Raw genomic sequence first — 52,994 nt, 5'->3', positions numbered from 1 at the left:
GTCGCATTTTACGGACCGTTACATAACGGCTAGACCCAGTAATATCTTAATTACCCAAATACTGTCGCTCTAATTTCTATCAACTTTTGCAGATTGTTTGAATAGATTAAGAACTTGCACCAAACCGAATCCAGGCAAACGACATAACATATTCATCTAGAAATCATATTGCGAATGAAGGCACATTTTGAACAACTAAAAACATTACACAAATGATACAAGTGGGTTTCCTGTATTTTTTGCAACTTTCAAAAATGATATCGACTTTCAAGTATCATGTTATTCAAGAAAACATTGTTATATAGCTTTAAAATTCAAACATCTGCAGAATGGGCCCATATTTTACTTTTAAATATTCATTTATTTAAACGCGTAACCCGTTTATGTTACACATTACATTGGAGTAATGGCGAATTTTGACGTTATATCGGTGATTATTAGGTTGCACTCGAAACTTTTATATATTCTAATGAAATATTCAGGTAGATAAAAAAATTCTTAATAAGATGGTATATAATAACATATATATTTGATCCTTATTCAGATTTTATATAGCGCTGATGTAGCGAAATCCGCGACTTTTCGTATGTGCGTCAACATCTGACGTTACGTCATCACATGTTGTAACAATTGTATATATGATTGAATAAAAATATATATGAGAAAAAAAAATAGATTATCAAAAAGCTGCTGATTGTTGGAAAAAAACACCACAATAATAAATATAAAATGTCAAGTTTAATTTAGTTAAAGAAAAACTTTAACTCTCTTTGGTTTTGTAACTGTCCTTTACACGACATCTTTAACATCGTTATAGAATTGTCTGATACAGCAGGGACAGAACCACGTGACCAGGGTCATATGTGAACACGCCTTTACATTGGTCAAGACGAGACAATAGGAACTAAGATGAAAATATTTAAAAAAAAAAAGTGGAATAGCTCAAATTAGTTACCACCGACATGTTAAAACGCTTTCTGTTCTGTTTTGTTTTTAGATTACTCATACATGTACTATGTAAATTTATAACATAAAATGTAATAATTGGAAAACTATAAGTGCTTTTAAATTGCCCCGATATCAAGTATATCAAATATATATATCTTAGTTTACACTATATTTTATTGCCAATATATTGTAGTAATACAAATAATATCATACAGGGATTCTGCGTACAGAGTTCATATAAATCAGCTGTCTCCATCACATTCGTTAAATCACAAGCCATGGACACGTGACATAACAGCACAGTGTATATGTACCTACAGTTAAAGTGTTTGCGTAGTTCTGAAAAAAATATGAATTAAACTTAAACATATTTGCTTCATTTGAATAAAGCTTTTTCATGTTTATATAATGTAGCAAATATCAAGGGGAAACCAGGGCAATTTCGGCCAATTTGTATTTGTCGTTCTGTGAAGTATATGGCATTTGTTGAAATGTATGTGTGTACAGCATTTTGAAGTTATTAAATTCCATGGCTTTCATAAAAACTGTAACAAAAGGGCTAACACGTCCGTATTTGATGAATTATGCAGCTTTTTCTGTTGGAATCTTGGATGGCCTTTGGGCACGTTCGGACAGGCAGTCTGGGGTAATTCGGCCCACGTTGGAGCATAATTATGAGTTCATAAAGCATGAACCGTCATATTTTCCCGCCAATTTCAATACTTCCTGTGTGTTGCATATAGGCCAAACTAGCCCCGGTATCGTGAGCCAAACCTGCTCGAAAATGATATTTCAATAAATCCGTATATTACAATAACACAAAAGTCAGTGCTAGGCTTGTTTGTATAGTCATGTGTAAGTGCTAGGCTTTTTTGTATAGTCATGTGAAGCTGACATTGTGCTACACGTATGACATAAATAATTAGGAATTCGGTGTACAGAAGGTTTGCAAAACTAGAAGTGAGGTCATGATTTTTTCTACCCTCCCGGGAAAAAGTAACTTTCTCCCTTTTAGTAATTTTAGTATTGAATTTTTCTCGCCATTTCTTTCGTGTGAATGTCCCCGCCCAGCAAACTGGACTTCTAAGGTTCTCAAAGTTGTCAATATTTGCTCATTACAAAAAATATCAGTCCTGATTGGCCGGGCTTACCCTGGTCTCCGCTAGAACATCCTCTGTAAACAGTTACAGGACCCTCCACTGTAAACAGTTACAGGATCCTCATCTGTAAACAGTTACAGGATCCTCCTCTGTAAACAGTTACAGGATCCTCCTCTGTAAACAGTTACATGATCCTCCTCTGTAAACAGTTACATGATCCTCAACTGTAAACAGTTACAGGATCCTCCTCTGTAAACAGTTACATGATCCTCAACTGTAAACAGTAACAGGATCCTCCTCTGTAAACAGTAACAGGATCCTCCTCTGTAAACAGTTACATGATCCTCAACTGTAAACAGTTACAGGATCCTCCTCTGTAAACAGTTACATGATCCTCAACTGTAAACAGTAACAGGATCCTCCTCTGTAAATAGTTACAGGATCCTCCTCTGTAAACAGTTACATGATCCTCAACTGTAAACAGTTACAGGATCATCCTCTGTAAACAGTTACATGATCCTTCACTGTAAACAGTTACAGGATCCTCCACTGTAAACAGTTACAGGATCCTCTACTGTACACAGTAACAGGATCCTCCACTGTAAACAGTTACAGGATCCTCCTCTGTAAACAGTTACATGATCCTTCACTGTAAAAAGTTACAGGATCCTCCACTGTAAACAGTTACAAGATCCTCCTCTGTAAACAGTTACATGATCCTTCACTGTACACAGTAACAGGATCCTCCACTGTAAACAGTTACAGGATCCTCCACTGTAAACAGTTACAGGATCCTCCTCTGTAAACAGTTACATGATCCTTCACTGTAAACAGTTACAGGATCCTAAACTGTAAACAGTTACAGGATCCTCTACTGTACACAGTAACAGGATCCTCCACTGTAAACAGTTACAGGATCCTCCACTGGCGATATAAACATATACCCACAACATAATAGGACTAAATAAACATACTTAGCAATCTCCAATATTTTTAAGCATTTGATTTTTATTGCTTGTATGGAACATATGGAAATATCTTGCGATTGTATCACGAGGATTTAAAAGTCGTTCCCGTCAAATATGGAAACATCTTTCGATTGTATCACGAGGATTTAAAAGTCGTTCCCGTCACATATGGAAAGTTGACCTAATCATGCCCACAATACCAGTACTGGACTATGATCTCCATGAAGGAGTATGTCATCAAATAGCCATCTATATATCAGTAGGTCATCTGTCTTTTACCTGCAGTAGATTTCACAAAAGTTATTGCCTGAAAGGGGAGGTTACTTGCAGCAATTAAAATTATTGGTAAGGACATAAAAACGTGTATTAAGGTACCCTGACCTACCCTAGTTTTTACCTATAACCCTAACCATTTTATTTCACTCAAATGGGCCCCATCCACTGTTGGGATAACTTGTCCATCGGATGCAAACAAATTGATGAACAAACAAACAAGGAAACTATATATATATATATATCCCTCTCTAATTCCAATCCCATATTACAATTTACAGGACCCAAACATGTGTTTGGTGATTTTTGTAATTTCTTAAATTAGCCCGCTTCTTATGTCCTGTTAGCCGAAACCTAGGTCATTTCTTGTTTTGCCAAATATATTCAGGAGCCAATCACATTAAGCTAGACATCCAAGTAACAGGTGTCCCAAAGCCTCGGGTCTGTACTACTCTCCTGGAAACTTGGAGCTGGTAAAATGTTGAAGGTCATTGTTAAAGTTATTACAAGAGCGATCAAAGTATGCATTCCATTTGATGAAATCAAATACAAGGTATAACTATTCATCCAGAAACAAGGAATATGCTGTACACTTATCCTGTGATTATATTATAGTCACAATTGTTTTCATTAAATTAACTGAAATAAAGGCAAAAATCACATACAAACTTTTTTTTTTACATTTCACTCTGTTTATTATTACATCAACAAAAATATACACTGTTTATTACATCAACAAAAATATAACACTGTATACATATTCTTCAATAAATAAATAACAAAACATAAAATCAAAAGCAAAATGTAAAACTTAACCCCTTCATTAAAGTTAAAATCGGTGTCAATTGGTCCACAGCTTCAGAATCAAAAGAATATATATATATAGTTGTATTATAACCCTACACAAGTAAGCAAAGGGACGTAACTCCACTGAAATTTCAAGATTAGTATGGTGTAGGAGATAAATACACTGCATTGGTAATTAAGTTGCAAGAAAATAGGATTAAAGTTGGACACTAGTTTTCAGGAAATGTGATGAAAAATGCACAACTAATAATTTGGGAAGAAGATTTCCATGAACAGAGGGACAGTAAAACAGTCTTGGTTGTAATGGCTATTATGATATTGCTAATTACTGTTTATACATCAAATATTCATATTAATAAAATACTTGTTAATATTCCATTATCTTATTAGCATTCAACACTACCAAAGACTAGACTTGTCTTTATAAAGTAAAATAAGGTATATCATACAGCCTATATTACATAGAATACATTGAAACAGGAACAAATGGAAAAAAATGACTTATTTGTCACCAATTTAGGTAAAAAGCTGCAACATGCAAGTTTGTTACCAATAAGGACTAGTATATCAGGGATGATTGATTGATAAATGTAAGTCACATTACTTGAATGAAAGTCCCTGGAGAGCTTACTACTGACAAATATGTTATAAAAGTTCAGAGCTTTCGACACTACAGAATGTACATGTAGAGAGCCAAGACTGTCCATGTTTCTCAGATGCAGGCATGTAGATGGACATGTACAGGTAGGCCAGAAACAATCCTCAGGGTCAGTACTAGGCCTCATTATTTTTTCACATAAATTCCTATGCACTGCATTTACCAACTGACCACAGAAAAACAGCTGACTTCAACAGGTATTTATAAAGTATGCAAGACACTCAATCCATGGTGTGGGATAGAAACAAGGAGGTTCAAACCAATGGCATAAACTATACAACAAACCTGCAGTCTCCTGCTCATTACATTCTTGGTTTGAATGACTTTATCCATACCTTACTTCAGGGATGGATTCCATTCATACTTAATATATGCAATTTTCTGATTTGGCCATTTATTAAATACCCACCTATTTCTATCAAAGTTAGTTTTCATATTTATTTCATTGATGCCAGCCAAAAAATACCCTTTTTAGCAATGAATATGGAACAAACTGATGTTTGAAATCAGTTCAAAAATTTCTCTAAGAATCAAACACATATAGCCTTTGGTCCTTCTAAACTGCAGCGGTCTTGCAATTGTTACGACCTTTAATGAAACACTGGTCAAATTTCATAGTTTCTGAACTTGGACAAAGTAGTAGAGGCTGCATCCCTCTCCCATGGGGGTGAGGAGGCTTCCTTTGTGGCTGTAATGGAAATGAGATACGTGTACGATTACCAGTATGAGCTAATACTGTGTATTCCTTTCTCAATGGAAGTTTGGCACAAGCTCTATTTCACTTATTGAAACATGACCATCTTATCATCACTCATCTTCGCTAGCCAAGTGTTCGCTTCGTATACACTCCACTTGGCTAGCGAAGATGATCATCACTGTACAAGTCTTACATTATCACTATACAGGTCATGCATCTGTTTTCCTCCATTACTATGCAAGCATTACATGCAGTACAATCTTTTCTTCTTCCAATAAGAAATTACAGATTATAACTCACACTATCTGGTGGTGACTATCTATACTGTATTGACATGATCTTGAACTGCACATTTCTTCCATTTCAATTTTCTATATTGTAGATTAATTTAATTAGACCTTGAGATGTTTTATGACTGCTTTGACTATTTTATAAGCCACAATATAAGCTTGATTACCTAACTGGTATGAAGTTGACGTGGTACTGACAGGGACACTTCCATGAGTGTCGGATCGCTGGGTTGGTCTTTTTATCCTGTGTTCGGGGTGATCCAACATGGGCTGTGGTTTTACTGATGCCCAGTGCATGGACTATAATGAAACAATATATTTGAAATGGTAAGTATATATATATATATATTATAAAAGCAGAAAAATGATCCTTACGGACGAAGAAATAATATAAAAATATACACACATCGGTAGTGTGTCGGATCAGTAATGTGATGGCCCCGAGTTCGCTCCACACAGGGATTTTTTTTTCTTTTCTTTTTTTCTCTCCATAAATCATAGTATTTATAGTAATTCTAAATCCTAAACAAATAGTACTCTTTACCCTAAGACCATAATTATGTATTTCTATTGCTGTGATATCGCTATGGTGGGTACCCATATAGTGGACGTCGCTATAGCAAACTTTTATGTGACGTCATAGTTTATGACGTCACAATACATTGTATCTACTTCAAATGAACAGTCTGAAGAATCTCCTTGATGAGATGAAAGTACTAAAGACTTGCTGTTGAGAATTTTTCTTTTTATATCATATATATATATACAAGTATATAGATTTGTATTACAACTGAATAAAGTCCTACATGAACTGCTGGTTCCTGTCAATTTCCTGTAATACAGTGGGTATTCCTATTGCTGCATGCTCACATGAAGCAGCACCGACCTAAATATTGTGATTACCACAAGTATGATATATTATAACAGTCTTGTACAAGCTGTTATATCATCTCTAAAAACTGAGTGTTACCAAATATATAAAACTGGGCCAGGACCACTTATTAAATTAATGACTGTGTTTATACAGACTGTTTAAACAGTACAATGATGAATGAATGTGTTTGTATAGAACATGCATACAGATGAATGAGTTTATCCAGTACATGTGTACTGATGATTGAGTTTATACAGTACATGTGTACTGATGAATGAGTTTATACAGTCCATGTGTACAGATGATTGAGTGTATACAGTGCATGTGTACTGATTAATGAGTTTATACAGTACATGGGTACAGATGATTGAGTTTATACAGTGCATGTGTACTGATGATTGAGTTTATACATTACATGTGTACTGATGAATGAGTTTATACAGTACATGTGTACTGATAAATGAGTTTATACAGTACATGTGTACAGATGAAAGTATTTATACAGTACATGTGTACTGATAAATGAGTTTATACAGTACATGTGTACTGGTGAATGAGCGTATACGGTACATGTATACTGATGAAAGTATTTATACAGTACATGTGTAATGATGAATGAGCGTATACAGTACATGTATACTGATGAAAGCATTTATACAGTACATGTGTACAGATGAAAGTATTTATACAGTACATGTGTAATGATGAATGAGCGTATACAGTACATGTATACTGATGAAAGCATTTATACAGTACATGTGTACTGGTGAATGAGCGTATACGGTACATGTATACTGATGAAAGTATTTATACAGTACATGTGTAATGATGAATGAGCGTATACAGTACATGTATACTGATGAAAGTGTTTGTTTAAGCTGTAGATACAGGTGTTTGTATGAAACCTTTATTTAGTATTTTGATACTGATTAAAATGGATTAATGTCACATTATAGTCTCATACTGATTTATTCAAATAAATGAAAATGGCAATTTTAATTATAACTTCAAATAAGTCCTCACTGCATTCTCCCCTTGGCTGTTATAGTACTTACAGTATGGACAGAGTCACGTAAACCACTCCATTGGTCGTACGACATTGCAATCCCAGAATTCTTCCACTTATCATATTTTTTCCTCATTTCCTGATCACTTAACACCTCCTTGGCTTTTTGAAGTCTTGCAAATTTTTCAACTTTGAAAATAAGAACAAAACAAGTTTCTTTAGCAAAAGTTGAACAAATAAAAGCATATCATGGTTCTCATTTCAAATGACTACAGTCAAATCTGTAAAACCTACAAGTAGTTTAAAGGTAAAAAAACAACCTTTTTTACATTATGATTGGAGTACATTTCATTAAAAAATTCAAAGTTAGTTTTTGCAGTCTCAAATATCAAGTTTCAAAATTGTTTTGCTTCACAAAATGACACTTCACATGGGTCTCGGATTCTTTTTCGGTCCCAGTAAACAAGTTCTATTTGTGACATCATGCATCTGACTTGGAGGTTTCAGGTTTGCATCCCATATACTAGCTTAATTGCATTTTGTTTCGATTCCTATTAGTATGACTTTTTGGTGCATGTGACTAACCCTTATTACAACCAGTGCATGCTGTATAAGCAAGCTTAAAACAGGAGGTATCAAAACCAGATTTCTGATGTAACACTTATGTAACAACCTAAAATGTACAGTACTTGCAATTGTATAAGTATAAACATAAACTTGTATCTTGCTTACCTGCAGTATGGTCAGCAGGGTTTTTATCGGGATGACATTCTAATGCAAGGATCTTGTACTCTGTATTTATTTGTTCTGTCTGAAGAAAAAGGACGATTTTAATAATCAAGTTGTTGTCTTTAAGTGATGGGTGCAAGAGGACAAGAGGGTGGACAGGTCACTACTAGACTAATTACTGGCAGGTATGTACACAAGTCACTGCCAGCTAGAACTTGCCGCTAAAATGGTGTAATTACATATACTATAAAATATAATAGTATATATATACATTGTAGTGTGTCCAGCACTTCTGGTTTTGTATATAAACTTACAGAGCTGTCATAAAATCTTGACTGCCATGAACTCTGAGCAAGTCAGAAGAAATCAGGCAAGGCTAACCACTCTGCACACATTTCGTTAAGTCTTATTCTGTTCATGGAATGTGTACCATAAGCAAAATTATAGAGAAGTTAGTGGAATTTTTTTCTAGTGCAAACTACAAAAACAGTCTTGGTCTCTGTAACTGCAACCTTTTACTTGCTGTCTGATGAAGATATTTGTGCCATGGCAAGAGTGGGTAGCCAGTCTATACAGTACACAATAACAGGATATGGATTTCCTACCAGAATGTCAAATAACAGCAGCTCTAGTAACTTACCAAAACCTAGCTGCAATCACATATAGCTTCTGAAGACGAGACAATGTTTTATTACATCGTCAGAGCTGAGGAGGCTGGGTATTAATATTAGCAGCTGATTAGTACTTAAACCAGAAACATCCATACACAATCAAAATATTGTAGCGGAACTGGACTGGTCATTTGTTTGCAACCAGGTAGCTCAATAGGTAGAGCTTCCGTCTAGATTTTGGAGGATCCTGGGCTCTGGTCTGGCCATGCATTTTTCCATCTCCTGTCACAGTGGTGCCTGTGACCAATCCTTGTTTCAAGCATTGTGTGTATATATGCTTGACAAGGGGATACCGAGGTATGGGTTGGGGCCCTTGGGGCCGAAGACTTAGAAAAAGTAATTCCTGTAGGAGCTCTATCTAAATCAGAGATTTATAACGATAGAGTTCCTGCACAGCTCCTATATAAAGATGTATGAAATGGAAGTCGGCGAGTGTTCAAAGTACTCACGTGGTTTATAGTAATTGAACATTGATATCGCCAACGAAACTTGTAAATCCCAATAGATAAATGCAAATGCTTCCGCCATACGATCCAACTAAAAAACCTGATATAAATGCATTGCACATCACCGCAATAGTTCTTAATTCCGGAGAGAGGAATGTGTCGGAACTGCACTGGCTCCATCGTCTGTGACCAGGTAGCTCAATTGGTAGAGCGTCCGTCTAGATTTCGGAGGGTCCCGGATTCGAACCCAGGTCTGTACGTGCATTTTTCCCATCTCCTGACCTGTTACACAATTAATATTTCCAAGTTCCATAGGTGCACAGTGATTAAGGTATTTCATACATGTCTTTGTCACTGTATATAGTATGTGATCGGCTCATAACTTTTCCTCAAAATGAAAAAAATATGGAAGTTGGTTGGTATACCCATGTCAAGAACAATGTCAATAATGACCTTTGTCGAATATATTCTTGATTTTGTCTGAAAAGTAACTTTTGAATGCAGAATTTTAGTGGTGCAAAATTGCATTGAATATTGTAATTCATGAAAACACTTACCTGTACATACATTTCTAAAGTATCTGTGTATTGACTATTATCGAGAAAAATGTAAGAAAATACTTCAAATCTCAAGAATGATGGCATGTATTTTCATTGGATATTTTACAATAATTCATGAAGCTAACAAGGCTATTGATACAAGTCAAGTCAGATTTCCTGAGTGAGAACCTGAAGGTGTTTTGAATGGTGTACAGGTAAAATCGCACTTGCTTTGCATGCTTTTTCCCCCAACTTCAGGCAGCCTTGTTGGCTTTATGGCTTTATGCTCATGCAGTTGTTATTTATTCAGTGGAAATATATATGCTATTATTCTGGAGATTTGACACATTTTCTTACATTTTTCCCGATAATAGTCAATAAATGGATACTTCAGGAATGCATGTTCAGGTAAGTTTTTTTTCTTGAATTCCATTATTCATTGCAATTTTGCGCCACAATAATTCTGCATTCAAATGTTACTTATCAGACAAAGTCAACAATATTTTCAACAAATAATTTCTGTAAAGGGCAGTATTGACATTTTTCCTGACATGGGTATACCAAGCAACTTCCACATTTTTATCATTTTGAGGAAATACACTGACATGAGCCTGTATGAAACGTTTGTTTTTTCTTCCAAAGATCGAACGTATTGCAAAGCATTCGAAACAATGTGCATACTTTTTAAACACATTATCATTTCATGTATGTATTGCCTGTGTGTCTAGCTATTAAATGTCTAACTTGACAGCTGACAGGTACTCTACTTTCGGATTGATCCTCGACATATAAAATGATAGTTATAAATCACAAGTTTGTCGATCTATCAAAAAATAATAGACAAAATAAAATGGTTTTATATATCATGTGTTTTCATCTTAACATTACATACCGATGAATGTTCGCTACAGTTCAGAATTTTATAGAAATCATCCTCTTCTCTACACTTATGTTGCAAGATCTCCTCCATGCCGGGACTCGGGAGCTCATTTGCATATTTGACATGGGAATCGATGGTGAAAGCTTTGCGTGTAATACCGCTTCTCTAAATACATTCTTATGTTCATAAAACATGTACTGTATGGATTATGAACGTATTACAAGGGCGTAACTTCTATGTCAGTTCGAATATAATATTTCCCATTCAAAATCTGTAAATAATGATAACTCCCCTGCAAATAACTTTTCAGTGCGCATGCGATGTGGTTCCAAAAAAAGAAAATGGCGGAAGACGTAAAGATTTTAGAAGAGGTCCCATCAAAACGCCAAAGGATCGAACCAGACAGCACTTCTGGCGACTGTGACATTTCCTGTACGTTTAATATTGATTCAACAGAAATAAGAAATGGGCCGGGATCTCATACGAAAGCTAACAACTTTAATTCTTCTGACATAGGTATCTCATATTTGGTGTATTTCGAGTTGTTTCCCTTTAAGTTGTAGACGACTGTTTGCAATATATGCCGAATCATAGATGTTATCTATCATGTATGGGTACAACATAATGACAGCCGACAGAGATATGCATTCTAGATAGTTCATGTCTTTTTTATCTATACACCAAAATAAAAAAATAAAAAAATGGAAATTAAAATTGATAACCTGCTAAAATTAGGTCATCGTGACCTCTTTAAAAAAACAGGTTCACGTTGTATAGTAGACTAGTAGATTGTAGATCCCTTAATGTTTATGATCAACAACCTCCTAAAAGTTTTTATGGTCATCCAAAATTACAACCCCTAGTAAGTCATACTTTTTTGGAAAGTTTCAAATTAAGGGTCCATATATTTAGAAAAACATACATGTACAAAACTAAAAAAAGTTGGGAATATTTTAATAATGTTAATATTGAAATTGTGATGTTTATGATATATCATCTGATTCTATAAGGAAAATCATAAATAATTCAAAATAATATTCACAAATTTAATTTTGTAACAAGTTCAATGTGAAGTAGAGTTATATGTTTTTCTCTATGGAATGGGTATGTGTAATGTACCTTTAAGAATGGTGTTGGGGAAATAAAACCCTGTATTATTATAAATAGAATGATGTTGCATTTAGTAAACTATTTATAAATATTTTGAAAATTAGACCTCCAGTGTTTCTTTGAGGAGACAAACAAAATAGATGTCCCATATATTTCATACTTTTTTCCACTGCAGCTTTATAATTATCATCCTGTCATTTTTCTGTGCAAGAAAATTATTTTCTGGTCCATATGAAATTTCTGAGGCTTAAAGTGAAAAAAGTTCACAAATAACAATTCAGAGACTAACAATTAATTGTAATTGTGAATCATGAATTTATTTGTAAGTAATCATGTCTACTTTGTAGAACTTTCAGTCACCTGGGCAAGACATAAACCGCTGCTGTGAGTGGGTGAACGTCTATATGAGGCACTGGTAGACAGACCTGGCCTCTGCTTGGCTGTAATGTTTAATCTTCACCTTTAGTGTACATGTGGCAGATATTGATTTGATGCATTTTAAATCTTGGTATTTAATTCTCATGATATTGATTTATTAATATTTGTGATTTTAGTGAATGGTAATTATGATGCGACAAGACAGGACAATTTCTCTGGGGAAACAACAGATCAAGAGCATCCAGTACAGAATAATATTGTGAGTTTATCTCTTACATGTAACTTATGACAATTTTTGTATCATCATATAATAAATTGTGTTTTATATGTAGGCTTAGGTTGAAATGTGTGAAGATCATAATGACTTTAGATTCAATGGCAGTTATTTCTCAGTGAAGAAATCATGATATTTTCTTACCATTTTACTTAAGACAAGGAATAATTGAGAGAGAAAAATGAGATAAATATACATGTAACAGGATGAGTATGTTGTATGATATATATAAGTATGCTGCAACTGGTTGCTGTGTATTTTGTCATTAGCAGAAAGTTTTTTAATTATTTACAACAAAGACAAGCACTTATTTTGAGAGTAAAATAAACTTCATTGAGCATGTTTTTTAAAGATGAGAACCAGGTGTTACCAGATGGTTTCCATTTTGACTTGTCCATGAATTTTTGGAAATTGATCAAAGAATTTCAGCAAAAGAATTAAGAACTCTGTTCTTTTGGTTAAGAAAAATGTTTAATATATAATTCTAGTCTTAAATAATTTTAAAACTGTGTACACAATGGAAATTAAAATATTAAATGTAAGGTTGTGTTTGTGTAGGATCAAGATAATGAAGTTATAGCAGATGATTCGGACAACCTTAGTGATGTCAGTGATATGTCTGGACTGAGTGAGGATGCCTGGCAGGCTACATCTCCTGGATAGCATCAGTGATAAGTCTAGACTGAGTGAGGATGCCTGGCAGACTACATCTACTGGTAAGTATCGGTGATATGTCTGGACTGAGTGAGGATTCCTGGCAGGCTACATCTCCTGGTAAGTATCAGTGATATGGCTGGACTGAGTGAGGCGGTCTGGCAGACTACATCTCCTGGTAGGTATCACTGGTATGTCGGGGCTGGGTGAGGAGGCCTGGCAGACTACATCTCCTGGTAGGTATCAGTGGTATGTCGCGACTGAATGAGGAGGCCTGGCAGACTACATCTCCTGGTAGGTATCACTGGTATGTCGGGGCTGAGTGAGGAGGCCTGGCAGACTACATCTCCTGTTAGGTATCAGTGATATGTCGGGACTGAGTGAGGATGCCTGGCAGACTACATCTCCTGGTAGGTATCAGTGATATGTCGGGACTGAGTGAGGAGGCCTGGCAGACTACATCTCTTGGTAGGTATTAGTGATATGTCTGGACTGAGTGAGGATGCCTGGCAGACTACATCTACTGGTAGGTATCACTGGTATGTCTGGACTGAGTGAGGATGCCTGGCAGACTACATCTCCTGGTAGGTATCACTGGTATGTCTGGACTGAGTGAGGATGCCTGGCAGACTACATCTACTGGTAGATATCACTGGTATGTCGGGACTGAGTGAGGAGGCCTGGCAGACTACATCTCCTGGTAGGTATCACTGGTATGTCGGGACTGAATGAGGAGGCCTGGCAGATTACATCTCCTGGTATGTATCACTGGTATGTCTGGACTGAGTGAGGATGCCTGGCAGACTACATCTACTGGTAGATATCACTGGTATGTCGGGACTGAGTGAGGATGCCTTGCAGACTACATCTCCTGTTAGGTATCAGTGATATGTCGGGACTGAGTGAGGAAGCCTGGCAGGCTACATCTACTGGTATGTATCACTGGTATGTCTGGACTGAGTGAGGAGGCCTGGCAGACTACATCTACTGGTAGGTATCAGTGATATGTCTGGACTGAGTGAGGAGGCCTGGCAGACTACATCTCCTGGTAGGTATCAGTGACATGTCTGGAATGTTGATTTTGTTTCATGTTTTTTTTCATAGACATACATATCTTTATTTACCACTGTTCGTATCGAATTAAGTCACCGCCGGATTGTATATATTGGAGACTACCAAAGGTAAATATTTTACGCAAATTCGAAAACAATAGGTCACATGATGAAAAATGAGTTCTTTGCACTTAAAAAAAATTCACATTGATTGGTGCTGATTTTAGCAGCAATTAATTGGATTAGGCAACTGTCATGTGCTATAACAAGTTAAACATAAGACAGGTAACACCAAGATATCTTGTCTTAACAGGTATGAGACGGCATAATAATTTGTCGTGTTTACACGTCAACAGGGACCAAAATGACATTGTTGTCGTGTGTACACAACAATGGTACAGAAAGAGTTACCCTGCATCCATGATTGATATTATACAAGCATGTATTATGCCATTTTCCAATTTTTGAAAAGCAGAATAAGAGGCAGAATATAAGTTTTTGCATTTTCTTAACAGATGTGTCATGTGTGATTTATTTCCAATAACTTAAAAAAAAAATGGTCTCCTAGCCAATTTCATTGACTATATTTATATTGCTGTTAGAGCACTTGAAATGACATAATTATCATTCTGTCAGTCTTGTGATGTTGGTATACTAGATTTATATTCAGTTTAGTGATGTTGGTATGCTTATTAGGTTTACAATATTCAGTCTGGATATATCTGTGTGCTAGGTTAATATTCAGTTTAGTGATGTTTTGCCTGGTAAAGTCTGATTATGGAATGTCACACAGTTATTTTATTTCTGATCCCAACCAGGTTCCATGATGTGGGTTCAAGATCAGATGATGACAGGAATAAACCCTCGTGTCATTCTCAATGACCTCATAATGTCAGACGTCCTAATTCCAGAAGATATGGATGATTTTACTCTGTGGAAAATAATTGTCAATATCATGTCGGAACCACCACGGAGGAAGAAACTGCCTCATGTTAATACCTTGGAAGATGTTCTACATCTTCTGAAAACTTGCAGCAAAATCATGGTGTTGACAGGAGCAGGGGTAAGGAAATAAACATGATATTCTAAGATGGTTTAACAGAATGTGCATTTGTCTATTGATGCTGATAATAAACCACGGACCACTTTGCTACAATACGTATCTACAATTATAATACTGTTCTGTCATCTGATATTTTTAGCCCACCATCATCTGATGGTGGGCTTTTCAAATCACCCTGCATCCGTGGTCCGTCCGTTGTCTGTCCTTAAACAATTTTTGTTATCGCTATTTCGCGAGAAGTACTTGAGGGATCTTTCTCAAATTTTACATGTTGGTTCCCCTTGGTCCTTAGCTGTGCAGGGCAACTTTTGAGACTGGTCAGATAAACAAAATGGCCGACAGGCATTGAAGGTTGAGAAATCTTTCCTAAAATATTTATATAGGTTTCCTTTGTTATGAATTTATGCATATTTTCTTATGAGACTGATCGGAAAAACAAATCTTTGATTTTGACAGTTAAGGTTTGTTAGTGCTATTTCCCAGGAAGTACTGGGGAGTTCTTTCTCAAATTCTTTATGTAGGTTCCCCACTATCCTTTATTGTTCATGTTTACTTTTGAAACTGATCATATAAACAAAATAGCCAACCGACAGCCATCTTCGATTTTTGACATTGAAGGTTTGTTAGTACTATTTCTCAGGAATAACTTGATGGATCTTTCTCAATTTTGATATGTAGGTTTCCCTAATCCCTCGTTGTGCATGTTATATTTTGAGACTGATCATAAAAATAAAATGGCTAAAGTTAAGGAAGAACTAGACAGTGCAATGATTGATTCTATTTCTTTCACATTAAGTACTGTACTAGTAAGTATGTAAATTGACAAAGTCACTTTGAAGGTTGTCTTTCATACACATCAGTATTTAGTTTAGATCAAAAATGACCTCAAGGTGCATTTACTGTTAACATGACTGGATCAAATAGATTAGAGAAAAGAAGAGAAAAGATCGAACTGACAAAGAACTAATGAAGATGGTACAATGGTGGGCGCCAAGATCCCTCTGGGATCTCTTGTATTTACTGTTAAGCTGTGCATTGTAGGTGTTTTTCATAGTAACAAGTAATTAATCTGTTTGATGTAAATTAAATGATATTTTTTTTTATACTCCTAACATGTGTCAAGTAAGGAAAAATAAAAATAACAAAAATATTTGCAATCCAGTTTATTGTCAACTATTAGTCCCTTACCAGTCCAACCGGAAGGGACTTTAGTTTTTCAATCTGTCAGTCACACATTCTTGTGAACTCCACGCCTTCTAAAGTTTCAATCATATAACAAATATGTAGATGTTACAGACACAAAACAGTGATGCACGTATTGTTATGCCATTGCCATCATTTTATTTTCTTGGAGTTATGTCCCTTTTCATTGTCATTCTGTCTGTCAGACATTTTTTAGAGGACAACTTCTTATAAAGTATTTACTCATTGACAACGAAAGTTTTTAGTCCACCCACCATAAAATCACCCTGCGTCCGTGGTCCGCCTGTCCATCAGGCTATCATTACACTATTGCCATTCTTTAATTTTTACAATCCAATAAAATGCAATTTTCAACCTAACCTGCAAAATATTGAAATGTTTCCAAGGTGATGCTGTATATTAACCAGAATTTTATCCATTTAGGTATCGGTGTCCTGTGGCATCCCTGACTTCCGGTCCAGGAATGGTATTTATGCCCGACTAGCCGTCGACTTTCCAGATCTTCCTGATCCCCAGGCAATGTTTGATATCAAATACTTCAGGGATGACCCAAGACCTTTTTTCAAATTTGCCAAGGTAATTAAACTGATGGGCGCATTTGCATGCTTGAAATGTTTATACATGTGTGCATAATAGCTGTTTCAGATATATTTACTATCGTATGGCATTGCCATTTATAATTTATAATTCATGGGTTTGTTAGGTATTATATGAAATTGTTAACTTTTGTATAGTGGAAGAAAAAATTGTTGATGGTGAGGATCACAAAAACGGTGACTCCTCAATGTGAAGGAATCTTTATATTACATTTCAAAAATAGTAAACATGATTTGAAGTTGATACATATACCGTACTGTAAAATTATTTTTACAATAATATGCCTGTGATTAATTTGTAGGAAATCTACCCAGGCCAGTTTGAACCGTCCAAATCTCACAAATTCATCAAAATGTTGGAAAGTCAGGGAAAGCTTCTACGTAATTATACCCAGAATATAGATACCCTGGAGCAAGTGGCCGGGATAACCAGTGTCATTCAGTGCCATGGTAAGGGCTACAGTTTATACAGTTGTATCTATAGGCTTGAGTGCTCAGCTTCAATTATGTGACACTTATGTTTAGGCATACCTAATTCTAACTGTCTGGAGAGTGGAAAATAAAAGAAAACCTTCAGTTAAAGGCAACCTATATCTATTTACTTGAGTTTGTAAAGAAAATTCCAACAAAATATTTCTGAATATTTAAATGTCTTTTGTTTCTTCTCAGACATTTTATACCTCAGTCATGTGCTATTTTCAAAACAAAATCTTATTTAGAATTGTTGTTTAGATGTACCATATGTCTTGGTTTTCTCTAGGATCATTTGCCAATGCTACCTGTATGGTTTGCAAGCACAAGATGAAGGCAGATGATATTAAGGCAGATATTTTCAAACAGGTATAGTATATAACATTTCTAAACATCCTTTTGTAAGATTTACCTGTGATAAATTATATAATATCAATTTATTCTTACACAAAATTTGATCAGCTGAAGGATTAATTGTTGTGTTCGCTGAAATTTCTACAGCCAAGTAGTTGTTCAAGAAAGGACTTTTTGGTGAAGGCTATTACCATCCAGTATCAATGTAATTGACAAGAGTTCCTCCCCTCCAGCAACACAACGGCTTCTAAGACAATATTGTTATCAAACAATTGGGGCAGGCTATATTATTAACAACCATTTTCGTTCCAGTTTGGGTTTGTTTGTTGCTTATGTGTGTCACCGGTTGCTCAGTTTTAACAATAACTCGGACAAGTTGTTTTAAGTGTATATCTTTCCTTTATAATCTCTGAGATACCGGGTATGATGTTCCTAGCCTGCTAATACATGCTGGCGACAATGTATCTGTACGCCCTCTATATAATTAAAGGCTAAGCTCTATCAGTAATCTGATCCGGCTCTCACGAGTCGGATTGTAAGAATGACCACTGGGCAGTAAGTATCTACCCAGTAGCCAAAATATAGTGGCGGAAATATAGGGTGCTTTATTCGTGCAAGGGGCAGGTCTAAGGTCTACGTTTTAAGTACAATTCAGTCAGAATGTTGAAACAGAACATAACAACACAGGTACATGCATTCCGAACTGATGACGTCACATACACTGTTTACGAGACGGGATAACACACGTGTATACAGACAGTTGACAGCACTCGTATATATATATACACACACCATATATATATATATATCATATTATATAACCCAGGGTTACATGTGCCTAATATTTAATAACCTTATTATGCTACATTGAGAACTTGCACCACTGATGTACCACTAATGTATCACAAGAATAATTGCTGGGAGTTTTAACTACAGCTGGTTAGCAGTGGTGTATCATGCCGATAGCCAGACACACAAAGAAAATAATTGTGGAACATGGTTAGAAAAACTACTATTTACTATAAAATATAGGTGTGCCTAGTAGAATGTTTTCAAATCGTAACTACCACAGGCTAGTAACGCAGACTAGTGTTTATAAAAAGTAAAATGATTGAACAACTCTACTGGTATTTGTTGACAGGTGATTCCCCACTGTCCTAAGTGCCCCCCCGAGGACATCACTGCAGTGATGAAGCCAGATATTGTATTCTTTGGAGAAAGTCTCCCTGAGGAATTCCATCAACAGATGGCTGCTGATAAAGACAAGTGTGATCTACTCATCGTCATTGGGTCATCACTGAAAGTGCGACCAGTTGCTCTGATTCCAAGTAAGTACAACGATGTCAGGGTTTACTGAGGTTCCAAGGAAAGTTTGACCAGTTGCTCTTATTCCAAATAAGTACAACGATGTCAGGGTTTACCGAGGTTCCAAGGAAAGTTCGACCAGTTGCTCCTATTCCAAGTAAGTACAACGATATCAGGGTTTACCGAGGTTCCAGGGAAAGTTCGACCAGTTGCTCTTATTCCAAGGAAGTACAACGATGTCGGGGTTTACCGAGGTTCCAAGGAAAGTTAGACCAGTTGCTCTTATTCCAAGTAAGTACAACGATGTCGGGGTTTACCGAGGTTCCAAGGAAAGTTAGACCAGTTGCTCTTATTCCAAGTAAGTAGAACGATGTCAGGGTTTACCAAGGTTCCAAGGAAAGTTCGACCGGTTGCTCTGATTCCAAGTAAGTACAACAATGTCGGGGTTTACTGAGGTTCCAAGGAAAGTTTGACCAGTTGCTCTGATTCCAAGTAAGTACAACGATGTCGGGGTTTACCGAGGTTCCAAGGAATGTTCGACCAGTTGCTCTTATTCCTAGTAAGTCCAACGATGTCAGGGTTTACCGAGGCTCCAAGGAAAGTTCGACCGGTTGCTCTGATTCCAAGTAAGTACAACGATGTCAGGGTTTATCAAGGTTCCAAGGAAAGTTCGACTAGTTGCTCCTATTCCAAGTAAGTACAACGATGTCAGGATTTACCGAGGTTCCAGGGAAAGTTCGACCAGTTGCTCTTATTCCAAGTAAGTACAACGATGTCAGGGTTTACTGAGGTTCCAAGGAAAGTTCGACCAGTTGCTCCTATTCCAAGTAAGTACAACGATGTCAGGGTTTACCGAGGTTCCAAGGAAAGTTCGACCAGTTGCTCTTATTCCAAGTAAGTACAACGATGTCAGGGTTTACCGAGGTTCCAAGGAAAGTTCGACCAGTTGCTCTTATTCCAAGTAAGTACAACGATGTCAGGGTTTACCAAGGTTCCAAGGAAAGTTCGACCGGTTGCTCTTATTCCAAGTAAGTACAACGATGTCAGGGTTTACCGAGGTTTCAAGGAAAGTTTGACCAGTTGCTCTGATTCCAAGTAAGTACAACGATGTCAGGGGTTACTGAGGTTCCAAGGAAAGTTTGACCGGTTGCTCTGATTCCAAGTAAGTACAACGATGTCAGGGTTTACCGAGGTTCCAAGGAAAGTTCGACCAGTTGCTCTGATTCCAAGTAAGCACAACGATGTCAGGGTTTACCGAGGTTCCAAGGAAAGTTCGACCGGTTGCTCTGATTCCAAGTAAGTACAACGATGTCAGGGTTTACCAAGGTTCCAAGGAAAGTTCGACCGGTTGCTCTTATTCCAAGTAAGTACAACGATGTCAGGGTTTACCGAGGTTCCAGGGAAAGTTCGACCAGTTGCTCCTATTCCAAGTAAGTACAACGATGTCAGGGTTTACCAAGGTTCCAAGGAAAGTTCGACCAGTTGCTCTGATTCCAAGTAAGCACAACGATGTCAGGGTTTACCGAGGTTCCAGGGAAAGTTCGACCAGTTGCTCCTATTCCAAGTAAGTACAACGATGTCAGGGTTTACCGAGGTTCCAAGGAAAGTTTGACCAGTTGCTCTTATTCCAAGTAAGTACAACGATGTCAGGGGTTACTGAGGTTCCAGGGAAAGGGTTAATTAATCACTCAAACATTTTTGTATAGTCTGGATCATAACACCTATATATATCTGTAAAAGGTGGACTGCTGTAGCACCAATTCATTTTTGTAGAGTGTGGACTACCTTACTATCCACACATTGATATAAAATCTAGATTATCCTACCATCCATTCATTTCTGTTTAATCTTAAGGGGACACTTTGAACTTGTTAAATGCAGGGGGAAAATATAAAACATAAAAAAGTACAAAACAAAACTAAAAACTAACCAACCAGGTACTAACCAACGAGATTCGGACATTGCCATTTTAGCATCAGAAAATGTAAAGTTGCAAAATAACAAAAGATATGCAACAGCACGATAAAACAGCTAAATGTAGTAAGTATGTACGAAAAATAGCCAAAGGTACCACCGCTTGGCCCAAAATGACAAACAAAACAGAAGGTTTTAAAATAGCTTACAGTTCTTGTTATTTATGCCTTCATTGGGTATTTGCTTAAAAATGACTTTTCTTTTTTCTATCTTGAATTTCAATAGATTCTTTACCTCCTGATGTTCCACAAATCCTGATTAACCTTGAACCTCTCAAAAACATGAACTTTGATGTTGAACTGCTTGGCAACTGTGACACCATAATGGGTGAGTTGTGTAAGAGACTGCAGTGGGACGGCATTTCTAGTTTATCTGAACCGACCATGGAAGAAGTGACCAAAGGCCAACTCAGGACCCCTCCTCCTTATCCTGTAAAAGACCATGTGTTTTTCTCAGAGATCAGTACTGATAAAGATGTGATAAATGTGGATAATCTGGATAAAAAACTGAATGATATAGATGAATCAGTGACGGCGTGTGATTCCAGTCAAGTGGTGGCTAACGCACCACAGGACTCTGTTGTAGCTCAGAGTTTGGTGTGTGATACAAATCAGGTAGCACTTGACCCACCACAGGACAGTGATGTAGGTCAGAGTTCAGATCTCAATAACATCACTTCTCCGTCAGAGGATCAGTGTAGCTCTCAAAGTCAGCGTGTACAATTTTTGCAGGAAAATGTGTGTAGTTCTGCATCTGTCGTGGAACAAAACAGTGTGGAGTCTGCAAACGCTCTTAAACATCCTCAGCAGAAGGTGACAGAAAATGATGTGGAACCGGACACATCTGACCCACAGCAGGAAAGTGAAGTTTCTGCTCCAAACCCTGAGTCAACAGAAAAGAGTGTAGCAAACACAGTGAGGCCCGGTGAAGGTGATGCTACGGCACCTCTCTGCAAAAACACAGTGAGGCCTGGTGAAGGTGATGCTACGGCACCTCTCTGCAAAAACACAGTGAGGCCTGGTGAAGGTGCTGCTATGGCACCTCTCTGCAAAAACACAGTGAGGCCTGGTGAAGGTGATGCTACGGCACCTCTCTGCAAAAACACAGTGAGGCCCGGTGAAGGTGATGCTACGGCACCTCTCTGCAAAAACACAGAAGTTGTGACCTGCAGTACAGAAGGAGACCTGAAATCTGACATGGAGATTAGCAGGGCTTTTCAACAGGGACCAAGCTGCTCCAATGAGAATTCAGAACTAGAAATGATGAGGAGCATGTGGCAGCCAAAGCGCCATGACAGCCTCTCCAAACTGTTAGATGGTAAGTGATCATAAAGTGGTAAATGGTAGATGTGTCTTAGCTTCATGGCAGTGTTTTTATATTTCAATAGATCAATGCAAAATCACTAGCTATCTGAAGTTTTGATTATGTATGAAAAGTTCATGTATATCTCAGTAAACAGAAAACATTCCAATTTGTTGGTTCATTTGAATGCAATCCTTTTCTTAAGCTCACTCTTTGAAAATGATTTGGTCAATGGGCTCTTGTGATTACATAAAACTATAAAACAAAAATTTTGGAACCTCAATCGATAAGTTTGGGCCTGTGATTAAAAAGAGTTTTGAATATCAGTGTTTGACAACAGTAATATAACATTGTTTGTATATCTTTACATGTAATACATTGTTCGTATATCTGTACATGTAACAAAGTGTACGAGGATTCTCTTCACATTTCATTCAACATATGCATCTGAAGTTGTGTGTAAATAATTTATCACATTATACTTGAAGTCACAATAAATACTCAATACCAATGTAACCAGAAATTTATATCTTACAAAGTGTAAATAATCTACAGTTACTGTACTGGGATTAGATTGTTCATTTGTCCGTGCATCTATCTTCTGAAGACACAGTTTTGTCCAAATTGCTGATGTAGAACATCATCAATATCAATGAAGTTGCTAGCCTCTTGATAACTGTTCTAGTTAAATGGGTACATTTGTTTCTCTTATATGAGTAAGATGTTAACATAATAATTTGCAAGAAAAGGTTAAGCAAAATTCATACCCAAAAGTAATAAATCCATCTTTTTCAGAAAACCAGTTCTTGTATCTTGCACCTTGTCGGTATGTGTTTCCGGGAGCAGAGGTTTACGATAGCAGCGATGATGAAGCAGATGAGGTGCAGTCTTCAACGTCTTCAAGTTGCTGTTCCATTGACTCTAGGTTGGGAGATCTAGATAGGGTAGAGAAAAATGACTGTGGTGACATTGGAATGTCAACATGTGACCAACCATTGGAATGTCCACAGTCAACAGATAGTCAGGTCTCAACTACTCAAGCTATCAGTAAAGAAAGCAAACCTGTTGTGTCTACTGAAGCCATCAACTGTTCAGTCCAGAAATAGGGAAAGCAAACCTGTTGTGTCTACTGAAGCCATCAGCTGCTCAATCCAGATATAGGGAAAGCAAACCTTATGTGTTAAAAATAGAAGAAAACACAACTTGATCGTCCTCTGCAGCTACAATGTATTTCCCAATACAACTAGATTTACATGTTTGTATGTCAGTATATATATATTTATGTTCAAAGCAATCTGTGCCATCAAAATAGTCCAAGCACATTCCTTTTATTAATCAAAACTTTAATATGAAAATGAGATGTCATACAAAGCTTTGGTGTACAAATTCTGTTTGTCATTTCCATTTCATAGATCAAATACTGGTTTAGATAAATTGCATATAAATGGCTTATGTGAACAATTTGATTTTAAACCTTCAAAAATTTGGCAACTGGAAAAACGAAATTCATTGTTGAATTATAAACATTTCCTGATGATGATGCTTTTGCAAAAAAAATATGCTGAAACATCCTGTCTTGCATGATGAGAAACCCAAACATTTGCTTAAAATCTTGCCTGTTCCAGCTGGATTAATTGAGGGGATATTTCTGCAACAGAACAATCTGAGAGTATAAGGTTCACAGACTATTTACATTAAGATGATATATCCTGACAAAGTGTGCTGAGTGTGTTAGATGTGCCTGGTATATATAGACTTTGTGTTTACTACAATGTAAGAGGTGTACAGCTAGTCGCAGATCGACTGTACTATACAATAATGTAGCAGGAGGCGTATCGGCTAACTTATTATTTAATACTAATTATTAGGAGCCTAATTGGCTCTTGTTGTAGTGTTTGTATCTGGATCTGAATTGGTCTCTGGTTTCGTTGGATGTATTTGACCTCAGGTCTCGGTTGATTAATGCCTTTCACACCTGAGATCCATTGTTTGGCGCTTGTAGACCAGCTTGCTCCCTTCCTTGTTCTGTCTGACTTGCTAAAGAAAATTTTCACTCCCCAGAAACGATCTTTAATGCTTTTAGTTTTGTTCCTATTTTCTAAAAAAGAATAATAGAATTTGATAATTATCATTAATGTTACAAATTTACTTTGTTGAAGTTTCCAGACCATTGTCCGGAATAAAGCGTACATATACTAATGTTTTACAGTGAATGAATTAAAGTTACTGCAAGTACACCTACTGGATATTTTCTTACCAAGTCTTTTTTTAATTCATTGTTTAAAGTTGTATTTCACTTTTTGTGCACAACAACATTATTAGGATGAGGCCAAATTTACCTTGTTAGTGTATCACTGAGCAAAATATTGTTACAATTGACTAACTTTACCTTGATGATGCATTACACAAATATTATAAGGATTATTATATAGGATTAGACTAATTTCTACTTGTTAGTGAGTTATTGAGTCCAATACCTTAAAATAATCAGGATTATACCAAATTTACACTGTCAGAGTATTTTTGGGTTTCATTCACCAATGTGGTTGTGATTATGCCACATTTACATTGTCAGAAAATTGTTCAGCCTGATGTTAAAACAGTAGTATTTAATTAGGACGAGGCTAAATTTAAAACCATTTTCTGTCTCCCTACCAACCCTAAACTATTGTGCCTAACCAGAAACACTCACCGGACTTAGAAAATATCTGGGTTAACTTTGTGTTCTATCATCAAAGATTACTGGTATGTAAAATAGGCTAGAGAATAAAATGTTTGACCTACTTAAATGTATGGATATGTTTTCAAGGTTTTGTAAACCAGTGTGTATGATACCAAATGTATGTAGAAGTTTGTAAATATTCTATGTGTATATAAAACCTTTACTGTATATGTGCACTATATATCATCTGTTGTCTTGTTACATATGGACTTATGTATATATACATGTATGTAGCTCTTTTAGTTATGAAAATTCAAATTATTTACTTTGGAATGTAATTGAGTTATGTTTTATCTTAAAACTTTATCCTCTAGTGTAAATGAACTGTTTCCTTTAAGAACAGCATTTCAGGCTATCAAAATTGTTGAGTACACGAAGAATCTCTGCACAATAATTCTACAGCATCAAGTTTTACAAACTTACATATGATTGTATTTGGAAACAGATTTCTCAACTAACAGATTTAATTATATGAGGAACGGTTTAACTCATTCACCCCTGAAGACACATTTGAACTCTTCCAATATAAAGGTTGGAATAGGTCATTATGAAATTTCAGGGGTGAATTAGTTAAACAAATTTCTTGTGATAAAAATATTGCAAAAGCATTCCTTTTTTTAACTAAATCAGGAAACAGAAGGAGCTGAAGGTCAGAGAGATGTATCATTGATCATCTTTAGCTACATTTTTCATGCAAATATGGTGTCTCATTTGGTGTGTACGTATTATATTTGTTGTTTTGTTCGATTTATTTATTGTATAAATGTATAATTTTGTAAGAATGAACTATATGTCTATATATATTTCTTACAAAAGTCAAAATCAGAAGGTGCCGAAAATTCACTGTGAATATCCCATCAGAAGTCAGTATGACGTATAGCTTTTGTATGAATCATCAGAAACCTGGTATGTGTATGTATATATCACTGTAGTCAATTTGTAGGTATAGATTATTATATATTATTATCTATTAAACTGTAAACAGCCTTATATTTTATGGTGAATTATTTTGTAGATATTTAGAAATTTAGAAAGTCATCTTAAGGTGTAGGAGTTAGTTATATACTTAGAAGTAGATGTATATAGTAGGAAATCCTGTCAGACACAGAACATTCAGTAGCAGGTAGTCAAATAAAAAACAGTCACATGAACAAATCAATATTATTGTTTTATTTATAACAAGTGCAAATAAGCTCTTTACTTTTATCATTAAACCTTCCAAATGAGTTTGGAATCTTGATCTTAAGTCACAAGGCATATGACTTGTGTGTAATGACTGTCAGAGGATCTTATCCAAAGCTGTCATACTTTCTCCATTAGGTGTATGACATACTGGTATGTAACGTTCAGAATTATAAGTTCAGCCCTGAATGAGTGTTTCCAATCTGTTCAGTGCATAAGTACAACACTGACAGAGTGTATCCAGTCTGTCCAGTGAATAAGTACAACACTGAAGTAGTGTATCCAGTCTGTTGAGTGAATAAGTACAACACTGATGTAGGGTATCCAGTGTATATAGCAATATAAGTTTATTTTACAGTGTATGTGTTACAATGTAGCAATATACGTTTATTCTACAGTGTACGGGTTACAATGTAGCAATATACGTTTATTCTACAGTGTACGGGTTACAATGTAGCAATATACGTTTATTCTACAGTGTACGGGTTACAATGTAGCAATATAAGTTTATTTCACAGTGTACGTGTTACAATGAAGCAATAGAAGTATATTCTACAGTGTACGTGTTAAAATGTAGCACTAGAAGTTTATTTTACAGTGTTCGTGTTACAATGTAGCAATATACGTTTATTCTACAGTGTACGGGTTACAGTGTAGCAATAGAGTCACAAGGCATATGACTTGTGTGTAATGCCTGTCAGAGGATCTTATCCCAAGCTGTCATACTTTCTCCATTAGGTGTATGACATACTGGTATGTAACTTTCAGAATTATAAGTTCAGACCTGAATGAGTGTTTCCAATCTGTTCAGTGCATAAGTACAACACTGAGAGAGTGTATCCGGTCTGTCCAGTGAATAAGTACAACACTGATGTAGGGTATCCAGTGTATATAGCAATATAAGTTTATTTTACAGTGTACGTGTTACAGTGCAGCAATAGAAGTTTATTCTCCAGTGTACGTGTTACAATGGAGCAATAGAAGTTTATTTTACAGTGTTCGTGTTACAATGTAGCAATAGAAGTTTATTCTCCAGTGTACGTGTTACAATGAAGCAATAGAAGTATATTCTACAGTGTACGTGTTACCATGTAGCAATAGAAGTTTATTCTCCAGTGTACGTGTTACAATGTGTTTCCAATCTGTTCAGTGCATAAGTACAACACTGAGAGAGTGTATCCGGTCTGTCCAGTGAATAAGTACAACCCTGATGTAGTGTATCCAGTGTATATAGCAATATAAGTTTATTTTACAGTGTACGTGTTACAGTGCAGCAATAGAAGTTTATTCTCCAGTGTACGTGTTACAATGCAGCAATAGAAGTTTATTTTACAGTGTATGTGTTACAATGTAGCAATAGAAATTTATTCTACAGTGTACGTGTTAAAATGTAGCACTAGAAGTTTATTTTACAGTGTTCGTGTTACAATGTAGCAATAGAAATTTATTCTACAGTGTACGTATTACAATGTAGCAATAGAAATTTATTCTACAGTGGACGTGTTACAATGTAGCAACAGAAGTTTATTCTACAGTGTAAGTGTTCCAATGTAGCAATATAAGTTTATTCTACAGTGTACGTATTACAATGTAGCAATAGAAATTTATTCTACAGTGTACGTGTTACCATGTAGCAATAGAAGTTTAGTCTACAGTGTACGTGTTACCATGTAGCAATAGAAGTTTACTTTATAGTGTACGTGTTATAATGTAGCAATAGAAGTTTATTCTCCAGTGTACGTGTTACAATGAAGCAATAGAAGTATATTCTACAGTGTACGTGTCACAATGTAGCAATAGAAGTATATTCTACAGTGTACGTGTTACAATGTAGCAATAGAAGTTTATTCTACCTACAGTGTACCTGCTATAGAAGGGGGGGGGGGGCATGTTTTTATCACCTAATTTGGTGAATTATGTTCATAATTTTCGCACTTCGAAACATAAATACTAGATAGCTGCTTTAAGTTGTCACTAAGGAACAGCCTCTTGTGCGAGAGGAAATAATCAGACACAGACTAGTTCCTACTGTAAAGAAGAAAATGCAGGTTATTACAATTGTATTTTAGAAATTAAATCTGCTGATCTGTCAGGATATGGCAATGATAAGTGACATACATGTAGAATGGCATGAAAGGAATGAGTTATTTTGTAGTAGAGGATTGTTAGTGCTTTGACACACTGTACGGAAGGGCCTGAAGAGAATGAGGTATTTTGTAGTAGAGGGTTGTGACCGCTTTGTACACACTGTACGGAAGGGCCCGAAGACAATGAGGTATTTTGTAGTAGAGGGTTGTGACCGGTTTGTAACAGTGTACGGAAGGGCCTGAAGAGAATGAGGTATTTTGTAGTAGAGGGTTGTGACCGCTTTGTACAGCCTGTTTGTTACCATGTTCTGTTACGTGTTTTCCTTATAAGATGGTTTAGTTTTGTACTCGTATCCTTTCTGTAATTACCATATACCTGTCTAGTATCTTCCAACCCTAGTTGCTTTCTACATCAATAAAACGTCAGATGGTGTTTTACTACACTCGATACTCCTGCATTAGTACATGTAGAATGACGTTTTAGCTCCAAATCATCGACAGTTAATAAACTGTTGTAAATCTACCGTCGGTAGACCATGAAATAGTAGACGATCAAGTTTCTCTGACCATAAGTACATGAAGTATAAGAATCGAGAGACTAGATGGTATTTTCAAATCCTCAGCGGTTCATGAATCTGTAGAACGTCTGGTGTCACTTGAGTCTCAGCTGTCATAAATCAGCAGAATGTTTGGTGTCTCTCAACCCTTGGCAGTTCATAAATCAATGGAGGTGTCCATGGGCGCTTGTAACTCGTGAACCTATACAATTGTCTTAGTCTCGCAACGTTTTATAGGTAATGGGATATTAATAAAAGAAAAAACGGTGTCGCCAAACCCTTGATAGTACACGAACCTGAAGAACGTTAAAATAACGTTATAACGGTATCATATAGTTCTAATAACAAAATAAAAATACTCGTTTTTAACCGATCTCTCTAACGCCCCTAAATAATGTTCAATAAATTGCACGCTTTAGAGTATTCTGTCGAAGTTGAAGATAACCAGTAGTCCATGAGAACGTAACTCCCAGCCAACAGTAGTTCATGAGAACGTAACTCCCAGCCAACAGAAGTTCATGAGAACGTAACTCCCAGGCAACATTTAGTTCATGAGAACGTAACTCTCAGCCAACATTTGGTTATGAGAACGTAACTCCCAGCCAACGGTAGTTCATGAGAACGTAACTCCCAGCCAACGGTAGTTCATGGATTCATTAATAAACCGGTGTCTCCCAACAACGATTCCACCGACGTCATGCTCGTTATTTTGTTCTTCTAAATGCGACAGAGACGGGTACCAATAATTGAGCACTAAACGTGGTTTTCAAAGGGAAAGTCAGCTCTGAATTTCGAAAACTCCCCTGTTGTGAATTAACGTCTTAGCGACACCAAGAACGAAGCTACGAGGAAAAGATCTTGTGCTCAAGAAAGGAGATCAGTTTCTTGATCCACGCTTATCAGTATCCTACATTCTAGTCTATAAACGCTGGAGGGGAAACCCTAATTGGAGCCTTTATTGTCTTGAGTTACTCCTAGGCATAAGAATTATAACGTAACTCCATTCCAGCTAAACGTTTGTACATGTACCAGTTTCATCAAGGCCATGCCGTTAATTAGGACATTTGGGAAGATGCAAATGAACAGCAGTAATACAAAAACTAACGCTTTGAGAAAATACATGGAAAATGGCCTTCAAATCGAGCAAATGCAGTACGTTATTTGTGATACAAAATAAAACCCCTATATTCCACAATCATACCCTACACAAACAAATAATAGAGCTTGTAGATCAGGCTAAGTGTTTGGATGTGAACAACAATCTGACCTTCAATGGGAATCGCATATAAATAAGATCTGCTCAAGGTTTAATTCAACCTCTAAGCTCAACCTCAGCAAAAGGGCAGGCATATGAATCCATGCACAGTATGGGACCCTTACATCCAATCAAATATTGATAAGATCAAAATAGTAAAGAACAGGGCTGCACATTACGTGCTTTAATTATCGTACCTAAAGTATGTCCGAACTATTGGACCACTTAAAAGTGCTTCCTAAGTAGAAACGCTCGACTAACAAAGTTTTATGATATCGTCAATTATAAAGCTGCTATCGTAAAATCTGACAGTTTAATTCTTTTATCCAGAAAAAGAACCTTCATTTTGAGCTCACCTGGCCACGTGGCGCGTCGTCCGTCGTCCAGCGTCAAGATTTTACTTTAAATGACTTTTTCTAAATATTTCGCCAGAACTATACTGGGATGAAGGGCTACCAAGTTCGTTCAAATAAATGGCATTCACCCATATTCAAGGTCATAGGGGTCAAACATATTAAAATCTTCTTCTGAATAACCAAATCAAACGGGATGATATTTGGCTAGTAGCATGCTGAGATGAAAAGCTATAGGTTTGTTCGAATGAATGACTTCGCCCATATTCAAGGTCACAGAGGTCAATTTTCTTATTTAACCAAAAGGACCAGGGTGATGATATTTTGTCAGTAGCATGATGGGATGAATGAATTCGCCCATATTAAAGGTCACAGGGGTCAATTGTCTTTTTAATCCTTTAACTGACTTCTTTTGTATATTTGTCCAGTAGCGTGCTGGGATAAAGAGCTATCAACTTTGGTCAAATGAATTACCGTCGCCCATATTCAAGGGCACAGGGATCAAATAAGTTGAACTCTTTAAACGACTTCTTCCGAAAGTTCACGGGTGGCGACATCTAGAATAGGTTATGTAAATAAGCTACTATGTGCAGTCGTTGGTATTCTGTTCTTGAGAGAAATATACGTCTTGTTATGTTCACCGGAAAATGGACCATATAACACCCGTCCTGATGTCCTGAACACAAGCATTCCCCCTGAAACTTTTCCAGTGCATTTTAGGAAACTAGTGTCACCAGGGCCCGTATTCATGAACCCGTTCTTGTGCTCAAGCATTGATGCTGTGCTCAAACCAATTTTCTTGTAACTCACCGAAATCATGTAAAACAATCAAAAAGTCAAATATAAACATTGAAAACAGTTTTCTGCTTTAAATCTCTTCAAAGTTTTTCAAAATCATTTACAGAATAAGTTTTTCTTATAAATTTACAGCCAGAACAAGAAATTTGAGTTTGAGCATGAGAACGGTTTCATGAATACGGGCCCAGATATTCCAAAGCCAGAAGGTTACAGTTTGGCACCTTATCAAAAGCACGCAGACACTTCCGGTAATTAATCTTAAAACATCCCCTCGCATTCACACATTGTGACAAACATGTATGTAAGAGGAAATGACGTCGCTAGAGCGATGACAAAGTCTTTTTTCTAAAAATAGTAACAGTGACCTTGACGTAGAAACCCGAAATGCGATTTTGCTCAAGGTATGGTCATACTTAATTTTTTTTGAAGCTTCATGAAATTCCGTTCAGGAATAAAGTCGCTAGAGAAATGACAATGTCTTATATCCGAATAATATCATCAGTCATGGGACCCTCTGGATTGGAAGTTTTTTTCTTTAAAATGGGTTTCAAGTAAGACGCTGCCGAATCAATGTAAGATATTGATTGTTTTTTTCCTATGCATTTCTTTAAATAGTTTTACTAGGTCTTGCATTTTCACAAACGTTGTAGTTTCAGATATTGATGTAAAGCGCTTTAGATTTGTTTCTTTAATTCAAAAAGTTACAGTGCAAATTGTTTATCATTATTATTACTTAAACAAGATAAAAGTGCGATAGTGATATAGTAAACAACTGTTTAGCCTTGACAATAGCTGCTGGTGGGTACATCAACACACCGCCTCCAGCACGCACTACTACGTTACATATAAGGAGGCTGGGTACATCAACACACCGCCTCCAGCACACACTACTACTTTACATATAAGGAGGCTGGGTACATCAACACACCGCCTCCAGCACACACTACTACGTTACATATAAGGAGGCTGGGTACATCAACACACCGCCTCCAGCACACACTACTACGTTACATATAAGGAGGCTGGGTACATCAACACACCGCCTCCAGCACACACTACTACGTTACATATAAGGAGGCTGGGTACATCAACACACCGCCTCCAGCACACACTACTACGTTACATATAAGGAGGCTGGGTACATCAACACACCGCCTCCAGCACACACTACTACGTTACATATAAGGAGGCTGGGTACATCAACACACCGCCTCCAGCACACACTACTACGTTACATATAAGGAGGCTGGGTACATCAACACACCGCCTCCAGCACACACTACTACGTTACATATAAGGAGGCTGGGTACATCAACACACCGCCTCCAGCACACACTACTACGTTACATATAAGGAGGCTGGGTACATCAACACACCGCCTCCAGCACACACTACTACGTTACATATAAGGAGGCTGGGTACATCAACACACCGCCTCCAGCACACACTACTACGTTACATATAAGGAGGCTGGGTACATCAACACACCGCCTCCAGCACACACTACTACGTTACATATAAGGAGGCTGGGTACATCAACACACCGCCTCCAGCACACACTACTACGTTACATATAAGGAGGCTGGGTACATCAACACACCGCCTCCAGCACACACTACTACGTTACATATAAGGAGGCTGGGTACATCAACACACCGCCTCCAGCACACACTACTACGTTACATATAAGGAGGCTGGGTACATCAACACACCGCCTCCAGCACACACTACTACGTTACATATAAGGAGGCTGGGTACATCAACACACCGCCTCCAGCACACACTACTACGTTACATATAAGGAGGCTGGGTACATCAACACACCGCCTCCAGCACACACTACTACGTTACATATAAGGAGGCTGGGTACATCAACACACCGCCTCCAGCACACACTACTACGTTACATATAAGGAGGCTGGGTACATCAACACACCGCCTCCAGCACACACTACTACGTTACATATAAGGAGGCTGGGTACATCAACACACCGCCTCCAGCACACACTACTACGTTACATATAAGGAGGCTGGGTACATCAACACACCGCCTCCAGCACACACTACTACGTTACATATAAGGAGGCTGGGTACATCAACACACCGCCTCCAGCACACACTACTACGTTACATATAAGGAGGCTGGGTACATCAACACACCGCCTCCAGCACACACTACTACGTTACATATAAGGAGGCTGGGTACATCAACACACCGCCTCCAGCACACACTACTACGTTACATATAAGGAGGCTGGGTACATCAACACACCGCCTCCAGCACACACTACTACGTTACATATAAGGAGGCTGGGTACATCAACACACCGCCTCCAGCACACACTACTACGTTACATATAAGGAGGCTGGGTACATCAACACACCGCCTCCAGCACACACTACTACGTTACATATAAGGAGGCTGGGTACATCAACACACCGCCTCCAGCACACACTACTACGTTACATATAAGGAGGCTGGGTACATCAACACACCGCCTCCAGCACACACTACTACGTTACATATAAGGAGGCTGGGTACATCAACACACCGCCTCCAGCACACACTACTACGTTACATATAAGGAGGCTGGGTACATCAACACACCGCCTCCAGCACACACTACTACGTTACATATAAGGAGGCTGGGTACATCAACACACCGCCTCCAGCACACACTACTACGTTACATATAAGGAGGCTGGGTACATCAACACACCGCCTCCAGCACACACTACTACGTTACATATAAGGAGGCTGGGTACATCAACACACCGCCTCCAGCACACACTACTACGTTACATATAAGGAGGCTGGGTACATCAACACACCGCCTCCAGCACACACTACTACGTTACATATAAGGAGGCTGGGTACATCAACACACCGCCTCCAGCACACACTACTACGTTACATATAAGGAGGCTGGGTACATCAACACACCGCCTCCAGCACACACTACTACGTTACATATAAGGAGGCTGGGTACATCAACACACCGCCTCCAGCACACACTACTACGTTACATATAAGGAGGCTGGGTACATCAACACACCGCCTCCAGCACACACTACTACGTTACATATAAGGAGGCTGGGTACATCAACACACCGCCTCCAGCACACACTACTACGTTACATATAAGGAGGCTGGGTACATCAACACACCGCCTCCAGCACACACTACTACGTTACATATAAGGAGGCTGGGTACATCAACACACCGCCTCCAGCACACACTACTACGTTACATATAAGGAGGCTGGGTACATCAACACACCGCCTCCAGCACACACTACTACGTTACATATAAGGAGGCTGGGTACATCAACACACCGCCTCCAGCACACACTACTACGTTACATATAAGGAGGCTGGGTACATCAACACACCGCCTCCAGCACACACTACTACGTTACATATAAGGAGGCTGGGTACATCAACACACCGCCTCCAGCACACACTACTACGTTACATATAAGGAGGCTGGGTACATCAACACACCGCCTCCAGCACACACTACTACGTTACATATAAGGAGGCTGGGTACATCAACACACCGCCTCCAGCACACACTACTACGTTACATATAAGGAGGCTGGGTACATCAACACACCGCCTCCAGCACACACTACTACGTTACATATAAGGAGGCTGGGTACATCAACACACCGCCTCCAGCACACACTACTACGTTACATATAAGGAGGCTGGGTACATCAACACACCGCCTCCAGCACACACTACTACGTTACATATAAGGAGGCTGGGTACATCAACACACCGCCTCCAGCACACACTACTACGTTACATATAAGGAGGCTGGGTACATCAACACACCGCCTCCAGCACACGCTACTACGTTACATATAAGGAGAAACGTCCCTTACATGACCCTAGCTGTTAACAGGACACTTAACGCAATAAACTAAACCGACACCGCTATTAGGGCGTTTGTCTGAGCAGGCCTCAGTGATTTTTTTATGACGATCATCTTCAGTTCAAATATTGGTAATTCTCACTCGACCACTACCAAAGATACTCCTGTCCCGACTATTAGCGTGAAGTGAACGGCGAGGTCCTGGTCTACCAGTCTGATTTGATTTGAGCTACGGAGTTTGTGTTGAAGGAATCACCGTCTACGATCAATCATGAACTTGGGGGCTCTACAGGGACCGGTGCTATATCCACAAGTTTACAAGTGTATTATTACTTTACTAGTCGTCCGACCTTTCAGTTACAACATATATACAGTACAATACAATCTAGATATTATAGTTGTGCATTATATAGTGGAGTGTGAACAGGAACCACTAATTAAAGAAGTTGAGACCTTTTCTTGTTCGCATGCACTAGAAGTTTACCCAAATTTCTAATTTCTGATAAACTATTACTGTTTAGCAGTTGAATAAATTTAAACATGCTAGTATGGTTTACATAATATTTTTTGATGAATTTAGCTCTTATGTCAGCATAACAAGGACATTTCAAAATGAAATGAAATTCATCTTCTACCTCATTCATATTACATAATGTACACAATCTGTTTCCTCTTTCGATATTGTTATATCCACGGATGTACTGCTTGTATCCCAACTGAACACTTTCCGCTATAATTGGAAGTTTCAAATGAGTAAAAGCTACAAAAAAATAAATATAGTTCAGAGCCCGACCAAGAGGTATTTTTTACTCATTTCTAGCTACTTTAAGAACACCAAGGGCCTAACGTAAGATATATCGTCCATTGTTATTTGGAGGGAAAACAGGTTTAAACGGTAACCAGATCACAGGACTGGAATCATGTAAAAGTAAATCAGAGAATTGTTTAACATAAGATTAACGAGAGGTTTGCTTTTGTGAACTAAACATGTCTGTTCCTTTATCAGCCAATATTCTTTCCCATTCATTTGCGAAATGAATATACGCTTAACTGTTTATCTTCAATTTTCTTAAATACTTTTAGGTTATTTCATGTTAAGGAACTGCAGTTACAACTGAAAGTCCATCAAGATACCTTTAACAGGAAATAAAAGAAGAACCAGAGAACCCCAGTACTAAAACAATATGTCTTTCCTCATTCGAAGGAGAGACATAACAAGACAAAAGGCCTTTAGCAAACATTGTCACCAGGAAGTGCCTATTCGGGAACCATACGTGTATAATCTGACAGCCTTTCGACCACGAAAATTCTAGTGCGAAATTATATTTTTACCACGTCTGAAAAATTGGTTGTAACCAGCGATGACTGCAAGACATAAAACATCTACTGCTGTTATATCGTCATGAATACCTTTGGGGTCATCAGCCGCTGTGTGTATTAAGTGTCAAAACCAGTTAGGGTCAGTGTTTTAGTTCAAAGATTTACCATAACCAGTCTTAATGTAAATACACTATATAACTTTATATAGTAAATATTTTGATGTAAACAATTTTTAATTAGGTTCATAACTTCAGTTATCTACATAAAGATCGACCTGAGGGACCAGACTCCGATACTCCGATACTGGTCGTTGGAGATAATGTTTAATTGCGTATTATAAATAGGACTTTCCTACGTATATATTTACTTGTTGTACCAGTGAAGTAATGGAATCGCGTTGTGTGTAAATGTCTTTGTATATTTAGTTTCGAATTACATTTAAAACAAATAGCGTATGATTATCATTTGCAATTCAATCCTTATACAATGTTATGTTATTTTGTTTGGATGAAAAACGCAATAAAATTAAATTGAACTTCATAAATTGGCGTCTCCTAACTTCAGTTGTGAACGTCTGGCACTTTGTTACAGGTTCTGTGATTGGTCAATAGTGGCACATGTGACCAAAAATCAGCTGTAAATATTAGTATGAACGGCTGTTTTTCCAAGGGACTACTTTTAAAATTGTCGTTCGAGTGGTCTCCCATTGCAAAAACTAAACTCGACGTGAAAAAATCCAACATTTACTGTTTATCATTGATATTTTGTAAGTAAATTTTCCCTCGTTCATACTAGCATGAACACTGGGAAAATTCAGATTTAATCCCTTTGTAAAATGTCTGGTATCAAACTCAGGTTAGTTTACCCATCGGTATGACGCCAAGACCCACCAAACATTCGGTAGTTTATGATTTAGGAGGACGTCTTATCCCTGAATTAACGTAATTTCATGATTCAGTAGCTAATTTACTGGTGTCCATTATTCTGTAGAACATTTGATCCCAAAATTCATGTTCATGAATCACGAAAGTTCCTGAATCACTAGTAGAACATTTGATTCCCAAATTTCAGTAAAACAAGATATCTCTATGTTTTGATAGTTCCAGAATCGTTAGAACATCTAATCTCCGTATTCTTGGTATTTTATGATTAGCAAAACATTCAATTCTCGAATTATGGTAGTTCGTGAATTCGAACATGTTTTCCCCCTAAATAAATCAGTAAAACGTGTTATGTTTCCCAGTCCTTTAGTGGTAGTTAATGATTCATTATACCGTCATGTGTCTCCTAATTTCGGTAGCTCATGATTCAGTAAACCGTTTGATGTCTCCTCGGTAGTTTATGAATAAGTAGAATCTCGTGTCTCTGCGAATCATTTAACGTCATGTGTCTCCTTCCTTCGCTAGCTCATGATTCAGTATAACGTCATGCGTCTCCAAACTTTCGGTAGCTCATCATTTAGTATAACGTCTGGTGTCTACCAACTTTCGGTAGTTCATCATTCAGTTTAACGTCTGGTGTCTTATCAACTTTCGGCAGTTCATCATTCAGTTAAAGTTTTTCCTAACTTTCGGTAGATATCAGTATAATCTCTGAGGTTTACCCAGTTTCGGTAATGCATAACTCAATATGACTGCAAGAAATTTTAAATGTACCGACTACCTATTTATTTGGTACATGATCACTTTTGCGTTCTGTGTGGTATCTAAGGAACCATAGAGAGCAGTCTTCCGCGACTTCAGAACAGCATCATAGCTTGACTGATGGTTCGTATTCGTAAGCTATAGAATATATCAAACCAGAAAAAACCCATTTACTGCCTAGGTTACCATTGATTATAGAGCCGACTTCAGTGTTAGTGTTTGACGATTGTTTTCAAGGAACTGTAATCAAACCTCTGTATAACTTTCTGTAAGGCATTACATATCAACCAGCCAGACCTCTAAGGTTAGAGTCGGAAGCCTTGCATAATCTATAAAAACATGCCTAACCATGACATACGGAAAATTCTTCAGAATTGGCTACAGCAAAGACGTTTCAAACCCGGTTTAGGCCACTGTTTTAGTTGAAAGTGTCACCGTAATCAGTCTAAATACGATATTATTTTAACGTAAACGATTTTTCGTTAGGTTCATAACTTGAGTGATCTAGATGCCGATCCACACGGAGGGACCAGCCTCAGATAATCCGATACTAGACGTCAGGGGTAAGGTGTAATTGCATGTATTGAATCGCATGTAGAAGCCTCAGTTAGTTATGTTACAGAGCTTGCGTTGCAGGAATTATCACCAAGGATTGACAAGATCATGAACTTCGGGGTTCCGTGGAACACAATTTTGTGTACTGTATCGTAGCTTTCAAACCATAGTTGTTTCCAAAACTTCAGAACAACACCACAGCTTGGTTGGTATCAAACCGGAGTAACATTTATTGCATTGTTTACCTTTAATTATAATACAGACCCTTGTTTAACAAAATATCAACCAGCAAGGCCTCAGATGTGAAAGTCTGGAGCATTGCTTAATCTACGAAGATATATCCTGTTTCCGAAAGTCGTCAGCCACTTTGTGTAATCTGAATCCAGCATCTGAATCAGCCCAGTAGTGTCAAAACNTTTTTTTTTTTTTGTGTGTTTGTGTGTTTGTGTTAAGTATCGCCATGTTTAAATACGTGGATATTTGATGTAAACAATTTTTAATTAGGTTCATAACTTCAGTTATCTACATGACGATCGACCCCGAGGGACCAGACTCCGATACTTCGATACTGGTGGTCAGAGATCACACGTCATTGTTTATACTTGGCTGTGTACTGGTGACATATTCTTCATTTTGTTTGTAAAATCCTTGGTATATGGTTTTAAGAATTAAATAAATAACTTATATTATATCTTTGACTGACATTATACATTAGGCAGTGTCTCCTAACTTGTATGCCTGGTATCACCTCATTGACGTTAGTTTATTCATCAGTATGACGCCAACAGTCACCAAACACTTGGTAGTTTATGATTCAGTAGACTCTCTTATCCCCAAATTCGTGGTAGTTCATGAATCAGTAGAACTTCTTTCTCCAAATTCATGAAAGTTCATTAATCACTATGAGTAGAACATTTGATTCCACAATTCAAGTAATTTAATGACTTGATGGAACATCTTATCTCCATATTCATGGTATCTTAAAATTAGTAGAACATTTGAATTATTAGCCTTTAATCAATTATTAAAACATTTAATCTCGAAAATTCATAGTAGTTAATGAATCGGTAGATTATGAATCGTAAGAGCATCTTATCCCTTTAATGAATTAGTAGAAAGTGTGATTGTATAGAACGTCTGGTCTCTCGTAGCGCTAGGTAGTTTATGAATCAGTTAACGTCAGATAACACCCAACATCTGGCGGTTAATCAATTCTCAAAAAGTCCGGTGACTGCNGAGCTGCTCTGACAGATGTCTGGTGTGGACTATCAGACTCCTACAGAAGACTTGTGCTGTTCTGACAGATCGATGTCTGGTGTGGACTATCAGACTCAAACACTAGATCTGTCAGAACAGCTCATCAGACTCCAACACCAGACTTGAGATGTTCTGACAGATCAATGTCTGGTGTGGACTATCAGACTCCAACACCAGATCTGTCAGAACAGCTCATCAGACTCCAACACCAGACTTGAGCTGTTCTGACAGATCGATGTCTGGTGTGGACTATCAGACTCCAACAGCAGATTTGAGATGTTCTGACAGATAGATGACTGGTGTGGACTATCAGACTCCAACACCAGATCTGTCAGAACAGCTCATTAGACTCCAACACCAGACTTGAGATGTTCTGACAGAGAAATTCTTCATCAAAAACTTTGGTTTTAGTTTAAATCAATTTTATTGCAACAAAAGACAAATGGATTGAACAAAAGTTATTGCAACTTACTTACGTCCTTTCCGTAACAGAAAATATTTATACAAAATTAAAGTGTCACGTAATAACCTAAAACAAGTGTATATATGTATATATATATATAAGATGTTAAAGATGGGTCACAGCAAAAGAGGTAATGATAGGATTAGGGAAACCAACGTATAATTTTTAAATATGTATTCGGAGAGTTTACTGGAGATCGCGTGTGTGATTTTTCCTAATCGAGTCTACCTAATCTATACACTGAGACACACATATTCTTTCGCTTTTCTAGGGGTTTGGTAGTCAGTCTAACCTTGTATTATAATGTCTGCAAACAGCCACCGTGTTATGTACAGACTGTTTATATCAAAAACAAACAAGCAAAAAATAGCGCATTTAAAGTAAATGATTTAGAAAAGAAAACACACACACACAACATAAACAACAGGAGAATCTAATCTGTGAGAGCGAGGCAACGGGGAACGGCCGTCTGCTGTCAGTCACAAAGAAGGGGCGTGACCTATTATCGCACACGTCCATATTAGCGTGTGTCACGCTAGACATTGTTACATGTTCTTTGTGCCTACGATGATGTTGCCAGACTAAGTATTCGTACATGCACCAGGTTACACTCGCCTGCAGCTCTCTGCGCTAGCTCACTGTAAGTAGTCTGATAGTAGCATGTCATTTAATGTAGTTCTCCAGTGATATTTATATTAGTATACATACGAAACTTGATTCAAAAAACCACGTAGAAGTTGATAGTCTTTATAAACGAAAGGTTAAATGCATGTCTGTCATATTTATAAAGCAGCCGTTGACTTTGTATGGGTAGATGACTAAACGACGACGGTGTCTAAAGTTTGATTACATCGTTCTATCATTGTACTGACGCTAGTGAAATAGGTATAGGTAACATGTAACGACACATGCTATGAGCAGATTATGTCTACTGCGACCTTCATAACGCCGGTGTTTACAACGTCAACGGTCGTTGTAGGTACGTATAGATGCCTGGATCCTAAATTTGTTCAAAAAGAATTTCTTTGACGAATTCGAATTAAGAATGATGCAGTATCTTAAACATGTTGATATAGTATGCTAGTGATTGTCGTCAGACTGATGTTTGTGACTTACACGTGTTTAGATATCGTTCTAGTGATTGTCGTTAGACTGATGTTTGTGACTTACACGTGTTTAAATATCGTCCTCAATACTGTCGTCAGACTTATGAGTGTGACTTCCACGTGTTCAAAAATCGTCCTCAATACTGTCGTCAGACTGATGAGTGTGACTTACACGTATTTAAATATCGTCCTCAATACTGTCGTCAGACTGATTAGTGTGACTTACACGTATTTAAATATCTTCCTAAATACTGTCGTCAGACTGATGAGTGTGACTTACACGTGTTTAGATATCGTCCTCAATACTGTCGTCAGACTGATGTGTGTGACTTACACGTGTTTAGGTATCGTCCTAATGACTGTTGTCAGACTTACGTGTGTGACTAACACGTGTTTAGAAATAGTCCAAGGGACTGTCGTCAGGTCTATGTGTGTGACTAACACGTGTTTAGAAATCGTCATAGTGACTGTCGTCAGGTCTATGTGTGTGACTAACACGTGTTTAGAAATAGTCCTAGTGACTATCGTCAGACTGATGTTTGTGACTTGCACGTTTTAAATGTCGTCCTAGTGACTATCATTCAACTGATGTTTGTGACTTACAGTGTTTAAATATCGTTCTAGTGACTGTCATCAGACTTACAGTATGTGTGTGACTAACACGTGTTTAGATATCGTCCTAGTGTCTGTTGTCAGACCTTTATGTGTGTGACTTACACGTGTTTAGATATCGTCCTAATGACTGTCGTTAGACTGATGTGTATGACTTACACGTGTTTAGATATCGTCCTAGTGTCTGTTGTCAGACCTTTATGTGTGTGACTTACACGTGTTTAGATATCGTCCTAATGACTGTCGTTAGACTGATGTGTATGACTTACACGTGTTTAGATATCGTTCTAATGACTGTCGTTAGACTGATGTGTATGACTTACACGTGTTTAGATATCGTCCTAATGACTGTCCTTAGACTGATGTGTGTGACTTACTCGTGTTTAGATATCGTCCTAATGACTGTCGTCAAACTGATGTGTGTGACTTTAACGTGTTTAGATATCGTCCTAAAACTGGCGTCAGACTGTTAAGTGTGACTTACACGTGTTTAGATATCGTTCTAATGACTGTCGTTAGACTGATGTGTGTGACTTACACGTGTTTAAATATCGGCCTCAATACTGTCGTCAGACTGATGTGTGTGACTTACACGTGTTTAAATATCGTCCTCAGTACTGTCGTCAGACTGATGAGTGTGACTTACATGTGTTAAAATATCGTCCTCAATACTGTCGTCAGACTGATGAGTGTGACTTACATGTGTTAAAATATCGTCCTCAATACTGTCGACAGACTGATGAGGGTGACTTACACGTGGTTAAATATCGACCTCAATACTGTCGTCAGTCTGATGTGTGTGACTTACACGTGTTTAGGTATCGTCCTAGGGACTGTCGTCAGGTCTATGTGTGTGACTAACACGTGTTTAGATATCGTCCTAATGACTGTCGTTAGACTAATGAGTGTGACTTACACGTGTTTAGATATCGTCCTAATGACTCTCGTCAAACTGGGCCAGTATTCATGAAACCGGTCTCATGCAAGCATGGATTCTGTGCTCAAACCAACTTTCTTGTAACTCACTTAAATCGTGTCAAACGATCAAAATGTCAAATGTTAACATTGAAAACAGTATTCAGGTTCAAATCTTTTCTAATATTTTCAAAATTATTGGCCAAAAAAAAAAAAAAAAAGATTTGTTTATGAATTAATAACAAGAACAAGAAATTAAGCTTGGAAACAAAATTCATGCTTGAGCAAGAGAACGGTTTCATGAATACGGGCCCTGATGTGTGTGCCTTACACGTATTTAAATATCGTCCTAAAAACTGTAGTCATGTGTGTGACTAATACGTGTTTAGATATCATCTTAACAACTGTCGTCAGACTTATGTGTGTGACTTACACGTGTTTAGATATCGTCCTGGTGACTGTCGTCAGACTGATGTGCGTGTCTTACACGTGTTTAGATATCGTCCTGGTGACTGTTGTCAGACTTACGTGTGTGACTTACACGTGTTTAGATATCGTCCTAAAACTGTTGTCAGACTTACGTACGTGACTTACACATATTTAGATATCGTCCTAAAACTGTCGTCAGACTGATCTGTGTGACTTACAGGCTTGAGATATCGTCCTAGTGACTGTCGTCAGACTGAGGTTTTTAATTTACACATGTTTAGGTATCGTCCTTAATACTGTCGTCAGACTGTTAAGTGTGACTTACATGGTATGGTGACTGTCATCAGACTTATGTGTGTGACTTATACGTGTTTGAGTATCGTCCTAAATACTGTCGTCAGACTTATGAGTGTTACTTACACGTGTTTAGATATCGTCCTAATGACTGTCGTCAAACTGATGTGTGTGACTTTCACGTGTTTAGATATCGTCCTAGTGCCTTTCGTCCGACTTACCTGTGTGATTAACACGTGTTTAGATATCGTACTGATGAGTGTGACTTACACGTGTTTAGATATCGTCCTAATGACGGTCGTCAAACTGATGTGTGTGACTTTCACGTGTTTAGATATCGTCCTAGTGACTTTCGTCCGACTTACCTGTGTGATTAACACGTGTTTAGATATCGTCCTAATGACTGTCGTCAAACTGATGTGTTTGACTTACACGTATTTAAATATTGTCCTAAATACTGTCGTCAGACTGTTAAGTGTGACTTACATGGCATGGTGACTGTCGTCAGACTTATGTGTGTGACTTATACGTGTTTGGGTATCGTCCTGGATACTGTCGTCAGACTTATGAGTGTGACTTACACGTGTTTGGGTATCGACCTAAATACTGTCGTCAGACTTATGAGTGTGACTTACACGTGTTTAGATATCGTCCTAATGACTGTCGTCAAACTGATGTGTGTGACTTACACGTATTTAAATATTGTCCTAAATACTGTCGTCAGACTGATGTGTGTGACTAATACGTGTTAAGGTATCGCCCTAATGACTGTTGTCAGACTTACGTTTGTGACTTGCACGTGTTTAGATATCGTCCTAGTTACTGTTGTCAGACTTACGTACGTGACTTACACGTGTTTAGATATCGTCCTAGTGACTGTCGTCAGACTGATTACCATCTTGGAAATATTTATTTATCAGAGAATCATACGAATGTAGTATGCTCTCTATTGAACGATTCGTAGAGACCTTTGTTAAGTTTGATAAATTGATCTTTTTCTGTAACGTGTTCATGACATAGTCTGCAGCATCTGTAGGTTCCAAAGACAGTTATCATTTCATGAGATCTTGGCGCTTGTGCAGTTCCCGACTGATGTACTATCATGACTGATGTGCTATCATTTAACTGTTCTTTCAGAGCCCCGCGCTAATGATGCCAGGGGAAGAGACTATGCTTTCCAAGCGACTACACGGTATGCAAATTGGCGGGAAAAAGGGCGAGGAGGTTGAGGAACGTCATTGTCGTCTGACCGTCATGGGGGCTTCATGCGTCGGGAAATCAGCAATTATTTCACAATTTCTTTACGACACATTTTCGTCTGATTATCATGAAACAGTTGAGGATCTACACCGAAAGGAAGTTGACATTAACGGAAGCAAAGTCATCCTGGATATTCTAGACACTGCTGGAACTCACGAATTTCCTGGCATGCGCAAACTGGCAATAGCCACAAGTGATGCGTTCATTTTAGTGTACTCTGTAGACAACGACGCTTCTTTCGAAGAAGTCAAACTTCTCCGTGAACAAATCGTCAACGAAAGGGGCGATACCAATGTGCCAATTGTGATTGTTGGAAACAAAGCTGATGTGGGCGAGCAGACGAGAATAATGGAACAGGAGACTGCTGAAACTATAGCTTGTGTGGAATGGGGATGTGGCTATGTAGAAGCTTCCGCGAAACAAAATCTAAACATTCCACAAATTTTCGCGGAAATGTTAAGACTTAGTGATATACCTAGCCTTAAAATATGGGAAGGGCAAAGAACAAAGCGAAAACGACTTCTCTCTGCGCCTTTACCCACAATTCATCACGTTTTCGAAACGCCAAAAGGCCCTAAACGAAACAGTTGTGCAGTATCGTAGGTTGTTATCAATGATAAGATGTAAGTACGCTTAAAAAGTATGCTACGTTTATTGACCTATATACTTATGTGCATATAATACATATTTTGTAATTATGTAAGCTTTTATAAATAAAACGTCTTCAGAATAAAACTGTTTTCGAAGTTATTAGTTGGCAGTGTATGCCGCTAGGATATAATATTGTAGGACTCGGCAATAGAACACAAAATACAAAGGAAGTACGCTAAGATCACAAGTCAGGAGCCTGTGTTTTCTGTGTACATATAACCCTCTTTAGGTCGGATCTTGCGTTTTCTTTATACAATGTACACTGAGAAAAAAACACATCGGGGGAAAAATGCTACTTGTATTTTGCTTTAAAAATGACAGTTTTCAACGAGCTAACGATATTGTTTTTTTTAAAGGTGGTATTGAATTTATGCTAGGAACTGTGAAAAGTATGAGTGATAACGTCACTTGGTTCACCACACACGACCAATGATCAACGCGAAGGGAGTAGCTAAGAAGAGGTCAGTTACCTAGATAAGAGTCACGTGTATGCACCACAAAATTTTATAAAATTATAAACTTTCCTTTTTCTCTGTTTTTTAACCCTCATTTTAGCGTATAAATATTATTATATCTTTGAGCCAATAGTCACGATAACATCCGCTGTGTGTTGGTTTCCTAATTACTTAGGTGTTCACAAAAATCTACACCACAAAGGCAGCTATACTTTCAGTTGAATAATGAAGTTTTGCGAGTTTATTGATGAAGACATGGACTTTTGTAGATATCTTAGCAATTTTAGTAACAATGAAACAGTCTAATATACCTGTTTTTCACTCTTTTCTGAAATATTTTAAGCTGAAGAGTACCTTACATCGTTCTTGGAGCGAATCCAATGGAGATAATTCACAAAGATTATCTGACATATTTGTATTAGTTTTCCTAAATAAATGGAAACATCATTTGATGACCATAACTCTATGATAACTTTTACACAAGGCGCCGTAATCTTGTTCCGATATAAATAGCAATGATGATGTAGTTCGAAAGCCTACAGAGAAGAATGGATCCTACACTATGTACCCCGGAGGAGTGGCCTGTGGGTATATCGGCACTTTACAGCCATCCGCGAACAGTTTCGATGGAGGAGAAAGGTTATTGTCATTAAATATGACATTTACCTCATTGCAAGTTTAAAATAATCATCAAAGATCTACCCCAAATCCAGCACGGAGACTTTTCATTAACCGGATGTCGCTCGTTGCCAAACTCGTCATTTATGACTATGTTCTCTGTCAGATAATCCATCGTGAACGGGCCAATAAGATACGAAACAAAATGTAGAAAGGTGCATGTAGCTCTCACAAATAAACTGTTTATTAAATTTTAAAAGTAACAATAAAGCACTCTTCGAAACCTAAATTGTTGTTGTTTTACCGTAACCGTAAACGCTGCAAAATCGTAGCATCTCCTACCCCTCATTGTGTAACACGCTGTATTTATGATAGTTGGAAACTAATAAAACTAATATTTCCAAATTGTACATGTATGTAACCTGATTCAGAACACTGCATTAAGCAAAGCAGTTTGGCCATATTTTCAATGCAGTGCTTTAAAAAATGTTTTAAAACTGTTAGACATGGATACTCCCTTGATCCTGTGGTTGACCCATAAAAAGCAACAGTGACATTGGCGTTGCCCTTGGAACCCTAAAATACGAACTCATCAGATGTATTATTATATTTGACCTTTGTATAAACTTTTAGGAGGAAGAATCACGACAACGTGTCGGGACGTGCCAGGACGGACGTGAGTAACACTTTATGCCACCCTCTCCCTGCCCCTATGATGTTTTGAGGGGGTATAAAAGTAAATAAAATATATTGAAAAACTTACGAATTGTTGCGAATTGTACGTAAGTATGAAATGGAATGATTGATTTCTTGCTTACCCGGCGATATCTTTTTAATATTTAGTTGTTTTTTTAAATAATTATGAAACAAGTTATTTCAGCTTATATTGATTACTCTCTCATGCCCGAATATTAGCACACGAGTGTTAATGAGGGAGGAAACTGGAGTACCCGGAGAAAACCGACGTGTTCGGGCAGGTGACCCCATACCTTTTCACATCCGATCGGGGAATCGAACCCCGGCCGCCTTGGCCTTTGTTATGCACTACTGCGCCACCCGACCATCCATACCAAGGGATATCTCGGTGTAGAAATATTTTTTTGTCGATTCAGCATATTCTATTATTGACTAGGCACTGCGTAATATTCTGTGCCTGCTCTCACCTCTCATAGAGATGGTAATGGATGGACCGAAGTTGTGCTGATGATGTTCAATTATGGGGCGCTCCAGTCGAGGCTGGCCACCAGTCACACTGCTTCGCTCGGCGGCGGCCAGTAACTTAATCACAGAAAACAAGGCTACACTTTTGAGTTTCACAAACAACTTTTAAATGTCAGATTGTCTACATCTTATCCGTGTAATTGATTTGTGTCGCTCCGATAAAACTTGACCAGTACTTGGAGACGTTGACCTTTTCCCCAGTCGTAACCTACTGCTAGTCCACGAGTCTTACACATGCTAAGTGTGAACATTAGCAGGCTTCTATACACTAAGCAGAAACCCTATACGACTGCTGTGCTGTGTCGAGCGAACGTCAGGCAGACGGACGGATCTCTTGAATTAACGATCCGCTATAAGGCTTTGCTTAATTGTTTCTTCCTTTTTTAGATGAGGATTGCATGTTTCAGATGGGGTTACTGCGATGAGCCAAATGTACCGAAGCAACCATACTAATTTGTATGTGAATCATAGTCATTGGACAGTTAATTACAACTCATGTAATACACATTGTTATCAGGGAAATTGATTTCAAGATTATATACATGTTGTCAAAGGCTGTTCGTTACTCCCATAATCACAATTGTCAGCGTATATCGCGATCTAACGTGAAGTGGAAAATGATACACTGGCTGACTAGGTCACATACACAGAGTATTATAATGTCTGTGATCCTTACCATCAGATTGACTATGCCCTCTAGGACTGTGACATAAGTTCCAACAGTCATTGCCCTCGCGCTCTCCGATCGTAACACTGAAACAGACACCATCTTGGCTTCCCTGAAACCGACATAGTTCCACTGTCACCATCTTTGACTGTCAGACGATGACATTAATTACCAAAGTGACACCCATTGAGCTCATTGACGGCGATATTAGCAGTTCTAATGGTTATGACACCAGTCTGGTGTTCCCATTGTTACAAGAGTGTCTACAATCACCGTCATTAATATAAACGTTATTCATTCCAAATTAAGTTGCATTACATCACATACCATACAAAGTACAGAGGAATGGGATCCGGAAACAAGTTGAAATAACTTATATAAATCCGTTTCCGAGAATTTATTTCATTAATTTAAGGCATGATGGCATAGTAAGGGGGAGGGAATTATAGATGCCCGTGCCAATAAGAATAGAAGGAGAGGAAATAAGTGATGTGAAACAAAGGATCGTTGTATAATTAATAGAACTTCGTCAAATCTTTTAGAATGGATGATGGAGTTTTGTACAGATGAAAAAATTAAAGTACTTTCGTCATCTGTAAGCTCATCATTCCCGAACAAAAGTAAATCAGTTGAGAGTGGATGGTTGATTTCGTTAATTGTACGTAAACGTAGTTGAGAAAAAAGACAACAATGTAATATATAATGTACATTGGTTTCATTTGCTTGCATGCAAGAACACAGAGGACTATCAATTAAATTTCTCTGGTATAGATAAAACTTAAGGGAACTACACTCCATTCTTAATCTAGCATGATGTATCTGTCCCAGTCTGGTACCATTAAAGTACAGTGTAGAAAATTTGAATTTTGTGAGCGGGCTTGCGTAGATAGGTTTTAAGTTTATAAATCGAAGGGTCGTTCTTGACATAGTCAGGCAAGGAGTTCCAGATACTGATGACAGATGGCAAAAAAGATTTATTATAGAGACTAGTATGACTAACTAGTGGACGGAAATTATTTCCCGTGCGAGTATCATGGTTTTGGTAATTACGGTTACGCTGAGGTAGAATATCTAGAAGATATTGAGGAGCCAGACCATGAACCATTTTGTGGAAAAGAATAAGCTTGTGCTGTTTACGTCTTTCCTCGAGGGGAAGCCAACCTGTTTCAATATACAGTTTAATTCTACTTGTGAGTCTAGTGTCGCCAGTGACTATGCGTGCTGCTTCTAATTGAAGATTTTCTAATAATTCAGATTGAGCTTTAGTAAGGCAGTCCCATAAGATATCTCCATAGTCTAATACAGGTCGAATAAGAGTGTAGTACATAGTTTGGAGACTATACCTGTCCAAAGAGAATTTAATTTTACGTAAGATATTCATTTTAAGTGAAATCTTAGATATCAAATAACTTATGTGTTCATTCCAATGACCATTTCCAGAGGGAAAAATACCTAAATGCTTGTTTGTATTAACTTCAGAGATGTTATTATTATCTATATTTAAGGGAGGATGAAAAGGTTTAATGGTTTTTCTACTAATGAGCAGGGTTTCTGTTTTGGAAGGGTTAAAATTTACTAACCATCTTTGCGACCAGTTATGAACTGTATTAAGGTCACTATTAAGAATATCTGCCTTGACTCTAGGAATATCAACAGTTACGTAAAGAGAGGTGTCATCAGCGAATAACTTTATTTTAGCTTGTATATCTTTAACAATGTCATTTATATATATCAGAAATAAAAGAGGTCCAAGAATTGAGCCCGGTGGAACACCAGCCTTAACATTTAACCAATTTGAATTTTTACCATTGATGACAACTCTCTGCTTTCGATCGGAAGGATAATTTTCAAACCAAACTGATAGCGAATTACGAATCCCATAGCTGGATAATTTACAAAGAAAGCCTTTATGCCAAACACGATCGAAAGCTTTACTAATATCACAAAAGACCATACGTATTTCCTTACCATTGTCTAAGGCTAAATATATATCATGAATGATCGCAAGAAGTTGATTTGTTGGTGAGTCACCGTGGTTAAAACCAGATGGAGGGTGTGAGTGTGCAAAAGAATGTAGACATATTTGAAGACACATTTTTCCATTAATTTACCAACGATCAATAGCAGTGATATAGGTCTGTAATTAGTTAATATAGACTTGTTATCTTTTTTATGCACAGGGGTGACGTTAGCAAACTTCCATTCAGATGGGAATACCCCAGATCTAATTGACCTGTTAAAAATATTTCTTAATCTCCGAACCCCTTGGCATATCTCATGATCTCTTGTGGATGATACAAGAAGACTAGTTTGATCCTTTTTTTGAGAAGTTGCATATAAAAATTGATGTTTAAAAACAACAACAATTAAATACAAAGTTAATTTAATTACATTTATGATGTGGGTTCAGATTTTATATGATATTTACCGATTCTTTAAGAAGACGAGGATTTACCAGGTCAGGACCAATGGCCTTAGAACAATCAGTGGTAAGAATAGCATCTCTGACATCATTAGCTGTGATGTTAATATCAGATAAGGAATGATTCCATTCGTCGTTAATGTTAGGGAGATTTACATTGTAGTCAACAACTGTAGACTGGGCAAAAACGAAGTCATTAAATAAGCAAGCTTTCTCAAAGTCATCTGAGACAGCGCTATTATTATGAAGCAATGGTGAAAAATATGTTAATTTGGCGTGCTTGATTGTGTTAACACATTTGTTACGAAGTCGACGAAACTTTGCCCAGTGAGGTTCAGTAAGGGAACGCTTGGCTTTTTTTATGAGCGCGCTTGCGTTTACGAATTAATCTCCTTATTTCGTTTGATAGCCAAGGGGGTTCATTAGATCTGATGGTTATTTTTTTATTCGGAATGCAAGATTTAGCAATAGTAAGTAAAATATATAAGAATTTTTTGACAGCATCATTAATATCATCAAAATCACTCAATAAATTCCAGTTAACTGAGCTTAGTTTTTCCCTAAATAAATCGTAATTTCCTAGGTCAAAAAGCCAAACGTTTCGCTTAAACACCTGCTGCACTGGCTTTGAAATATTAAAAGAACAGTATATTTGACAATGGTATCTAACCGGTTGGTCAAGGAAGCTTTCTCCAACAAAACATTTATTGATAAGGTTACATTTTTTTTATTATACATGACTTCAGACAGGGCAAGCTTGTTGGACCAAACTGAACATAAATAACCAAACATATGATTGAATTGAAATTGGCCGTTTAATTTGTATAAACGACAATTGAAAATGTTTCCAAAACATAAACCAATATGGAACATGTACATAAAATAGTTTGGTCCTAGGTGGGGATAAAACCGCCACCTGGATAATAATTAACAGGTAAGTACCGCAATACCAGATGGAGGAAGATGGGGAGGAGGCGGGTCAAAAATGATTGTACTTTAAACAACAAAACTGACCTTGACCAGTGTCCATCTTTGTGGTTGTAGGCGGTGTCTGCAGCGGCTGTAGTAAGCTGATGCTGCGTAAGCAGTTTATATAACCAGATCAATGCGCGTGACCTTTTCACCTCCTGACCCACAACCCCCTCCACTGTTTACAAACATTGCGTAGGGACTATTTATATACTGAACACATAACATCAAGTGAATCAATCAATAACCGCATGTATAAAATTTATTAAAATTGTATTTTAATTGTTTATTATACATGACTTCAGACAGGGCAAGCTTGTTGGACCAAACTGAACATAAATAACCAAACACATGATTGAATTGAAATTGGCCGTTTAATTTGTATAAACGACAATTGAAAATATTTCCAAAACATAAACCAATATGGAACATGTACATAAAATAGTTTGGTCCTAGGTGGGGATAAAACCGCCACTATGGTATCTGATAAATGTCACATTTTGTACATGCTCAGAAACCATCCCCCACCCGCAGCCCTGACTGAACATATTAAAATTAAAATTAAAATCTAAAATAAAATAAAACAACATTTTGGCAAAATGTATCACACATGTATGATAGCATCAAAATATAAAACACTTTCAACAAAAACTAATCGTTGTTAAAACGTGAGTTCTCCAA

At 37.6% G+C, this 52,994-nt stretch overlaps 2 protein-coding genes and 1 pseudogene across 4 annotated transcripts; 2 read left to right on the top strand and 1 right to left on the bottom strand.

Moving 5' to 3' along the window:
* Positions 1–4,054: 4,054 nt before the first annotated feature.
* On the bottom strand, positions 4,055–11,199 carry LOC110460061 (dnaJ homolog subfamily C member 12-like). The gene is made up of 5 exons (XM_021512769.1): positions 10,899–11,199; positions 8,354–8,432; positions 7,671–7,810; positions 5,909–6,041; positions 4,055–5,442 (listed from the first exon to the last, which is right to left on the bottom strand). The coding sequence occupies exons 1-5, from the start codon at positions 10,974–10,976 to the stop codon at positions 5,360–5,362; spliced, it is 513 nt and encodes a 170-aa protein (XP_021368444.1). The 5' UTR covers positions 10,977–11,199; the 3' UTR covers positions 4,055–5,359.
* LOC110460060 (NAD-dependent protein deacetylase sirtuin-1-like) lies at positions 10,392–26,499 on the top strand. Of its 3 annotated transcripts, XM_021512768.1 has the most exons (11): positions 10,392–10,414; positions 11,197–11,402; positions 12,551–12,633; positions 13,207–13,298; positions 15,168–15,417; positions 17,044–17,196; positions 17,519–17,666; positions 17,977–18,056; positions 19,183–19,369; positions 21,546–22,637; positions 23,418–26,499. In XM_021512768.1, exons 1-11 carry the CDS (start codon positions 10,407–10,409, stop codon positions 23,726–23,728), a joined length of 2,610 nt encoding a protein of 869 aa, XP_021368443.1. In that variant the 5' UTR covers positions 10,392–10,406; the 3' UTR covers positions 23,729–26,499. The 3 variants fall into 3 exon arrangements, with proteins under 3 accessions (XP_021368443.1, XP_021368442.1, XP_021368441.1); XM_021512767.1 differs by lacking the exons at positions 10,392–10,414; positions 11,197–11,402; positions 12,551–12,633; positions 13,207–13,298 and adding an exon at positions 13,313–13,422 and having other exon boundaries at positions 15,173–15,417; positions 21,546–22,250; positions 22,299–22,637; XM_021512766.1 differs by lacking the exons at positions 10,392–10,414; positions 11,197–11,402; positions 12,551–12,633; positions 13,207–13,298 and adding an exon at positions 13,313–13,422 and having other exon boundaries at positions 15,173–15,417.
* A 14,735-nt stretch (positions 26,500–41,234) lies between these two features.
* On the top strand, positions 41,235–46,060 carry LOC110460065 (annotated as a pseudogene).
* The last annotated feature ends 6,934 nt before the right edge of the window (positions 46,061–52,994 follow it).

The sequence above is a fragment of the Mizuhopecten yessoensis genome, unplaced genomic scaffold, assembly GCF_002113885.1.
Source record: "Mizuhopecten yessoensis strain PY_sf001 unplaced genomic scaffold, ASM211388v2 scaffold10313, whole genome shotgun sequence".
NCBI lineage: Eukaryota > Metazoa > Mollusca > Bivalvia > Pectinida > Pectinidae > Mizuhopecten > Mizuhopecten yessoensis.
This window is presented reverse-complemented; position numbering and strand designations above follow the sequence as displayed.

Coding starts and splice junctions, on each gene's coding strand:
- LOC110460060 (XM_021512768.1), top strand. Junction 13,299..15,167: donor GAGGATGCCTGGCAGGCTAC/ATCTCCTGGATA, acceptor TTTCTGATCCCA/ACCAGGTTCCATGATGTGGG. Junction 22,638..23,417: donor CCTCTCCAAACTGTTAGATG/GTAAGTGATCAT, acceptor CATCTTTTTCAG/AAAACCAGTTCTTGTATCTT.
- LOC110460061 (XM_021512769.1), bottom strand. CDS start 10,976: ATGGAGGAGATCTTGCAACATAAGTGTAGAGAAGAGGATGATTTCTAT. Junction 7,811..8,353: donor CCCTGCTGACCATACTGCAG/GTAAGCAAGATA, acceptor TTATTTTCAAAG/TTGAAAAATTTGCAAGACTT. Junction 5,443..5,908: donor GTCAACTTCATACCAGTTAG/GTAATCAAGCTT, acceptor TTTCCATTACAG/CCACAAAGGAAGCCTCCTCA.